Consider the following 54741-nt stretch of genomic DNA (forward strand, 5'->3'; position numbering starts at 1 on the left):
TAAACAAGTTTTTTAACTTAGTTGTGTTCTTAACTGACTGCACCCCTAACCATCTTTTCCCCATATATATTATCCACGGTAAACTATCTTTTCATCATTATGTTGATGAATTTTTGCGGTGACATTAATCAATGTCAGAAAATACAAAATTTCCATTTAATTATAAATTTTCATTTAAAATAAATTTTGTTTATTTCGATCTTTTTTATTTGTAGGATATTTAATTGGAGGTCGAATATCAGTTTTTCAAGAGCTTTCTTGCTGGTGTTTGAAGATTTTGTGAAAGAATAAAAACATCTATCAGAAACTATTCATTCAGAATTATGAAACTTAGTCAGCATTGTATGAACTAAGTCCTTTCCATTTTTCCCAGTTCCCAGAACAATGCCAATTGGTTCCATTGTTGGTACCTTTAATTATTATTAAGACCGAAGGACAATTATGGAGAGTAATCTCTTAATTTTCCTATTGTAATTTCAACCTTGAATTTAATAGTATAAAGGGAGTAAGAAGATTATGAGTCTTCCATTACACTATGACGAGATTAAGAGTCACTGCTAAATATAGGATTCATTCAAGCATTATATTCTTATTGTAAACAGGTGATTCATTTTTTAAATAGCTAAAGTATATTATGTATAATTCATTTTTTTTCATAAAAAGAAGGTCCTGAGTCTGTACCAACTATTGTGAAGTTTTATTTTCATATGCCATACCTAAAATAATAAAAATCTATGATTACTTCCTCCTCGGTTTATTTAAAAAAGATTTACGGTCAACTACGTGACTACTCTGAAATGACATTTAAATATTTTACCTGGGTCAAAGAAGAACCTATGTACATTTTGTCCTTTTTACGCAAAAACTGTTTGATTGCATAGTATCCGTTTATAATTTTACTGTAGATTTGCTATTGGACCTTTGAAAAATTCCTCAACTTGAAATCTAGTAAAGGTTAGAACGTTGAGCATAATTTAATTTATTATTTTCACATATTCGAATTAACAAACGGAATAATTACAAAATTGGTTTTTCTGGAAATTAGTCTTTCTTTTATTAAGATACAGAAATATATCTCTTAATAAGTAAGTAGGAACAGCTAAGTAGGGTTACTTTATGAATTCACAGTCATTGTTAGAGCTGGAGACATTTATGAGAAGTAGGTACCCAAAACTCGCTATTCATACTTCTTTAATAAATCACAATATAATAATTATTTTTCATGAAAAATTCGTTTTCTTGATGTTTCCGCAGTGAATCGCTAATGGAAATGTTCGATCAGTGAGTGGGGGACCCAAAAAATCAAGCCTAGAAACGTTGTCGAGCTTCCGCAAATGATTTTCTACGCTTGTATGTAATAGGTCTAGGACCTCTGCTATGTCTCGCACTGATTGGGATGGGTTTTGATAGACTATTGCCTTTACATCAATGGTTTCAATTTCTTGTGGGCGACCAGGTCGTGGTGCGTCGTTTTTATTCCAATTTTAGTAAACCAATTTTGGCATGTGCGCTCTGTTACGACATTATTCATATAGACCCCGCATATTTTTTTATATGCCTCCGCAGCTCTCTTTCCTTTTTTGAAGTAATAAAGCAAAATATGCGTATAATGCACGATATTTCCGTCCATCTTCTCAGCTGGATAACAAACACAATACTGACCTAATCTTAACTAGTGTCAACTGTTTACATATTACAAATAAGATGAACCATCCTCTGTTGGGATTAATTGCATCAGAAACATGTGACGTATTATCAACAAAACATGAACACAAAAACCGAAAGCACTTATTTGCCAACCCTATACGTAATAAATATGGATATAATATTTAGTTTATGATTTACGGTTTCAGTTTTGGATTAAGCTGACCTTAGAGCTTAGATTAGTCTCAGGCCACAGCCATGACATATTATTTTATTTTATTTGTTCTATTTTATTTTATAAATTCATTTAATTATTGTTGTTCATTTTTATCATTTCAAATTCATTGTTTTACTATATTTTATAACGGTTTGTAATTTTATTTTGTATTTTACTCTAAGGCTCTAATTCCTAATTTTGACGCCTATATATTATTCTAAGGGATCAATCCCAGAATAAATAAAGAATAGTGCTGTTATTATTTCCGTTTTCATTTATTGTTTATGACCTTTTCTTTATCTTATTTAATTTTTACGTATCATTGTATACCATTGTAATTTTCCATTTACTTTTTTCTTATGTTAAGTGTTGTATCTTTTTTATCTCTGACGAAGCCCTGGAACGTGGGGCGAAACGTGAGCTCAATTAAAATAGTTATTACTATTTGAGTTTTATTTGACCACATCCGGACTATATTCCATTTATTGTTACACACGGCCAATCAGAGATCTTCCAATAAAGCCAATTTAATGTACTAAAAAGTAGGTTATGACGTTTATTATTGTAGGAAATGTAGTTTCCATTGTATTCAACAAAATGTTGATTTTTAGCTCTTCCGACAAAACTTTTTGATTTATGAAAAAATATATCTCAGGAACCGTAACATGTACAGATTCAGTCTGTCAGCATTCAAATTAAAGCATTCAATATAAAGTAGTTTATTACGTTTGTCTTCGTTGGTGTTTTTTTTATGATATTTGACAAAATAAATTCACGAAATTTTGATGTCTGAAAGCACTCAAAATAAACGTAATTTAATTTATAATCTTTAAATTTCTTTCTTGAGACTGGCAATTTTTTACTAAATAATTCAAAAACACTATCCAAATTATAGTCTCAAAACATTTATTTCATTCACACGTCCAACGTTTCGGCCAATTTGGCCATCTTCAGGGACAATCTTAATTTACTATGAGACATATCATTTAACCATTTTAAAAAAACTCCATACAGGCTATTCTGCCCAGGTCAAAACATTTACATCTAATATGTCAAAAATACATTAAAAATCACAGTCAAATTATTTCTCTATTTACCACTATTTATACACTTATATTATAACCTCACTTGTTGTCTCATCATTGATATGTCTCATAGTAAATTAAGATTGTCCCTGAAGATGGCCGAATTGGCCGAAACGTTGGACGTGTGAATGAAATAAATGTTTTGAGACTATAATTTGGATAGTGTTTTTGAATTATTTAGTAATTTAATTTATTATAAAGTAATTTCTAACATTTATCCACGTAGTGGTAGTAGTTGTTATGATCCTTGTATATGATTATGAATTTTGTACATGCAATTTAGTCCAAACAATTATAAATTAATTTCTTTTAGAAAATATCATGAAACTACTATTTCTGCAAAGATAAATATCAGAAACTAATATATGGTACATTTAACCAGCTTTAATTTGAGTGATAATAGAAATTGGTACGTCGAATTGTTTTTCAGTGCATTTTTTATGACATTCTTGCTTTTAAGAAAGCTATATCTATGGAACTATTGGAGTAAATAGCCATATTATGACTCATATTTTAGGAAATTTACTTTAATTTAAATGATGTTCTCTTGACTTGCTTGTTGCCTACTATGTCTCACTATCGATAGTCGGACCTCCCTTACTTCTTTGAAGGGCGCAACAATATATTGAATGCTTCCAACAATGCTTCAAAACAATATTCTTGGGATGTACAGAGTGAACCCGAATTCCTTCCAGTATTCAGTGAAACATATTTTTTTGCTATATGTACTCTTAAAATCGTTTAAAACCTCTTTAAAAATAATTACCAATGTTGTCTTCTATCCGGAGTTAATTGACTATGATTAACCCATTTTTACAGTTTCCCAAAATTATTTTAAGTCTCCCACCCCTAATTATTGATTTTTTTTTTTTTTTTAATAATTTATTTATTGATATTTACAACTGTATACACATATATACAACAAGTAAATTTGCTGTAGGTGACATAGTGACATGATAAAAACATTAAAACAACGCCTAGGAGGATTATTAGGTAATGAAGGAGAAGCCAGGTTAGAAACAAGTGGATTTGGGTGGTTGAGAAGTTTATTATGGAAGGAACGGTATCTGGTTCTGGCCAAATGGGCAACATATGGAATATTGAGGTCCTGATGGATGACTTGATTTGTGACAAAGTAAGCAGCATTAGGGATTTTACGAAGGATTTTGGACTGTAAGGATTGGATTCTGGAGGAATTTGATGGTTTAGTGGAGCCCCAAAGCTCAACTCCGTATGTCCAGATAGGCCTTATAATAGTCATGTAGATCAGTATTTTGTAATGAATTGGCAATTTAGACCGTTTGTCTAGTAAATGTTGCAATAGTCGGAATCTACGAGCAGTTTCTTGTCTTTTTAGTCTTGTATGAGGATTCCATGTCAGTCGTTTGTCGAGATGTAGTCCTAAGTAACGGATCTGTTCGACAGGAATAAGTGGGGTATTATTAAAGGATATTGTAGGGGAAGAGGTCATGGGTTTACGTCGAAGGGTAAATGTGATTTGGTGGGATTTATTGGAATTTATTTTAATCCTCCAGTTTTGGCACCATTCTTCAAGGGTGTTGATGTGGGATTGGAGGGTTTGGGATACAATGTAAGGATCATTGTTCACTGACAATAGACATGTGTCATCGGCATACGTGGTGAGGATTGTGTTAGGATGGGTTGGAATGTCAGCTGTGAAAACTGTATATAGGATAGGACCAAGGATACTACCCTGAGGTACACCAGCAGACTGACGGAATAGGGATGAATAAGCGCCGTTGTAATTTACTTGAAATAATCTGTCGGAGAGATAAGAACGGATAATGAGGAAGTATGTAGGGGGTAGGAATTTACGGATCTTGTATAGCAGTCCTGGGTGCCAGACTCGATCAAAAGCCTTACTTCATGTAATTATGTTAACTAAAACTATTTATACCCAAGAAGTTCTCACAGTGATTTCTCATGCTCATTAGAATGTTAATATTGTCGGTCTGTTCATGTTTCAGTTCCAAGAATACAATAATCAATATTACAATTTTCCTCCTTCTAATTGAGGAAAAACGTTTCCTTCTTAATTATGTCAAAAACTATTCTATTAAAAATCAACTCGTGTTACCTAAATAAACAAAAAGAGGCCCACCTGAGAATATGATGAATCCAATTAGAAAGCTTGTGTTGAACATACATATAAAAATGTTATACTAATTAATTGCGTTTTAAAATTTAATCAATTTATGAACAATATATATAAACAAATGTTAGTGAATTAATTGATTTATCCATCTTGATTTAAGAATACCAAATTTGATGCTCCAAATAGAATTTAAAAGCTAAAGTTGACCAGTCGTTTAAAATTAAATATATTAGATTGACAAAATTGAACCAATGGACTTTATAGACATTTATATTCACGAAAGCATGTGATGGCTTGAACAGCGTCTCACGATGACCCCCTTCCTTGTCATTTCTGGAATACAGGGGGGGGGAGTCTAGAGGTGACCAATCTATTCTAACCATGGTAGGGGGTTATGTTTTTCATTTCATGGGACCACTACGACGTAAAAAAAAGTCCTCCCCCCCATCTTTTGGGCGGATTCGAACCGGCGTTGCCCGCATTTCTCAGGTTGCTTAGATCTGCGCCTCAATTACCTTAGCTATGGGCAACCCAGTATTGAGGGAACAGCTTTTAATAAATATAATGTAGGTTATAGCATTACGGTGAATAAGATGGGAGTGTAATGTTGTGGGACTTAATAATGGGCGGATCTCTGAAATGTTAATAAACACAAAGACGTAGATGAGAATCGCGTTGACTGATTCAGTAGATTTACTAAATAAATAGATTTAGTAGATTTGGGTTTGAAGGGAAGGGGCGTCACTGGTCAGATGTATGTAGAAAACGATTGGTAGTATCGGCTTCGAACCCTCGGGTTTGCTGAACCTTTATTATAATATTATTATTAACATAGCATCCATTGATATAGATAGTATGCTTTTAAAGAACATTTTATGTTCGCAATGAAACCATTCTATATAGCTTTAGATCGTCACCCTGACCTCAGCATCACAATGTATTCCTATCGACTGTTAGAGATGAATTTTGAGAATCGTCATTACCATACGCTTCGGTATTCGTCATGTTTTGCTACGATTTAGCATTCAGAAACCGTCTATCAGTGCTGTTTGTGTCTTTCTATTCAAAAATTATCTACTTATTTAGATGATGGTATGTGGCATATTTAATGGCTCCATCGCCCATCCATTCGCTGGCCGTTTTCGTAATTAATTTGTTCAGGTGCTAAATATTCATTTTATTTTTTTTATTCATCGGAAATACCGAACGTATGGGTTGAAATAATAGTTACTTGCGTCTCTGAGTTTGTATCCAATTATGTGCCATTAAATATCTTAAACGATGTGATGAAACGATCTTAGGTTGATGAAGTACAGTTTGCGATTAGTCAATAATTTTATACTTATACATTTGTGGATTTATTGGTATCCTGAAACTTTCATTATAATGTTATGTAGGAACTTGCCGAATCTTTGTAATTCAAGAAGTTGAGCATTTTTAATTCTGGTTGTGTATTTTATTTTATCTATTTATAATTTTTTCTATATCTCACTGTCTAGAAACTTAAAAGTTATAATTCGCCAGACTATAATCTTCCTGCTGTTATTAACTGATGCAAAACTTATCGTCTTACTGCAAGTAACAAACAGCACCTTAAGATTTTTGCAAAAAAAAAGTATTGCACAATAATTATTTAGTCAAAGAATTTAGAACTGCCCGAAGGGTAGACTGAAGCGTAGGTGGGAGGATTGCGTCAAGACTGATCTTGATTTGGTTTCGACGGGCATCACCGGACAGATTTATTTAGACAGCGAATGATGGCATTGGCATCGAACCTTGGATTCGCGAAGCCTTTATTATGATTGTTATGTTTGTAAATAGACGAAATTAAAAAAAGAAGTTTTAAGACGTAAATCAGACGAAAGGAAATTAAAAATTAATTGGTTTTTCCACTCGAAAATATTAAAAAGATGAAACTTCAAATAAAATTAATAATATCATTAAGATCTGCTTATGAAAAGTAACAGTATAATTAAACTAAACTAAAATTAAAAAAAAAAATGATCAAATAACTCAAAACAATTTCCTAGTAAGTGAATTTCATTTATAAGCCGACAATTTATTGCCTTATCCCTTGACCATGTTTAGTAACTAAAACCATAGTTTTTTATTTTATTTTCATACAGTTTTTAAGAATTTGTATTATTTTTTTCTTTACTTTGCATGAATTACAGTGTAAAGAAACCAGTGTATTTTAATATTTATTGTGTCTGTTTAAGATTTTTTGCATCCGATGAAACGTTATCTGTATTTTTTACGTTTACTTACCCTTTATTTTACTTTTCCTTTACCTAGTAGGTTTTTCCTTTATTTATAATTCTGTTCATCTTTTTTTTTATCCCTTACGAACGTCAATTTCTTTTATGCATTCAAATATAATGCATTGAAATTGTGAGAGGGATCCCAAGATTTGGATTTTCAGGAGGGTCTACATGGCTTCTTTTATAATAATTATTGGAAATTAAAGTATTGAGCTAAGTGGTTCTAAGAAACCATCAAATTGTTTCTTAATCAAATAATAGCAACTCTAATTAATGAACGCTTATGTTCGATCTCAGCACATGTGCAGTGATATGTCCAAACCCGAATCACAAGATCAGTTTTGACGCAATACTCCCGCCTACACTTCGGTCTACCCCTCAGGCGTTCACTCATTCGATGAGTGTTATTACTTTTTTAGGGATTCGTCGCAAAGCTTTCACCGAATTTTATCTTTCAGCAGTACCCCTATTCGGTGTTGTATAGCCTTCCTAATTCGTCGGGACATTCATACTTCTTAGGTCTAAATAATTTATCCAATACATTTTCAAAAAATCGTAAGGCACTATTCAATAATGACATTTCGCATCCGTTAATAAGGATAATAGATTGGGCAGATTTGGATTTACTTATGTTTTTGGACAAAAATTGTGATCTAAGTAGTTTCGAAATTGGAAAGTAACATGTATTTTCCTTCTTTAAAGTCAAATCATAATTGCATATTAATAATCTTATTAAATACATTATCCATTATAGTAACTTAACCTCTCACCTTTCATTGAACAGATGATAGTTATATCATAAAGCATTGGTATATCGTCCGTCTATATAGAGTATATAGAATATATTGCAAAGAGAACATTGATAAATAAATACAATACAATAGCATTTCAGTAGCTTTTAAGAAGCGGCATAGATCTTTCAGAACTAGAGCACATTTCAGGACCCGCTAAGAATTCCTCTAATTGTTCTAATTTGGTTGACATCAGCGCATGAGCAGGACGTTCTTTCTTGGTGTGTTCCTTTTTAGTGCTAATGTACTCTCACTAATTAGTGACTGGGCTCTGGCACTAACAGCCTTCCTTTCACAGTCCACTCCAAAGCTGTAACAGCTGCTGCAAAACTGGAACGAACCTATTCCCCTACAGTTATTTATGGTAATTCAGAACGGCGGATTATAATTTTATAGAATTGTTTTTTATTTATTTTGCAATTTTTTCTGATAACATGATTTAATTTCAAAGCCAATCCCTAGTTTTAGTTGATTTTGTAATGTAGCTCAATATATGTAAATAGCATTTGTTGATAATGCTCTATTCGATCTTTTAACGTTGTCGTAGTACATCGACCAATGTACCAAGTAATTGTTTTTTTACACTATTTTACTCGATATATCTGCCTCTTATCATGCGATTTCGTGGGCAGGCTGGCAGCGATGATTCCCTTCTAATTATGTTTAGTGTTATGATCTTCTTGAAAGATTGGAACATCGTCGTCATATATTGACTAAATAAAAGCTATTATATTGATATGCAGTAAATAAACAAACGTGATATTGGGGTCATTCCGAATGAAATCACCAAAGATCATAACCACAACGTCTCAGATTTACGTTGATTTTTTTTTACATTAGTAATACCTACTTAATTCATTAATAATAACAATAATAGTCATAAAGGCTTAGCTAACCCGAAGGTTGATGCCAATGCCACGTTTCTCATACATAAAGAACAGTGGGAAGGATAATAATTTTGTAAATTCTAACTATTAAGTTTTATACAGGAAGCGCGAGCTATGGAATTTCGAAATTGAAAACTAACAAGCATTTCCCGCCTTTAACCTCGATTTTATTTCCTCATCAATTTCGGTTTTCCTAGTTACCGCAGACCTTAAATACTTAAACCTATCTACCTGTTCAAACATATTTACTTCTATATCTGTATCACCGAAATTGCTCGCGTTTCTACTGCTAATTATATTTTTTTTTTCATCCGGCATAATCATCGGAACATAATTTTTAAAAAACTAAACTGTATGTTATTCCGACTTATAAAGATTAGAATCATGCCAACTTCCTGACCAAACCTCGAGTAAATACAATCAAGATGTTAAGTCCCGATATAAAAAGAAAGAGTAACCTAAATTTTAGTTTAGATTTCACCTTTTCTTAGATAACATTTTTGTTTAAAAAATATGAATCACAAATAGGTATCTATCAAAACTGGGTAATTTCAATAAGTGTGTAAGTAGTCCAGGAAGTGTTCGTTTTAATTTTGTCTGATTAGCAGTGATTAAAAATCTCCATTAGTTTTTCTCTGATTCATCTGACTTTTCGTTATAAATCAATAAATGAATAAGAGTAATTTTAGAACAACAAAATTTTGTATTATTAATGTTCATTTTCCGCTTTCTTAAAACAAAATACAACACTAGAACCAAAAAACTCCATAAACCTTAATATATTTTCACACCATCAAAATTCAGTCGTTTCCTAACTAAGCTTGATTTCTCTCCATGCTCGATAACGTCATTTATGTTTAATTGTTCACTCCGAAGATCTTAATCTCTTCAGGGCGTGACTATGATTAAATTTTGGTGTTCATGTCACGAAATAAATTATTAGAACAAGGAAAAACGTAGCAAGCACGTAACTTCGTTAAAGAACACCCGTCTCATTTTGGATTAATGAATTTAATATGTTCATTAATGCATTTATAGTGAAAAAATATTTATGAAATAATTTATTTATCAGATAAGTTTAAGGAACTCTTCGTCAATATTTTTAATGAGGAAAATATTTGTCATTCTTCACCTACTGAATATCAGATTGCTGAAACGTTTTTAAAAATACAGAATAGGGAGCAACTCAAAATAGCCATCGGAAAATGAAAATCTTATGTAGCAGCGAGAACTGACAATATTCCTATGTAACTAATAAAGACATATGGTTAAGTTGATGTATCTAACATACACCTTTTAGTTAAAAATGTCTGAGAAATTGAGGAAAATGCCTGAGCTGCATTCCTCAGTTGACTCAGACTTGTTCCAATTCATAAAAATCGGCCAAAGAATTAATTGTAATAACTATTGAGGAATTATCGCTTCTTCCTGTATGTTATACAATATTTATTTTAATTATAACTTGCTGAATCAGGAAATATGCTGAAGAAATTATTAGTGATTACTAATGTAATTTTTTGCAAAATCATTCAGCTACTGATATAATTTTTACATTACGTCAAATATTACAGAAAAAGTTGGAATACAATGGAGTCGTTCATCAACTGTATATAGATTTAAAAAAGGCATACGTTTCTATTGAACGCCAGAAGATGCATAATATTTTGATTGAATAGGGAATAGCAAAGACTTATTATATCTAGTAGGGATGCACATTACTGAAATGTGTAATAAAGTTCAATTTAGAGGTTCGGTCGGGATCAAAAAAAGACGATTCTCTATCGCCTATCTAGCATAGAATACGTTATTATAAATGTGGTGCACTCCATAAAGGGTTTAACTATAAGTGGTAAAATATTCGTGCTTGGATATGCTGATGATTTGGTATTATTAGCCGAGGACGGGGAAGCTTGCTAAACTAAATACAGCTATGTCGATAAAATTTAGTAAGGAATAGGTCTCGAAATAATTACGAATAAAACAAAATATATGGTTAGCAGTTGAAACGGGGGCAATATCTGTGAGAGAGATATTAGAGAAAATACGTTTAATCATGTAGAGAGGTTTAAGTATTTAGGTTTTATACGAGAAATGCCAGTTATTTCTTAATTTCGAAAATACTTAGCTCATACCTCCTGTCTAGAAACCAAAACATTTAAAATTTACACAACTATTATCCTTCTTACTTGTTCTTTATAAGGTCTAAGGTAAGAACAGTACCTTAAGGATTTTCAAAATGAAGTATTACTGTATAATATATTTGAATACATTTCAGTACATAAATATTTGAAACGCATGAATATACATATTTATTCTCCTGTTCTTTCATTCCTTCCCACCAGCCTGATAATATGGGTCTTCACTATCGCCTTAATCAAACATTTCATTTTTTAATACATCATCTACTCCTCCTTCTATTCCTCTTCCCTTCCAAGATGATTTTAAACACTTCCATGGGGTTATTAAAATCGTTTCCACTTCCTTAATACTATTAATACGTAAAATTTCCTAGCCGACACGTTTATCCAAATCCACTTACTGTACATTAACATTGCGTTTATGGAAACTATATGAAAAAATGACCTACGATTCTATCTGCGATGTTCTTCTATTGCCATTGATACGTAATAATTATAATAATAAGGCGATTTTATAATCCTTTTATTTCGGGATGTTCGTCTATTGCAGGTGTGGCCAACTTTTCTGTATATAAGATCTACTTTTTATCTTATAAGTGTATCGCGATCGACTTGTTATCATAGACGTTGTCTAAGGGGGACTAGGGGGTGTGAAATGCATACTATGTTTACACACTGTTTCAATATCAGGTGCATTCCAGCGAGGTATGGGTGGATAAGTAATATATACAATCAAAACTATTTTTTAAATCACTTATTAAGTTTTTGAGACATAGGCTCATGAATAAAATAAATTTTCAAACCCAACTTTTGATGGCAGCATTGCGTAAATAGGTTACCTAACAATTCGATTTGCCAACACTTTAAATGTAATTTAATTTTTTTACCAAGTGCAATATATAATGTGTTCATAAGTGTGAAAAAGGTGTCATAAAGCTGCACAGTATGGCTGATAATTTATAATTTTTTTTTTAGGGGGGAGCAGGAAAATCTATTATGAAAGAATAATATGACTTACTTTTTGCTAAGATACCAATAGCTCACTGAGTAAACATCGCACTGAAATACAGATATACGGCTTAGCTACCTACGTAAAAAACTACAACAATAATTATTTAAAGGGCCAAAAAATTCACGTTTAGGGGGATTAAAAGAACACGGATAATTAATAACTTTTGATCTATATGAAATATGTCTCAAAATATTGGTTGAAAGTAATGTCTTTTGCAATCGCTTCAAAGTCTGTTGTACACGAAATTCAACCCCAGACATTTTGAGCGATCAACGTTGTACCCAAATTGGCCTCGCAATCGACCAGACTTTTTGGCCCACCTGGTCTATTGGATGTTAGTAGCTAAGTGGGTCGTGGATGCAATGATGAGGAGGAACAAGTATAGAGAACTTTGTAACTGAGTGAGTGGCAGCGTCACCTTAGCAACCTCATGTCTGCAACGGCGCCGGTTCGATTTTAAATCGGGCATGTTAAGTTTAATTTCGTGGCGATCCCAGGAATGAAAAGTAGACCCTTCCACTCTGGTTGGTTGGCTACATCCAGGTAGCCAAGCCAGGTTCCTTCCTTCATCCCCATGTGTCCGAAATGACTAGGTGACGGGTAAAAAAAAAAAGATATACAAGTCTGGGAAACATAACCTAACATTGCCAATGTACATAAACATTGGTAATTTACGTATATGGGCAATGTTAGGTTAAGGAGCTTGTGACACTTTATTCATTGAATCTTTATTAATATTTAGTCTATTGATCCCATTGTTTAATTAATTAAATTCAAGTCATATTCTAGAAACGTTGCTTATTTCACCTCAAAATTTCGAATCATACTTTGATGTTGCTATAAATCTTTTTATGGCTCTAGATAACTACACTAACAAGTTTAGTCTAAATTTGTTTACCCTTTGTCTACGAATAGTAAACAAAATAAAATTTATGAAGAACGGATTAACGAAAGATGATTAACGGATTGATTGGTATTTCTTACGGTTCTACCTAAAACTACGCTATAAAGTTTCGTCGAAGTCAATCAAGCCGTTTTATCGTGAAAAGCAACAGAAAACATCTAGCACACAAATAAAAATTTACACGAGTTATTTTATTTATGAGATTATTTACCATTAATATCATGTAATAATATAGCCTTTTATAATATTGGATCTTAACTTCAGAGTGGGTTGTAGTTTTCTTTTATTCGTTCTTATCTCCTACAGTTGAGCCTTGAGTGTCCCAAGCATCTGTTGTTCCATTTGGACTATTGTGCTCATGGTCCTCTTTGTCGTGTTTCAATTCCTATCTTTCTTATATTCTATTTATTAATTTTAATTTTCTCTTGATTAACCAATCGTTTTTCTTTGTGTTTTTAAGCTCTCTGATGATTTGAATTGAAAATCTTTTTTTTTTTTTCTCTTGCGTTTTTAGTTTTTTGATCTTTTTAAACGTATACAATATTGGTACTTAAATAAAAACTCACTAAATCATTGTTATACAGCTAATTTGGACAGTTTTAGCATAGAATCTGTAAGATGTGTAAATATACTACCTTTCCATAGAGCTACTAAGCAAGGGAAAAAGAGGAAAAAAAAGAAAAAATAATGATCTAGTGTGGCGATTGGGAAAAAAAATAAACCTTAATAATTCTATGTTACTCATACATCGGTCTACAACTACATAATATATAATTATGATGTATATAATCTTTTCACTTATTCAAAACTGGTTTTAAGGTTTTAGTAAAATAACTTGTATCCATGTTAAGTATCACTCTTTTTTATTACTTCAAATGTTTAACGTTTCGGCCAAACTGGTCATCCTCAAGGACGATCTTAAATATAAATTTACACCTCACATCCAACATTTTAAAAACTTTTTGCTGGCTATTCGACCCAAGGCAATACATTTAATCAAATAAACTTATTCTGTAGATTTTTTATTTAATTTTAAAATTGCGAATTACAGATTACTTTAACACTAATATCACTCACCGATAATTTGGATACGAATTATTTTATTTAAATTATATTATTATAATATTTGTGGCTTGAAGTAGCAGCAACCAACCTCAAAATACTAGATACCCCCCCAAAAAAAAAAATTAATTTTAAAACAAAAAATAAAGTTTCTTTGTTTCAACATCAGTGTTATATCTGACAGGGGGACATGAGGGCCGTGCATGTTGGGGCAAAGGCACCTTCCAAAAGGTGTAGGTTCGATTTCCTATTGGGGCAGTTAATATTTATTTCTCTGTGGTCCCGAATAATGAATCTTGACACTCTCACCTTGGTAATTACGCGGCGGCAACTCTGGTAGCCGCCAGAGTTGGCGAAAAGGACCAGTTGGCCCACTTGCCGGAATAGTTCTTCCCACCAGATTACCAATACCAATATATTTGACTGGGGGATATTTTATGATGTCTGCCTTATTTCTAAACAATCTAGAAAAATCTGAATAGCGTTTTCAAGCAATTTTGAGGATAATAACCTCTTTGAGGAATGTTTTACCACAATTTTTACAGTTTGAAGTAGGTTTTCAACATTCCAGTTATTTAAGTTTTTCATATTATTAGGGGGAGGTAGAGAAGGGATGACACGCCTTCCTACATTATATGGAATGAGGTCATATTCCTATAAATAAGACCTAGAATTGGAATAAAATATATGTGTTTATTAGTGAAATTATTTAACGAACAAAAATGAAATTGTGAAAATCGAAGTAGGAAAAGCATGGTTTGATAATATAATCAGATAAGATTCATTGCACGTTGCTTACATCCTATCTTATAAGATTCTGTGAAAGCAATTATTGAAGTTTAGATTGATATTATAGGGGCGATACTGACGGACTGTAGAGAACATTTTTAAAACTGAACACCGAAAAGGGAGGATGCGATGACTTCGTTCATATAGTGCGTTATCTTTATTTTTGCAGATAAATCCTAAAATAATGACTATAGTTGCTTTCTGTATATTATGTATCGTAAGAGTCATTGATCAAAGATCCTAAGTTGTTAGTTATCTCATTTACAAGTAAATTTAAAGCGTAGGATTCTTCATGATTCAAGTTAGTCTGAATGAATAAATGAATGAATGTCATTCCCACTGACTTTCCAGGGGCCCAATAAGAAGATAACAAGTCATGTGGTTATTGTTGGAAATTTATTATCAGCTCCATATGTTATCTCGTTCGTAATTAGTGGTAACCGTAGCGGGGGTTAGGATATATTTTGTCATGGGTGTAAAGGAGTAATCTTTCTTAGTAAGGTAAGTTTTGTCATACTAACCCCGTTCAATTTCTGATTGAATATAAGAATTCAATTAGTGATATCTTTGCTGTTTGATAGTTTTTTCTAAGGTTATTTTAAGTGTAGAATTTCAAAATACATTGTCGAGTAATTTAAATACTGTAGTAATTTCAATTAATGACATAAATCCGTTGGCCTCAGTATGGACGAGACAGTAATAATCATGAGTAGTTGTTTACAGAAATTAAATAAAATGGCTAAATATCTGACAGATGAAGCAATTTTTTGTAGTATATAGGGTGGATTTTTATTTAATAGGGGTTGTTAAATGAGTAGTATATATCGTACCTTTACTAAAGTATTGACCTATCTCTCTAAATTCTAATTTCGAGAACATTGAACTTACATCTCACTCGAAGCAAAAATATAGATTTCAATCAAAGAATAATAACAATAATAATAATCGAAAATTATTAATTATTTTATATTAAGTACACTTTCTATTAAAAATTTAGACATTTTTTGGCCGAAAGCATCTTAACCGGTTAATTGTATTAATTTTTTTGAGTTTCGTAAATCTTCTTGTTTAGGTGCTATGTCATATTTTTAACTAATTTTTACTTTTTGTAAAACTTATTGAAAAATGCCAATGGATATAATATTATTGATCGTGCATCTTCCTATTGACAAATCTACCTTACAACATACCTATATAGCTCTATATCCGTACTGTGCGTTTTTGTTTGTACCTTTGTTACATGTGCATTCACGTGCAAATAGCTATGTGCACATACTTTATTTGTGGGTTATAGAGCGGGTTTAAAAGAAGGAGGAAGTATATATTGACTTAAGGTCTCTGGTTTCAGTTCTGGTTATCAAACCTGAAGGTTCATACCTAGGACACGCTTTTTTAAATATCTGATATAAATGTATAACTGCTTTGCTTTGAGATTAGCACGAATGACATTCAATTTGGTTTCATTAGTTTGTATCGTAACGTAAAAGGGTGTTACCTAGTGACAACCCAACTACCTTTAAAAGAAATTCTTCAATTCTTTAGATTTAAAGATTCTATTTAATTTGCTTTAAAAAAAAAAAAAATAGCGCCAATTTATTTAGAATTGCTCTATAGCTCACACATTTTTTTTTTTTATTTAATTACCTGAAGTCTTGAAAAAGTCAATCAGTCGCTGCTTCATTGCAAATCGTAAAGGGATCGATACACTGTCAGTTCGAATGACATTCATGGACAATTAGCAAAACCTAGATAGACGATGACTTGATCAGTGGGTGAGCGTCCATTAGCAAATGTTAGTACTTATATTACTATTGAAAAAAGAAAAAAAAAGGGTATAAAAAAAATTAAAACCCTCAGTTTTGATTAAAGTAAGTTTATAATGGCCGGTTTTAGAGAATTGCAGGTTTTTATTTTGACCATGAGGATACTTTATGGAGTGAATTTTTTTAGCGATTGCAGGACCAATTGGAGCCACTGTCATAGTAAAAGCTGTACAAGACTTACTGTCATGACAGTTTTCCCTTTTACACTATGCCTGGCATGAAGTAGATAGTTCATGTAATGGTAGTGAAGCTAGCGTCATATTCACTTTCACATGTATACATTCACCTTGACAGAGAAATGTCACACCATGTCTACCTTATTAGCCGTAACAGCAATAAATGATAGGGGGTTAACATTATTCTCAAACACTGTTGGATTTTGTTCATTTCTCGACATAAAATTGACACCAATAAAAATTCTTAACGTTCAGATTGATGATGTAGGATTAGTACTGATGGATTCTGAGAAAAATTAGAATTAAAATTAGATCATTCCACATTTGAAGTAGAGGAGAAGCAGCGATTGCTTTGTATGTATAGTTCTTTTTACTTTATTCTTCTAGGCAAATGCCGAAATAATAGGCAAACAAGCATTCTGTTTATTATAAATCGAAAGACATTGTACAAGATCCTTACTATTTGATATCTCATTTACAAGTTAGCGTCAGTTGAACTGATGGTCAGGTGAATTGATAGTTTAGTGTTTTTCGTGATTCAAGTCAGTCACGTTAGTCTTACTTTTCAATAATGACATTCATTCAGACTGAACCTATTGGAGGCCTTACGAGGTCACGTTTCTTATCCCACACAGAGCAGTAGAGAACATGATAGTCTTATCAATTATTATTTTCAGGTTTAAGTTCAGTTTGTTAGAGCAGTGCCATAGCCTAATAAGGGAGGATCCAAGGAATCTCAACTTATCTACCCCTCCTTCGAATACACATTTTGAACTTCCCTGTGTCCAAACGACAAAGTATCTAAAAATATTCTGAGTTTGAGTGTTTTTTTTTTTTGTTCTCTTTGTCGGTAGAGAAAAATCTTCCCTAAGACGAAATGCAAAAAACCAAAATTCACACAACAATGTGAGATTCCTGCTCAATAAAAAATCACCTCACAATTCTTTACCACTTCGCGGAACTGATTTCTTTCCAAATTTCATTTCTATCTCGTCTTTTTCTCGACCAAAATCTGAAAACAGAAGAACGAGTGTTCCACGGTATCACCCACGGAATCATAAGTCGCACGATGATGTATCCTCTAGTTTGAACCCGACTAAGTATGCCCTAAAGCAACCAGACCCTGTAAGCAGTTTGGTGAGGTAATAATCTACCTCTCCGGATTTCCGAGATACCCATGTTGATATCGAGAATCAGATGCTGGGTCCAACTTCCAAAAGGTGAAGGATTCCGGCGTTTCTTCCGTCTTTATGAGTACAATTTCTATTTTCTTTTACTGGTGTAGTTCAGTGAGCATCTGGCTCTTCTCGTTTTTTTTTTTTGGAACAACAGGAGGCATTCATCTGCCAAAAAATCAATCTTACACATCTGCGATGAAGTAGCTACATTATCCAGAAGCTTTTTTCAATTTTCTCTTGGTTCACCTATATTTGGTACAATCATAGCCAATTCATTAGTCACTAGCGCTGCTCTGTTGGTAACTTTGTGGAGGTTCCCATCGAACCGAAGTCTGGGGTTAAGCTGCACTCCAAGATATCTAATAGATGGCTTAGATAAGATTTCAAATGTTGGACGGTGAGACTGTTTACCTCTATCACTTTCCTACCAGTTATTACCGCTACCTCAGTTATATGATAAGTAAGATGAAGGCCAGCTGCTAAAAGTCTTGTGTGACGACTACCTTAAAATTACATTTTTTGGTATATGCTGGGATGTTAAAGCACCTGTTCGGACAATCGACCAACCGGAATTACCACTTTAGAGAATCAATTTTACACTGTTTATATTTTCTCAAAACAGCTCTAACGTTTTTAATCAAACTCAGTAAATCAATGTACAATTAAGTTTTAAATAGTCTATTGGCTTAAATGACGAATTTTAGAAATTCGTCTTTAAAGTACTTTTAATTTTGTTATAAGAAATAAATAACAGTTCTCATTGTTAGTAATAATAAACGATGCATGTATTCAAAAATTTAGAGAATTTGATATATAATTGAAGGTGAAATTAAGAAACATCTTTCCGGCTGGATCAGGTTTCTTAAAATTAATTTGTCTATGAGCCTCTCCTCCCGAAAAGAAATTCTGGATACGTCACTGAGTATGTGCTCAGTAATTTTACGTCAAAAAAGTATTCAAACATTTCCCGTCCTTTCATCTTTCTTCGGAGTCTTTGCTTTTAGTTATTGCAGTCCTTAGATACCTTACTTCTCTATATATTTTAACGTATCCCTCATATATTTATGCAATTTTTATGTCTTTTACCTTGTCTGCTATTTTACATTTTAGAAATGTTACCGTGAATAAATGAAATATGTCCTAGCCATTTTGAATTATTATCTGCAAATTCTCTCTCTCTCTCTCTTCTAATATATCCATTTTGGCCCGGTCTCAAGATAATTGGTATCGTATATCATAAACTATACATAAGGGCTACAAGTGGGTTGGATAGGCTGATGACTGTAAATCAGGGACTACCTTGCTATGTTAGTGGTTTATCACAGAGATGGTATTATTCGCCGGAAGACGGCCGTCAACCGGTTGATTTACACCCTCCCTCTCGGTTGGTGTATCCGCCAGTGTCAGCACATTTCCTTAGTCACCAAAAACATTTGTCTATTGGATGAATCCAGTAGCGAATAGGTTAGGATTTATTCTGAAATGGTTCCATCAAATTTACTCATACCTGGTTTTCATAAGTTACCGGATTTGTATTCTAAAACCTTACATTAAGAAATATGATGGAGGAATATAAAACATTTAAGATAAAAAAATTATGCAGTACATACATCATATTTATAATATAAAAACGGAAGAATATAAAACATTTAAGATAAAAAATTATTCAGTACATACGTTTTTATATTTCTGAATATTTCAGAGATATATCTACTGACTTGGTGGAATTCAACGCTACCTACCAGTTTTCTGAAAGTTTATTGTGAGATATACTTAAATTAATATTAATCTATTAAAAATTATTGATTTTAAATTGCTTGCTTGCAGAAGGCCAGACAATCTAGAGGAGACAATTTCACTTTCCTTGGAAACATAATATCAATGACTATCAAGAGTAGAGACCGTATTTTTGTGCTATTGTATATTTTGTTTTTTTGCTTTAAATCCAGCTAAACTTTGACAGAAATTCGAATCATGTAAAAGATGTTCTATTGATACTAGTTCTTAAAATTGAAATTGAACGTTTTGGAGCTGCTACACTGAAATTTGCATTCACCATTTAAATTCAATTCCATATGAAATCATAGTTTAAATTTACATATTTGACTGTTATTTACATATAAACATTTTTGTCTAGGTAGTTATATTGTTACTGGTCTGATTAAATGGAAATAGAGATTCCTGGAATTTGTAAATGTCAAAGGTAATGTTTTGGAATTCAGTTCTAGAATTTAATATCTTAAATACTCCTTTCTAAAGAGCACCTTCTTTAATTTTCATGAATCTTATAATTTTGGTAGTTCTGATATTTATAAATTGAGATTGCTTGTCATCACAATAGAAATAAAAATCAACACAGTACAATTATAATGCACTCTAAATTAATTATAGACACCTTACAAAATTACATCTATAAGCTGACACATAATTTCTTCTGGTCTTGCCCCAACTCATTAAGCCGTCTAATCCCAGAAAATAGGAAATTACACTAAAACTACAATCTGTAGATACAAACACAAAATAACTAAACATGTATTAATAGTAAATATAAATGTGTATTTTATATATATTTACCTAATGTTATGCATTTTATACTACTATTCATGTTACGTATTTTATTTTAATTCAATAATGCTTTAGCTTTTTTTATCCCCTTTGGTTTGTTATAATAAGATGTAAAATTGAGTAGTTATGTAAAATTGAATTACTGCCAAGAAAATTTTATTGTATAATGGGGTATCCTAAAGCAATATGGTAAATATTGTACATTTAATATTTATGCAATAAGAAAACATGTATGAAAAAATATATACGTATATATAATTATTATTATTATTATTTAAGTTATTAAAAATAACAAAAGTAGCTTTAATTTAAACCAAAAAGTAAAAAATATGATAGTAGTGCAAAAACAATTTAATGCTAAAATAAAAAATCTGTGAAATCCAAAAAGAGAGCAAAACTGGCAATTTTGTGCAATACATATTAAATTTTTAAAGATAATTCTAAATTGATAGTGCCATCCACATATTTTTTCCATTTTTTAAAAAATATATAATACTATAAATTGTAACTCATTTAAATAAAAAGTCTTTCATAATGTCTAGACAGTTTTTGACCATCAATAAGCATATTAATTTTATGTTTGGTTATCATAAAAGGATAGCTGATGTGACAGTCTACCTCCATATACCTGTTCCATGTACTTTAAATAAATATGTAACTAATTTAGTGTATCTAAATTTGTAAAGAGTTAGAAGTTAGTTGTGTATCTAAACTGTTCTCTACTTTCAAGTTTTAGTTATTGATATTTACACGAATATCAGGAAATTCTGAATTTCCTATTCCTTATAGTCTTTTTTAACATGATTATTAGTTAATAACAACCTGGAGGAAATAATATTTCTAATAACCATTTTTTATCGGAAGTAATTGAGAATCAGATCTTGTCTGTGAAGGGTTAAATTGGGTTTAGTGGGCACTGAATCACTAGAAATCTTGAAACATTTCTTGTTATTAGAATTCTTGTCAATTCTGTGGTAAGAGGGAAGCTGGAGTACCGATAATGGATTATTGAACGCGGTTTTTTTTAACTATTAGCATCTGCGTTAATGGTTAAGCAACAACTGTATAGCAGTTTAGGAAGAAAACCAATATACTCCCCTCTTTCGATTTCTCTATTCCATCCTGACAAACTCTTTATTTCCTAATATATTAAATACAAAACCATGATGATTATGCTTTTTTTTGGACAGAATATTGCAGCTTTTAATCAAAGGAAACCACCACCAATAAAATGAGCATAGAAATTGTATTAAAACAAATATTAAATCTAAGCTTAGTTGAAAAGTGAAGATCATACACTACTCATTGAGGAAATAGTAGTACCAATAGTAGTAAAATCTGTAGTATAATTGAATGAAATAATTAAATCATATTATGAATTCATGCGTATTTCGCCAATCTAAAAATTGATTTTGAAGTTTGTATGGAGAAAGTACAAATCAACTGATGTAAATTTGTATGAGAATTAGAGTTATAGAATATAATTTATGATACTTTTAATAATAATTAGTATCTGCGCTGCTACAAGGAACAAAAATATTATTAATTAAATGTGAAAATTACAACTATTCTTTAATTTTGGTTTCATTTAATGCACATTTATCCTAACAGCATTGTCGTTTTGTTGATATTGGCACATCTGAAGGATCACTTTGTCTAAAACAACTCCTGGTTTTTTCAAAAATACATCTACATCTATAAAGAAAGAGAAACTTACTTACATCAAAAGAAGTAATGGTAGTCATTTAGCAGCAAGGTACCATCATTGTTCAACAGGTACATTTTCAATACCTGAGAGATGATACTACTATATTGAAATTATAGTTTAGGATATAATTGAATGAAATAAATAAATCATATTATGAATTCATGCTTACTTCTGTATTTCGCCAATCTAAACATTGATTTTGAAGTTTGTCTAGAGAAAGTACAAATCAACTTATGTAAATTTGTATGAGAATAAGAGTTATAGAATATAATTTATGATACTTTTAATAATAATTTAAATAATAATCAGACCAGTAACAATATAACTAACTACCTAGACAAAAATGTTTATATGTAAATAACAGTCAAATATGTAAATTTAAACTATGATTTCATATCGAATTGAATTTAAATGGTGAATAGAAATGTATAAAACCCTAAAAATATGTAAATTTCAGTGTAGCAGCTCCAAAACATTCAATTTCAATTTTAAGAACTAGTATCAATAGAACATCTTTTACATGATTCAAATTTATGTCAAAGTTTAGCTAGATTTAAAGCAAGAAAACAAAAGATGCAATAGCACAAAAATACGGTCTCTACTCTTGATAGTCATTGATATTATGTTTCCTAGGAAAGTGAAATTGTCTCCTCTAGATTGTCTGGGCTTCTGCAAGCAAGCAATTTAAAATCAATAATTTTTAATAGATTGATATTAATTTAAGTATATCTCACAATAAACTTTCAGAAAACTGGTAGGTTGCGTTGAATTCCACCAAGTCAGTAGATTTATCTCTGAAATATTCAGAAATATAAAAACATATGTACTGAATAATTTTTTTATCTTAAATGTTTTATATTCCTCCATCACATTTCTTAATGTAAGGTTTTTTAATACAAATCCGGTAACTTATGAAAACCAGGTATGAGTAAATTTGATGGAACCATTTCAGAATAAATCCTAACCTATTCGCTACTGGATTCATCCAATAGACAAATGTTTTTGGTGACTAAGGAAATGTGCTGACACTGGCGGATACACCAACCGAGAGGGAGGGTGTAAATCAACTGGTTGACGGCCGTCTTCCGGCGAATAATACCATCTTTGTGATAAACCACTAATATAGCAAGGTAGTCCCTGATTTACAGTCATCAGCCTAACCAACTCACTTGTAGCCCTTATGTATAGTTTATGATATACGATACCAATTATCTTGAGACCAGGCCAAAATGGATATATTAGAAGAGAGAGAGAGAGAGAATTTGCAGATAATAATTCAAAATGGCTAGGCACATATTTCATTTATTTATGGTAACATTTCTAAAATGTAAAATAGTAGACAAGGTAAAAGATAAAAAAATTCCATAAATATATGAGCGATATGTTAGAATATACAGAGAAATAAGGTATCTAAATACTGCAATAACTAAAAGCATTGACTCCGATGAAATACTAAAGGACGGGAAATGTTTGGATACTTTTTTGATGTAAAATTACTGAGCTCTTACTTAGTGACGTAACCAGAATTCCTTTTCGGGAGGTTAGGCTCATGGAAAAATTAATTTTAAGAAACCTGATAATTTATAGTATTATATATATTTTTAAAAAAATGTGTGGATGGCACTATCAATTTTGCAGCAAGTAACCATCATTGTTTAACAGATACATTTTCAATACCCCTTAGCCCTTTTTGACAGACTTGTTGGTCAGTTGATCCTCCATCTTATCAACTAATTAAAGGACAATTGAGACATATATAAGATGATTTTTGTATGTTTTAGGAGTTATGTATATACAATTTTATATATGTGCAATTGTACTACATGATTTTGCACTGAGTTCTTTACAGCCCATTTTTCAGTTTTTGACTCCATGAAAATCTGGTCTCAACTTATCACTCTCTCTAATAGAAAATCATAATCACTATGATTTAAAAACTAATCCACAGAAAAGGACAGGAATTGCATGTCTCATCACAACCTTTATTACTCAGATAATAGGAAAATCTCAAATGACTTTATTAATTGGTTTAATCTTCTTATGAAAATTTTTAAACAACTTATTTGTTTGTGAACATAAACTTACAATACTTACAAATACTAGATTCAAGAGTCTAATTTAGAATTAAGAATTTAAATTAACTAGATTTAAGAATCTAATCACTACATATAAGAGTGCCTGAATCAAGATAGTTAGTACTTCAAAATTTACATATTGCTTAATTTTTTTTTTATTCAAAAAATTACTTATTAAGTAATTGAACAGTCACCCTTAAGTATGTATACAGTAGTATACTTTTCAATCTTTCATTGTTTAATCAGAATTACCTAAGCTTGTAAAAATTACTGAGAGAATTCATGTTTGCATTTTTTCTGAGTTGGAATGAATCACTTGAAAAAGTTTAACTTGAAGCAAAAATTGGTCACCAGGGGAAGCATAAATATGCCAGTATATTACAAATAGTGGAGGAAAGCTGGATTATCCAATTGGGTTGACCAACCAATTTTTCCTTGACTATGTTTTGTGGTGCACAATGAAATAAAAGTCAAATCTCATAGGGCAGATGAAAATCTACTTTTGCCTCTAGCATACTTAATCCTACACTCACCACTTTCAAGCTAAGTTGAAAATTAATCACCTAGCAATGATTTTTTTAACATCATTCTGATACAAACTTGGAACATTGAAGAAATCTGTATCTCATTTATTAACAAGTATTTAGAGTTTTTTTTTATTATCTAATTCCAATGAAATTGTCTTCTCTAACTTACATTGAAATTTTATAGTAACATTCTTATTTCATTGAAAACTTTAATAATGAGAATTATTAATAATTACAAAGTTTTAAATCAGATCTCTTCTTTCTATTATTCTGATGCTATATCCATATCCCCTTTATTTGAGAAGGAATGCGATTTTTAAAAATGGTTACAACTAGACTGTAACTAGAAATAAATTGCTGTTCTTACTCATTTCTTTTTAAATCCTATTTTCCTTAAATTAATTTTAATCATACCACTAAGAATATACTACTTAATAGTTATTATACCATTATTTTCATGCTTAAATATGATATGATGACCTTTGAAGAAGACATTCTGTGGTAGCAATTTAAAAATGTGAATAAAAGATCTAAATAATGTTGTATAATGTGAATTTTCCTGAATTATAACTCACTAAATTTAGAAGTTGAATTCACTGAATTTGTATGGGTTAATTACTTTGAATGCCATGAAGCAACAAAAAAATATTTTATTGTATATTATATGAGCAGAAGATGATTCCAAATTTCCTCATACTGAATCTACTGTCAACCATTGATATTTCATTTTGTATCATAAGTGTGTGAGATGAAGGTATGTAGGTTTAATAATTTATAGGCCAGATTATAAGGCCTCTATCAAGACTGAAAACAAAAAACTAGATAATAACTATAACTCAGAAGAAAAAAAAATGTATATTTTCTAAGAGACTAAAAACAGTTTAACAAGTAATCTAAGTAGATAGCAGATGAAACTACAAGAAGATTAATTTTAATATTACAAAGGGAGGAATGATACATATCAATATGCGAGAGAAAACAATAAAATGGGAACAATGATAACAAATATTGAATCAAAGATAACATAATAAATTGAAAATGTAGGAAAAGATTTTTTTTTTTTATCACATTCCCCTGTCCTCTCTTTTTTTCCCCCTTATTCACTTTTCCTAATAAACTGTATTTACTCTGCGTGTTACTGTACATCTTTTGTCTATTGTATCATGTATAATGTTTTATTTCACTTATTTCACTATGTTAATTTAAATTTATATTTTCATTGGTTGAATATATATATTTTAAAATTATTCTTTTTATACATTTTCAATATTTATTATCTTATCTTTAATTTAATATATGTTATCTTTGTTCCCATTTTATCATGTATATTGTTTTCGCTCACACGTTGTTATATATTATTCTTGTTTTTGTAATATTATAATTAATCTTCTTGTATCATCTGCTATCTACTTAAATTTCTTGATATACTGCTTTTAGTCTCTTAGGTATATACACTTTTTTTTTTCTTTTCCTCTGAATTATAGTTGTTATCTCGTTTCTTGTTTTAAGACCTCATGAAGGTTTGAAATTCAGGCAAAAACCTCAGCACAAATAAATAAGTTTCAATTGTGTATCATTACTGACCACAACCTCCCCCCCCCCCTTCCCTCCAACAAATTTCCTCATACTGAATCTACTGTCAACCATTGATATTTCATTTTGTATCATAAGTGTGTGAGATGAAGGTATGTAGGTTTAATAATTTATAGGCCAGATTACTTCACCAAAATTATAATTTTTAATATAATTTGCCACCACTGTACAAAATAAAAAAATTAAATACTATAACTCTCAACTAAATGAATCTGCGTAAAAGACAAACAATTGTTTAACTTACATCTCAAATCCTGTACACATCTCAAGATTAAAATTTGTTAATTCCAAACACTAGATTTTGTCAATATCAATAACTGTCTACACCAATGTTACCATATTGTATATCTTTAATAGGTACATTTTTATGAAAAATTGAAATATGAAATGGTACTGTCAGACCTTAATTCCTAAGTTATAGATATTACATTTGGTTAGATACAAATAATATATTATAAAAATATACTTTTGGTGAAGTAATCTTCCTACAAATTATTAAAAAAATATTTTTCTATTTCAAATTCTAAAAGCAATCAGTTTAAAGTTTTTTTTTTTAAGAAATAAATTAATTTTGTGGGAAATATATATGTATCCAAACTTCATTTGCATATTTTTTTAAAATTAATATTATTTATAGGACAAATTTGTCATTTTCTGTTTAGAAATTTTACATTACAGAATGTATTATAAGTACTTAATGGTTTTCGTTTTGAAGGTGGCGAAATTTTATTATTTTACAAAACCTTAAACCTTTGTAAAAAAGTTAATTTATATAATTATTTCACATTATTGATTTTGTTATAATACTTTTTCATTTTTTTTTTTCGTTGAAATTCGATTTATTATTTTCCCTGACTGAGTATCTTTAAATTTTATTTGAAAATTAAGTAGTTTCATTTTCAATAAATAAATCATATGAATGAATGAATAAGACTTATTGAACAAGACTGTTTAAAATTTAAAGAAAGGCCATAAAAAAATGCTCTAAGCCATCTGATATTCTTTAGGAGCTTCTGAGTACTGCTACATACATATGTGACTGCTACTATTATATGTATATTAGAACCATGTTTCAATGTTACATTAATATAAAAGTTATATTGATGGAGTGGCATAGCGTGGGTATCAGCCGCCCCAGAAAGTGGAAGATTTTGTCCCCTCTCCCTTATTAGGGTTTTTTAATTTTAAAGACCCAAATATACAGTAATTCTAAAGAAATTTTAGGAAAAACAGCAATAAAAGTGCTGCTTGGGCCACCCCTTCTCTCCTCCCTCCCTTCTCCCCCCCCCCCTTGCTCTCCCTAGGCTACACTGCTATTAATGTAACTCAAAAATTTAACTTTTGGGAAAATGAATCTCAAAGATTTTATTTTCTAAGTTAAGATTCATTTTTTATTACTGTCTGATTACACTACTACTATTTAAACTTCTAGATATTAAGTTAGTTTTTCATTGAATAAAATTACATATTTAATGAAGGCATTTTATTACTGCATGTTATGTTAGTATCGCATTGAGAGTGAATTATGTATACATTTCACTTAAAAATAATAATATTACATTAATAAATCTGTTTAAAAAAAATATTTTTAATTTTACACTTATAAAATTTATTTACTCACTGATTTATTGAAATATCTTGTTTTCTTTTCTTTCTTCTTTTTTTTCATTTTTATTCTTCATATATGATGATAACGGAATTAACTCTTTACTTTTTTTTTTAATTTACACAAATAAAATAAACAAGCATTTACGACTTTTTCCAGTCATTATCGTAAAAAAATACGCACCGTGCGGAAAAAACTTCGTTAAATGTAATTATTAAATTATTTACAACTCTTTTATAAATTTTAATAATAAAAGCTTAGATTTTTAAACGTATTCTCCTGTTAAAACCTAAGTAGGTCATTATTGGCTCACGGATTAAGTGGCTTGTCACTGCCTTTAAATATATTATATATATGTATTATATACTGTAGTATGATCCGTAATTCATTATTATGAATATATATTTATCATTTTAAAATTAGTATTATATACATATATTAAGATATTTGTACAGTGCAATATCTATATAAATTGAAAAAAAATATATTAGAATTTTACATTTGAAAATTTCAGCTCCAAAAGGTGCTTGACGCCATTTTGGAAAAAAATTGAATTCTATGTCTCCAGATGTATGTTAAAGAGAACATAATGTCTTAATAGCATGAAGTCCATTATTGCACATAATTGAACACTCAGTAGATTAGGATTAATTTTACATATTCTATGATGTCATTTACTTTAAGTTAATTTTTTATTCCTTAATAGTGTAGTAATAAATGTTACCATATTCAGTACCCATTATTCTATAAAGCCAATTCAATTTGGTTTTGTTCAAACATTGGCCATAATACCCATTACTTAATTTTAAATCTTGCAAGTATAAACAATTTATATTTACATTTTTATGAAACCTATTTGTTAAATAGTTTAAATTTTCCTTTCGAAATTTCACTAATATGGTTACATAATAAGTTTGGGTAATTTATTTTTCAGATCAGTGGCATGAATGGCTCTCATCATGTGTCTATCACTTGAAATGTCGAAAAGGGATGATGATTGAAATGAACACGGACCCAGACAGAATGCATCAAATTTACAATCTTGATAATCAATATATTTCCCCAAGCAACATCATCTGACTGAAGTCTATGAAAAAAGTAAACATCTATTAATTTAAATATTATAAAATTTTACGTTAGAGGAGCAGATCAAAATTCATATCACCCTGGAATCATAAATTATTTTCGGCAAGAATTCTAAATTTGAAATACTTTAGTTCATATTATTTCTGAATTATACTATTTACTGAATTAATAGACTTTGAAGTTTGTATTTTGTCCAAATCAAAAGACATTTTGTCTGAAAATGGACAGAATGCATCGAGATCTTGTACTATTTATGAAGCAATATCAGCAGTATTTCTCAAATCCTAGTTTTAACATTACCTCTGCTTGTGTATTTAGGGGCTATACAATATTTTGTGTTTCATTAACTTCAATTTTGTTGAATTTTATTGTTTCTAACAATCCTGGAATCAAATAAATTGGCTTGGCTGTACTTTTCTTATTTATTTCTGAATTTAATTTTCTATTACTCCACCATTCAATGATATACAACCTACAATTTTTATAATGACAATATAATAATCATTTTGTTACTACTTTTTGTGAATTCTCTTGAAGTTTTAAATAAAATAAAAAAAAAAAAAAAAAAAGCCGCTTCATTAAACTATTTGAATGAAATAGAAAGTACAGTAAAAATGGTATCTGTTAGGATAAATATTTATGTTTAAAATAATGTAATAGAAAACAAGGAGTGTGAAATATATCATTGATTAATTAATCTATTCCAAAATTTATTTCTCTGAACCATTAATGTGATGTTTATTATGATGATTTACTGAAAAGTAATTTGGAAAGATTGTTTTAAAATTGCTCAATAAGCCATTAAAAATTTTTATCAGTATTTTTTGAGTAGATATAGCCCATTAAACTTTTAACTGCTTCTTTTTAAACTTTTTTTACACCTTTCTGTATTTGTTTACTTTTCTCATTCTAGCAACTTTTTATCCTGTAGGAATTTCTTTTTGTTTGTCTGGTATATATTATATTAGTAGGTTTATTCATCCTACTTTTAAAAAATGTTGTAAACTATTTAATTTCACCTTATGATACTGTTTGTTTCTTTTCTATTTTGTAAAATATTTTATACACTATCTAATTTTTAAAATTTGTCTTGGTTCTTATATAATTTCATCACTGTGAAATTTTTAAGAAATAGAAAATAAATATATTTATACCTAAACTATTACAGTGGATTAATATATACTTTTGCCAGTTATATCTATTGCAGATTCTCATATGGCATAAGTATGGATTTTGTTTTAGTCTCAATCACTATTATTAATGATAATTAATTAGTCCACTAATAAGCGCTTATTATCAACCATTTTTATAATAAGTTAATTTAATTTTCATCCACTTGAAATATGAATGATGAAGGATTATGGGATTTTGGTTATAAAAGTATCATGACCTTATTTATTGCAAATATATGAGTCCTAAATTTTATGTAATTTTTTTTTTTAACCCAGTAAAAGTTCACCGCAGCCACTAAGGGCCTATTGTACATCATCCTTTCCTCTGTTCAAAACAGGTCAGATTCCTTTGAGAATCTTGATATCACATACGGACCAACCTTCTCACAAAGTTTAGAATATAAGATACGATCGGTGACTCTGTCAGTCTCATTTTATAGAGATGCTTATTCAGCTGACAGTGTCCTGTATATAGTCCTGTCACCCATCTAAATATTATATTATCTTAGTTTAGAGAATGGCAAAAAATACTCTGAGTATGAAGTATAGAGTACAGAGTATTTTACTTAAATATTCATTCTGTTCGAGTTTTTAGTACTTCAGTCGATGACTAATGAGTACAAAAGGTATTCTGCTCTTACCTTGTAAGTACTTTCTATTTACTATATTTACTTATAATTATTGTACTTTGAGTATTTTAAAAGTAATCAAGTACTTCATTCTGTTAGCGTACAAGAGTAGCATTTAATGCCTATATTGGATGTGTAATATTGGTTTTATGCATCAGTTTTCAGCCATTGCTGCAATTGTCGAAGCCACTGCCATGGTGTAAGCTGTATGATAGTTGTAGTCCTAACAGTAATTACAATCTTTTGTATTAGTTCTGATAAGATTTTTGATAGTCTGTAGAACGCCTGTGAAATTTACGTCTTAACAATGAACTGTTGCAGATTTCATCATTACAGTCACTGCCATGGTATATACTGTATGACTGTTGCAGTTATGACAGCATTTATTGTCAATAGTCACACTAGTTGTAGCATGGTTGTTCATAGTAGATGTAATGTCAGTGAAAGAACTGGCATATATATACACCTTGACTGTGAACTAACCTCCAGTTTTCAGTCATTGGAGCAAACTGTATATATTGTATGACACAACCATGACGGGATCTACTGTGAAACTACTATCCTGTTAAATGAAATATGTATAATAAGCCCAAACAATGATCTGTTGCTCCACATCAACTGCAATACAGATAGATAGAAAATATTTAATTATAAAATAATTATTTATTATAATTTCTCCTTGTTATGGTGTAACTATTATTATTATACACTAATAAAAAGTGTCTTTAGTTATAAATATTCACAATGCACCTATTTTGATAAAATGATTCTTCTTTTGACAAAACCAGTTAAATGAATGGACTCTTTTTTTCTAACTTAGTAGTTTTTTGTTTTGTTTTTTTCAAGAAATCATATTTTAACCATTAATATTATAATTATTCTGGCATTATGATACAATACATTTAATCATAGTTTTTCAATAAATTTCCTTTAGTGATAGAAGATTAATGTCCTTTCAGTTTTTAGTGTTCTCCGTTCAGGCAGTTGTCTAGATGTGTGATATGAGTATGTTGATTACATTAACCATCTAAGGAAACATTAAAAGTGTTTATTTTAATCAATTAATGATTTAATGAAACTTAAATTTTCAGTAAAAGTAATGATTACTGAATTACTACTTGTTATAGATAAATTATTTTTATATATGAACATACCCACTAAACCTTTTATGTGAAGGTTTTTGTGAGAGTGTATGTGCATATTCAAATAATGTTTGAATTGAACAAAATATTAGTTTAGGATATAATAATAATAAGTATTGTTGAGACTTCTTTAAATAATTTGGAGAGTATAGGAGAAAAACTGGATGCCAATTTTCAGTAAAAGTAACGATTACTGAATTACTATTTGTTATAGATTAATTTATTTTATATATGAACTTACCCACTAAACCTTTTATGTGAAGGTTTTTGTGAGAGTGTATGTGCATATTCAAATAATGTTTGAATTGAACAAAATATTAGTTTAGGATATAATAATAATAAGTATTATTGAGACTTATTTAAATAATTTGGAGAGTATAGGAGAAAAACTGGATGCCACAGTTTTCTTAATTCTGTTAAACCACACTGTTTGATGGCACATTTACTTATTAAAGAGGAAACATTAAAACACAAATTTATGAATACTTAGTAAGATAATTATGGATAGAAAAACTTGTTTTTCAGCTTAACAATTATTATTATTATTATTATAAGGACATTACAATTATCAATTTTTCCTTTAGTTTTTAATGTATAATAATTATTTTTGTATGTACTGATGAATGTATGGCAGAGGGTAGCAAAGGGTGTTAAGTATTATACTTTCAATTCCTTGTTCAAGGTTTGAACCCCAGCAGTGGGATTTTATTTTATACTATAAGATGTTATTCAACTCATGGTACAGAGTACCTTTTGAGGTACGGTCAGCTTCTATAAAGCAAAAATTTAATTTGTTTCTCAGTTGAGGCAAATATCAGTTGAGTGTGATACTGATTATGCTATCCAATGTGAAGGTTTTTGGTTCATTATGATTTTATATAATTTGTAAATACTTTATTAATGAAAAATTGTTAAGAATTGTATTTGAAATTAGCTAAATCATATTGTTGTTTTTATAAATGTTATATCTATTCTTATATTTTCTTTAATAACTAATTGTCCATAGCTGAGGCTAAGGAAGACTGAATAAGTGGAGAGGGTAATAAATGCAAAAATGAGAAAAATATTTCCACAATAATTTTAATTGAAAATTAAAACAGCTATAATTTTAACTGATCACTAACTACTAAATTAAATGATAATCGAAACATTAAGAACTAGGATTAATATTTCATTTTAACTGATGGCACTCCTATTGATGTTATGTTATTTGATTTCAAATAAATTTGAACTTTGAATTTGTAGTTCTTTCAATGCGACTTTAATAGGTGTAAAAGATGTCTTCATATCAATATTGTACCAAACATTATTTTAAATAAATTTTTATCACTAATACTATATATTTTTTAGTTTAACTATGGCAAAGGCTCGAACAAAAGGTCCAGCAGTTGGAATTGACCTAGGTACTACTTACTCATGCGTAGGATTCTTCCAAAATGGACGTGTTGAGATTATAGCAAATGATCAAGGAAACCGAGTTACGCCAAGTTATGTTGCTTTCACAGAGACAGAGAGGCTTGTTGGAGATGCTGCAAAAAACCAAACTGCTATGAATCCTGCCAATACTGTCTTTGGTATATAATATATTTTTATTCTATATTTGGTTTACAGAAGAAACAATACCATTTTTGTTTTCATCTATCTTTAGTAATTTCTACTCAATACCTATATGTTTTAATTCAGTTTATAATTTAAAAGGTTACAATGATATGAAAGTTATTCGCTACATAGAAAGTATAATTAAGACAAACATTTGGGCTCTCTATAAAAAGGTTATAACTGAAAAATTTAACAAAATATAGAAACGTGTTGATAACCAATCCTTAATCCATATCAAAGGCTCTTTTGCACCATAATGGAAATTTGTTAATTGGTTGAAAGGTAAGAAGGTTTTTTTTATCCCTGAAAATTTTGATGTAATGTTAGTTATAATCTTTTTTGAGGGTGCTCTTTGTTTGTATAATTTAGGTATTCTGACATCTTTAATATTTCTCTGTAATACAGTTTTAAGAGAATATTATTTATCCAGCTTAATACATCCTTTTCTGCTTCTTAATTTATTTATTTATATACGATAAACCTAGTTACATATACATATATAAATAAATAAATAAATACAAATTATAAAAAAATAAACTGATATTATAAGTACAAATACATATGGAAAGAGGACATAAGTTACAAACATAAATTGCAATTTATGCACATTCACATATTTGTTAGCAAAATATATTTCATTGAGTTGAGAGCATATATAAAATGAAACTTGGGTTAGTTATAATTTTATTCAATAAAAATGAAATAATAATAAAGACTTAAGGATATTATCACTCTCTACATGAAAATCCAATGACACCATTCCAAACTAAAATCAACTAAATCATTCTTAACACAATCCTCAGCTCTACATTTAAGTCTGCCCCTTGGATGTTTATTTATTAATTATATTTATTAACATTTTAGGGATCCATCCGTCACTAACTTCTACTACCTTATAAGCCCATCTTATTCATCTCATTGCTATAACCTGAACTATATTTAACAGAGGGAGTTGGAATGCCAACTTTGGCTCCCTCATAACTGCAACAAGGTTCGGATCTGACCAAGGGGGGTCGACTTTTATTTCTCTGGAGGATAAAATGGTCCAAAAAATGAAAAAATGACCCTTCTCCATAGATTGAAGAAGGTGGTTTCCTGTAGATTCTGCTTCTTTCTTTTATATATTTGAATATTGAGTAAATAAATAATAATGTGTACCTAAATGATTAGTTTCAACCAAATACAATAATTAATTTATATATTTCGATTGTGTTTATTTAGTCTATAAATAAATTAAATGCTTAAACAGCAAAGCATTTTCAGGTATACTAATTTAAATATAAGTTTAATTTTTTCTAATTTAAAACTACCAGGAAGTCATTTAAGGCCTGAATAGTTGTACCATGATTATAACCTTCATTTATTATTAATAAATGTTTATTTAATAGTAATTCTAAATTTATTTATATTAATAATTAGTAGTATTTTTACATTTATTTTAGAAAAATAAATCCACATTATTTGTTTTTCCTTTTTTGATTAATAAATAAAGGTTTAATAGAAATGTATTGGTTTAGTGAAATTCATAAGTTGTAATGGAGATTTTTTTAGAAAAATATCTTCTAAGAAATTTTTGTTAAGATATCATAAAAAAAAAAAAATATTTTGTTTTGAAATTAGGTTTTTTTTACCTATATATTTTCAGGAAACCTAAAAATAAGTTAAAAAAAAAAAAAAAAAATGGAGATCTTGAAAGCATATTTTTGTTGTTCCTATTTTCACATTTATGGATGGTTGTGAGCTTTAGTCTCATGTAAGATAAATTATACGGAAGAAACAGGACCATGATTTGTATCTGATTAGAATAAATCATGAATCTCATGAAAATAAGTAGTAAATTTGTTTTGTCGAAAATCCATTCAAATTACTGAATTAAGAGTTGTTCTATCTTCTAGGCTAAACTTACCGTAATGTATGTTTTATTCTTTTCTAAAATAGTCTCAAGATTAAGTAAAGTACGTTAATAAAAATTAATCCCAAACCAATTTATTTAGAATCTCTATGGGAGTTGGCAATGTTTAGTTAGTTGCCTGGGCATTAGTGAGATTTGGTTTAACTAAGGTTAGATTAACTTTTGACTAAAAAATTGGTAAAGCAGAATTAATTTTTTCAGTTTCTCCAAGAGTGACACAAATAAAGTAATATGAAAATATTTTCACAAATGCTTGGAAAATTCAGTATGGGCATTCTTGGCTCTTTATGTCAATTAAATAGGAATAAGCGAGAGATGAGCTGAAAATAGTGATGTAGAAATGACCGACCTTAGATCAGACTTATATTATGCTTCTATTTGTGCTATTTTTTTGTATCCCTGCGGGGTACATATTTTAGTTCATTCTTTAATAGCTTTTTAGTTGTTTATAGGTAATTCATATCCTCATGTATTTTAAATAGAACTTGAAGAATAGGTTTGTGAATTTCCCACTAAATAAATTTTAAGCCTTCCTGGGCAGATTCAAGTACCCAGGCCCACTTCTGACTCATTGTTATTAAGGTAATGCTTTAACATATGTATGTAGGTATGCTAAAGCATCACCTTAAAGCTTTAACTAACCTGGTGACCTTAATTTCAGTTTTTTAGTGACTCATTCATTCATAACCTGACAATTTTCTCCCATTTTAATCACCCTATTGAAAATGTTGGCCTCCCGCTGCTACTTTTTATGTTACATATTATAACGTTAATTGTTAAACTGTAACATGTAGAGTTTATGGACACTATCATTACTGGTCAGCTGTCCTTCCTCAATAAATTTATCAGATATATGATTTATTTAAAAAATTACAAATCATTTTTATTAATATTAATTAGTCATTTTCTCTGTTTCAATTTTCATTTCATCAATTGTTTGGGCCCTTAGTATTAGGGTAGATATTTTACTTATAATCCATTCTTGTAGGATGTGATAGTATAAAACATTCCAAAAAGCTTTTGCCTTTTTATTAATTATTATAATTTATATTCTATAAATTACTTTTTGCTTGTTCAACTCTAGAACACAGTAGGTGAAGTCGAAAGTAGTGATAGTTTTATACTTCCATTAAGTGAAATCATGAAGAATTGCTGTTCATTAATCTTATAATCCAAAAAAATGAAACCTCATTGCTTCAATTACTCGATTAGATAATTAGGGATTCAAGTCAAATGTATGTCGATCTTAACTGTAATCGTAATAAAACCATAACAAACGTATGTCGATACTTAATGAATAAAGTAATTATTGATATTTATAAAAATATACCATTTGTTAATATTTATAGTTTAGGTCTTTTTAGATTTTTTTAAAAATTTATTCATATTGTTTCTATATTTTTTAATATTTACTTCCTCACAACCCAAGGTAGTATAGTTCCGATTTTGATGACATATTCAGGAATTAAATGAGTTGTTATCTAGATGTACCTTATCAATTTTATTAATTCCACTAATTTCGCATAAGCTTGTGTTAACATATTGTTCTTAATAAACCTATATTTCGAAAATAGCATGTCTGATTTGGCCCATTGTTTGAGGAAAGTTGGGAATGAGTATAAAAATGGTTCAGTATCAATTTCATCAAATTTTGGCCACAATTTTTAGTTGAATAGCTTAGCGGAATTGCTTTTGCTTGTGGAAACATATCTTTAATGATGTTCATATATTTCAAAACGGCTCCTCAGGAAGATTTCATTATCAAACAGCATTAAATTTATCTAAAAAAAAAAAAAAATTAACAAACCTGAAAATGAGCTATTGAGATCAAAGTGGTGTTAGTCATTCTGTTTTCAATCAAAATTAATTTTCATAAAAAATAATTATTTAATCAATTACTGATTTTGTTAACTTCAAATGCTTTTAATATTTGGGTATGCTTTAGGCTGACTTGTTTTGACAGATAAAGCTGTTATTTCTTACAAAAACCTTATAAAAGTTCCCCTAAAGTTTTGAATTTCTCAGATCTTCAGGATTGAAACTTACATTATTTTTGCACTCAGTGGCCAAAATATAGATAATGCTTAGAAAGCTATACTATCCTAAGTACATTTGGCAGCTTTATTCTATTTATTATTTTTTTTTTTTTTGAGCATCCAATTTTTTCAGAGCTAGTATACTTCAGCTATTTTTGGATGACACAAATTCTGGGCATGTTATAAATTTATCTTTTTTTTCTTTCTGAGGATGGTGAGTTTGACCAAGGATTCCTTAGAACCATATTTAAAATAGATATAAGAAGATGGTCGTCAGGGTTGCGGTCCAAAAAAGAAAAGAACAAATAGTTTAAAACTATTCTAAACTATTTGTTCTTTTCTTTTTTTTTACCACAACCCTGGCCATCTTCTTATATTTAAATGTTTACGGTCAACTATACATAAATACATATTTAAAATATGTCAGTCATTTTCCCTACTATACTTTGTTGTAAGCAATTAGATTAGCAGTTCAATTTCTTGGTCAACTGCTCTTGTAAATGTAATTGTTTTGAGCACTGTTGTATAATTATTGATTATTATTAACTTACTTTAAGAAGTTTTTAATATCAATATGATTTAAAGATTATTGTAGAATATTTGAATTGTATGTGTTTTCTTCTTTGTTTTCAATAAATTGCTAATTCTGACTGATTATTGAAGGATATCCATTTTACATTAATATAAATGGAAAACAGGCCAGTTGAGTAATAATGCTGTCAAGAAACCATTCTTTATTTCATGTGTTTGGATTCATTAAATTATTTAGTCGGATTAAATGATATTTCATTTCAGTTGTATTTACAAATATTGAAAAAAAAAATAAACATATGTTTGATATGTTATCTCTATAATAAAAGCAGGCTGTATTATTAATGATGGTTCCCCTTTTGGTATAGATGTACAATAAGACTGGGTACAAATAAAATTCTGATTCTAGGTGATTTAAAAATTAAAAAAATTTCTAAAACCTAAAATAAAAATTCAGTTTTCAAATAATTCAAAAAATATACTTCTTCTGGAAGATTTTGAACACTTATTTGAAAGACAAAGAAATTATCTATAATTGAAAACTAAAATCATCTAAATTGGACTAGCATTGGGAATAATTTGTTCTTTGAATCCAATGGTATTTTGTAAATATTAACCTATGAAGGTTTGAATATTAACCTATTGCAACCCTTTTTATTCCGTAAAAAAAAATTATGATGATAATTAAAAATAATTTACTCATAACTCAAATCTGTGAAAAAAAAATCTTTGAAGTTGGACTATTATTAGTAAAGAAATGTGGTATTAAATTTTCATTTAATTGTTGAATTATTTGCACAAGTTTCCTTGGAGTTGTGTTCTGTAAGATAGGCGCTAAATCTTACATAAAAACCCTCAGGGTTTTTTCTTTAACATATGTCGTTGATAAATTGTTTATTGTGTTGTGTAGTTTGTTGTGATACTTTTGGTTGGGCTGTGCTTTGAGATGTTGCAGGTCCAACCATTTAAATTTTGGATGATAGACATTTTTGGTTGAGCCACTTTCAATCTGTTCTAACAAAGTAATGAAAAACTATATAGTGAGTTTTCATTTAACCCCATTAGGTAGCGCTAGTAGCTCAAATAGAAAAAAAATGGACTCTGATCTATTCCTCTGTGCCTTTTGAATATATTCCTTATCGGCATTTTTTATTAATTATATTTGTCAGGTCAAACCACTTGGATTTTTAGAAAATATTCCTAGTAAACTAACATTTGACATTTAGAGTTCTGGAAATGGCTAGATTCTCCTCTCATGTACAGAGTTTTTGTGGCTTTAGTGCACTTACTCAGCCTCCTCTGGCTCAGTAGCAGTGAAGTAGTGAGAAAACGGCTGGGATCTCAAAGAGCCCTACTCTACCCCTCATGTATGGGGGATGGAGTGAGTTTGGGGATTCTCAGGCTGATTTTGTAAATGCTGTATATATTAGTATGGATGTAATTTAACTTATCTATGTGCATATTTTGATTATTTTTTCCTTTTTTTTTATGTATATTTTTATGAAAAATATTTTAAAAAAAAAATATTCTGGTGTGAATGTGATCTATTGTATTATTATTACTTATTGCTCCAATCTATGGTAGATTGTAATATTTGTCCATAAATGAATCAGTAATTATTTTAAGTAAACTTTAAAAAAAAAACTTTAAGTAAACAAGAAATAAATGGATCAGTAATTGGTTTGGTTGTGGAACTTCAATTTTCAAGTCTTGAATGTTTTATATGGTTATGTGTTCAATCTCGAAATAGGTGATAACTAATAACTTGTCTGGAAAATTTCTAATTCTCCACAATTAGAGTTTTGCTCTATTAGCAATTATTGGATGATAGCTTGCTATTAAAGTAACTCTATTCCTGGTTCAGGGACATGGGTATTATTATTACTTTGTTGAATGTTCCAACCTCTTAAGCAACTTAATCGTTAGATGACCAATGATAATTTAAACTATCTAATAGGTGATACCATTGTCATTACAAATAAATCTTGTTTGAATGTGGAAAATAAATTATTAGGTTAGTAAAGATCCAAGGAATCCCGCCAAGATTTAGATACTAAGTAAAATTTCCAGCTTTGTTCTTATCATTTTTTGTCTTTTATTTAAAAATATTTATTTCTTGTTGTTTATATCCCTCAGTTCTACAAATAGTGAGGCTGAATTTCATTTAAAAAAAAACAAAACAATAAATTAGTAAGGGGACACTTCTTTTTTTAACAAATTATACCATTTTTTTTCTTATTCAATTTTTGTCAAGTGGCCCAGCATGACACCCATAGCAAGCCAATTTACTATTTATTATATTTTGATGTCTAACGACATGTTGGTTATGTTCGTTGGTGAGCACAATGAAGCAAGCAAATGCACAAGCAAAAATTGAGTATCAAGTGCACCTTTTTCATCACCAGTGAAGGGAGACAGATATGAATGCATGCATTTTATTTTGTAGGCAACAATGGAGCGTCAAGGAAAATTTAACCTTTATGAATTTTTTTTAGTTTTCACAACTAAATAATTGCCTGTGTTTAGGTTCTCATAAGAAATAATATGTTCAATTTTTGTGATGAAAAAGTTACTTGACTAATGTTGCCTGTGTGTGGCTTACCCTAAAAGGATATTCCAAGAGATACAACCAAATAAATAAAATTTGTTTCATCAAAGTTGTCTTGTAAATTATACAGAATAGTCTTTATCAATTTTTTTTGAAAGACAGATTGATATGATGATAATAAATAAATTAAAGGAATTTAAACTCCTTAGTTATCTTGTAATTTTTTAGTTGAAAATAGTATTTATTATTGTTGAGATAACTTGATATGCATAAGTACCCATTTACAGACTTAGTTTAGTACATTTTATCTTTTCAACTATTACAAAGTAAAGAAACTTATGAAACTTTTACAGATGCCAAAAGGCTGATAGGACGGAGGTTTGATGACCCTTCTGTTCAATCAGACAAAAAGTTATGGCCATTTTCCATAAGTAGTAAAGATGGAAAACCTGTAATAGTTGTTGAATACAAAGGGGAGAAGAAAGAATTCTTTCCAGAAGAAATATCATCCATGGTGCTCATGAAAATGAGAGAAACAGCCGAGGCTTATTTAGGAAAAAAGGTCAACAATGCTGTAGTAACTGTCCCAGCCTATTTTAATGACTCGCAGAGGCAAGCCACAAAAGATGCTGGTACGATTGCCGGTCTCAATGTGCTCAGAATCATCAATGAACCTACTGCTGCAGCTGTTGCTTATGGACTCGACAAGAGGGTGAGTAAAATATTTTTATAATTTTCAATCCATTTTTATGAGATTCGTAAAATTATAATTAACTTATTAATTATTTTATCATCATTGAAAAATGAAAATTCAGGAATTCATTCAGTTTTTGAATAATTTACAATCCTTTTTTTTTTCTTGAACTAGTAAAATATATGTTAAGAAATAAGTGGCCGATTGCTGTAGTTGGTAATTAGCATTCTTCATTTAATATTTTATGTTAAAATGATCGATTCACTGATGCACACCTTCATTTAATTATTTATTTTTCTTGGTTATTTTTAATTCCTTATTTATTGAATGAAGCACCGTACAATCTGGATTTCCTGTTTTTATATCTAGTAAATGGTAAAAGTGATTTCTCCTTTTTAGCGAAATTTGTAATGTTGCTCAATACAAATAATTATAAGTAAAAGTTTTCAAAGTAATACTGCTGTCTAACTGGGGTGGGTCCCAGGGTATAGTCAGGAGACCAATATTGTTGCCTCTGTATTTTAAGGTAGGTAACTTTTTTTTTTTTTTATGACTAGTAGAAATATAATAGGAACGATATCTATAAAGTAAGTGTAGATAAAAAGGCAGGAGTCTCGGGTCCATGTTGATTTTTTTCAACATCGCTTGATCATTTTTACTTTAAACTGATATGTTCAATATTCTTAGTACTATTCAGTTTTTGGCATTTTTTATATGCAAAGAGAGAAATAATCTTCATTCTGATTGTTTTGAATTCTCCACCAGTTGGCATAAAATCTTACTAATATGTAGTATAATAAAATACAGTGTAAAAAAAAATTTTAACTCCAACAAGTGTAAAAAAAAAGTTATAAAATTGTGTCTTTAGTTATTTCTTATATTAAATTTAAAGATTAACCCCAAAATTAAATAAATAAAACTAGTTCTTTTTCAAAATTAGGATACAATTATAAGTAATAGGTTGCTTAGTGAACGTTTTTAAAACAGTAAAACAAATTTTTTATTTTGTTAATGGGCATGAAAGGAGAATGATTATTTTAGTGGAATTCATTTATACTTAAAAATTAACAATTAGGTGAGACCATAGCAAAATCTGTCTGTCAGTTGATGCTAGAAAATAATATATAAATTAATTAGAAACATATTCTAGTGATGATACTTTAAAATAATTAACTGGGTTAATAATGATAGTGATTGGTTAATAATATATATACAATTCAAATTTACTTATTAATTAACATATTCTATGAAATCTCTGTAGTACATTTTATCCAATCCCTTTGTTAATGTCATTATTTATTAAGTTAAATATATCTGATTTAGTAACTTGCTATACCATAACTATATCTTTTATACATTTTATTACATTTTGTTAATATATTTCAAATATTTATGGATGTAATATATTTTTGCATAGTCTGTTACTTTGTATCTAGATCTTTAAAGAATATTTCTCATTGTTTTTTGTTTGCTGGACATTTAAGTATATGTTTAAGGGTCTTGTCACCACTACAATTGAAAGTTTCAGTTATGCCTATTTTGTACTGGGAGTTATAGCGAATTCCATGATTTGTCCTTAGTATAATTTAAGTTTTTATGATTCTTCCCCTATATTTTCGTGTGAGAACCACGGTTTCGAATTATATGAGGTAACATATTTTTATAGAACTGCTCGGTGGGATTCCTCAGTCATTGTTCTTGCCATTTTTCTATCTAATTTAATTTAATCATTTTATAATAATTGGTATTAGGCAACTGTCCAAGGCAAGTGTCCATCAGTTGACCTGTTGTAATGGCTAATTTAGCCATTTTATCAACTGCCTCGTTATCTGGAATTCCAGTGCGTGGAATCCTTAATCCGTTTTAATATTATTTGATTATTTTATTTTATTGCTTGATAAGGGCTTTGTATTACTTCCATTTGGTTATTACTGATATGTTTTTTTATATTATAATAATGCGATCCTACAATCTGTTAAAACTACAAAATCACATTCTGTGGATTGACTGATGTATTTGAGCGCTTCTAAGATAGCATATAATTCAGTAGTATCATATGAAGAATAAGTGGGTAATTTTTACTGAGAGGAATAACTGAACTTAAGAACATAAATCGCAAAGCCCATGGTATCGTTAATTCTTGAGCTTTGGTATATGAGTATATATGAACATGTTGTGGCCATTTGTCAACAAGCAAGGCTTTCATAGCAGAGGCTATCATTGAATGAGACAATGCATATTTACAGACTTCTATTTGTATGTTAAATTTTTGCCATACCATTTCATAATGTAATTTATATTGAGGAAGTCTTTTAGTTGAGTATACATTACATAATGATTGATGTTACAGAGAGAAATACTTTATTCATCTATGCTGCCTAAATACATCAGGCTGCTATCTCACACAGCATACTTATATACTTATCAATCCGTAATCGGACATATATAAATTACACATACATGGTATAATAAGATATAAAGAGATATAATAAACAATTTTTTTCCCCACAGTTTCCTTTTACAATCAATTTCGGTCTATACACCAAATACAAATGTTTCTATTCATTCCTTTTTTTCTTTCTCATTTCTGCTCCTCCAATTTCACCATTTCAAAATTTTTTAATTCACCCGATCAACAAATTCGCTCTCCAGAATTCACCCTCCTAGATCCTCTTCAGTGACTCACTAAACAAATTCAATATTAGACGGCAATGTGAGATCAGACCATCATTCATAGTCACAGCAGTAGATCAGTTTACCAAAAACAAACAAATAGACACATTTTACGAGAATAAGACCAACACATAAATTAAAAGGAAAATATAATAAAAAGCCGGTTACAGGAAACACTTGAATGGATAAACAAGTTTTAAAAAAAAAAGCTAATGGAGTAAGCTTGTTTTCCTGCCAAAACGGCTTACTTAGGATGAATGCACAAAGATTTACTATTTTCTTGTTACATTAATTATTGTTAGCATATGTTTTAAAAAAAGATTCTGTCCCTTAGTCTTCTGAGGTTTAGAGATGATTTACTAGCTTCATTCAATAAGACATCAATATATTAACCAGATTTGGAGTGTCAAAATTTATATCTCTGAATTGCCGATAAATAAATATTAAGTGCCTCAGGTGGGATTTGAATCCACATCTTTTTTAATTTATCATGGCTTCCTTTAATTAAGGTACAATTATTAATTAATTTTTATATGCTTCAGAAATCTGGTGAAGTAAACGTACTAATTTTTGATTTGGGCGGTGGGACATTCGACGTATCAGTCCTTACAATCGATGATGGTGTTTTCGAAGTCAAATCTACTGCTGGAGACACTCATCTTGGAGGAGAAGATTTCGACAACAGGATGGTGCAGTTCTTCATTGAAGATTTCAGAAGAAAATATAAGAAGGACATTGGAGAAAATAAACGGGCCATAAGAAGGCTCCTAACGGCCTGCGAGAGAGCCAAACGTACTCTGTCCGCGGCCACGCAGGCCAACATAGAGATCGATTCCCTCATGGACGGCACTGATCTCTTCACTAGCATCACAAGAGCCAAGTTCGAAGAACTCAATAGTGATTTATTCCGAGCTACCATAGCTCCGGTTGAAAAGGCCTTGCGGGATTCTAAAATACCGAAAGAAAAAATTGACGAGGTTGTACTTGTTGGGGGTTCGACCAGAATACCAAAGATACAAAGTTTGTTGATGGAATTTTTCAGTGGTAAACACCTTAACAAATCTATAAATCCGGATGAAGCAGTGGCCTATGGTGCAGCTGTACAAGCAGCTATAATTGTTGGCGATACTTCGGAAGAAGTTAAGGACGTTCTTCTATTAGATGTCACACCGCTTTCATTGGGTATAGAAACGGCTGGGGGAGTGATGACAAACCTTATTGGTAGAAATTCTACTATACCCACTAAACATTCCCAAATTTTCAGTACTTATTCAGACAATCAACCAGGTGTATTAATACAAGTTTTCGAAGGAGAAAGGGCCATGACGAAAGACAATAATCTACTTGGAATATTCGAATTGAAAGGATTTCCTCCAGCTCCTCGTGGAGTTCCGCAGATCGAGGTCACTTTCGATGTTGATGCAAATGGTATTTTGAATGTTACTGCGGTAGAGAAATCTACTGGTAAAAGTAACGCTATTACTATTACTAACGATAAAGGAAGGTTGTCCAAGAAAGATATAGATCGTATGATTCATGAGGCTGAGAAGTACAAATCAGAGGATGATAAGTTGAGAGAATCCGCATTTGGTCGAAACAGTTTAGAAGCATACTGTTACGGAATGAAAACTTCCATCGAAGAAGCGGCAAAGAACGGTTTGGTTTCCGAAGAAGAACTGAAAATTGTCTCCAGGAAGTGTAACGAGACGATAATGTGGCTGGAGGCAAACAAATCAGCTACTAAAGAAGACTACGAAAAGAAGCTAAATGAGGCAGAGGCGGTCTGCAAGCCTATAGCTACCAAGTTGATGATGGGGGGCGCTGGCGGTGGTGGTCCAAGGCCTGCGAACGTAGGAGGAGTTGGCCGTACCCGCAATGCCACTGATGATGGGCCGACGATAGAGGAAGTAGAATAATAAAATCCATGACAAAATCATCAGTCTTAATTTTTGTAAGTTAGTCTTAAGATAGGGCACCATATGCATCCATTTACAATTCATGCGTATGTATTATTTATATAGATAAACACATATTTTAACTTTTGGCTTTCTATGTTTATTCAAAGAAGTCAGGATTGTAAGTAAAAAACTTAAAGAAAGATCATGTGGGCGAAGATGAGGAGAAAGCTTTCTATTCTATTTAACTTCAGACAGCTGACCTTTCAATTAGCACAGTCGTGATTTTTCTTTATATTTTGATTTGTTTTGTTTAGTTGTTTCGTTCTTTGGCTTGCCCTGATTCATAATTTTATATTTATTTTAACTAATTACAAGAATAGCTTAAAAATTAAGAATTTTTTTTGTTATTCAATTTTTATCAAATCTTTTTCTTCTATCTCTGGTAGTAATGGATTCAAAAATCCTTCTCCGCTCTGGCTTAATTTGACCGCTTAAATAGGGTTCAATCGAAAATTAAATTAGGTTATTAAAAATAAAAGAAATATTATTTTCTGTTATTTATTAATACAAAGTATTATTATAATCATTATCATCCTTATTATTAATAATGACACTAATAAAGGTTTATCCATGGATGCCGGTACCACCAAACAATCTCATAACGCATCCGTCTAGTGATACCCGTTCTAGCCCAAATCTATCAGGTCAGCCTTCATGCAATCCTGCCACCTATGCTTCAGTTAATTAACATTTTAAGAATCCATTTGTTACTAAGTCCCACAACATTACACACCCATCTTATTCACTGCAATACTACATCCTGAATTATATTTACTAAGTACAGTTCCCTCAATTCAGTGTCACTTCGTCTTCTAAATTTTTCAGTAAACTTATTTTTTTTTCCGTCCGTTAACGCACACTTTAATGTTGATATATATTAGGAGTAATATTGTAGTCTTCTGTGATTTTTTTCTAGACTAAGGAAAAAGTATTAATTTCTAGTTGTGATTTGATGAAGAATATGTTTAAGATAGAAGAAAGTGAATTGCTAAATTAGGTGCTGCAAGCATACCTTATTTTTGTTATGATATAAATTTCCGACAATTTAATAAAATAAACATCTAAATTATTTTAAAAATGTAAAACAAATATCTTGCAGATAGGATTAAAGAATATAAAAATAACAGACTAAAAAACAATTAGATATTCCACTGGAACATTTGTGGATTACGCTATTGATATAAATCTGCTTTGACTAGATACAGTGATTACAATATCATGGCAGATTCAGATATCACATTGAGTTTTAAAAACACTTTTACAGTAATCTTTTAAAAATTAAAATTAGTGATTTATATCGAATCATTACTAATCACAACGCTGAAACCGTTGATAGATTTTTCGTAAAATTCACGGAAAGGGATTTAGGTATAACAAGAATATGGTTTGTTAAAACTAGAATCGGAATGTTTATTGAAATTAATATTTTAAGATTTTGGGGGATAAATAAATATTTTTTTTGTTTATAAAATAATCGAAATTCCAGGCTATTCAATTTTACTGAGGATTAAAACCAAGTATTTGGAGTACATTCACGATGAAAATGTTTATGAAAATAAAGGATTTTTAGTATTGAGCGTTTTAACCCTTTTAATTCAAATTTAAAATATAATTCAATTAATTCATGAGATGTGGAAAAAGCTAGTTGCAATTAAATCTTTATTTCGACATGATTGTAAAAAAAAATCTCATTGTTTCCGAATTTATTTGTTTACTTTTTTAAATATAAACATTAAATTATTAATTAAAAATAATTTAATACATTATATCTGCTGATATACTCTAGTATAGAAAATAATAATATTATGAATCTTTCCGAGATTTAACGTCAGTAAACCATACATTAGCAAAGATCAACATCGCTGTGGATTGCATTGTATTAATATATACAGGTTATTAATGAATAATCAACCTTTCTGTTAAATATCATATGTAAATATTCGTCATTTTTAAATAAATAAAAATTCGAGCCCTATCAATAGCTGTCTTTTTATAAAGCATTTACGATGATTCTGATACATTAAGCAATTATAATTATATTGCGCCGAATCACGGAATGCATATAACCTAAAACAATAATTTTTTTGTTAAGTTTAAGTTTTTTTCTTTTGATAACTCTAAAAGTTTGATCACACACGGTACTGTTAAGATGAGTTGATACGTAGAATGGAATCCTGGAGCTTTAGATTAACAAACATAATACTGTTAGGCTTTCAACCCTCCTGGGTCTGACACTCAATTCCAACCTTTACAACTCAATTTGCGCCCGGCTAGTATGCAATTACAACTGTCCGCAGTGCATTGTAGGTTCACTAACGTACAGGCGTAGGAAAGTTATTGCATTTAATGACGTATTTTCCAGGACAGAAAATGTGTTTCTACCCATAGGTGTGTTTTGAGGCTAGGGAAGAAAAAAGTTAAAAGAGTAGAATTTTATTCATATTTCCAAAATAACTACGTAATCATCAATTTAAATGGGCTGATGAAGAAGGAATCATTAGAACATGATCAGAACTGAACTGAGGGGTAAACGTCCTGCACATATATCAGAGGAATTTTTTGAAAGAGAAAAGTACATAACACTCTTAAGTTGTACTGGGATCGATCCTACGGGTAACTGTAAGTTTTATTATTATTTTTTTTAATTTTCTTACTTCCTCACCCATTGAAGAAAACATCTTCTTACTCAGAATCCGTACAACGGTCCGGATCTATTTTATTTACTTAATATTTTATGATGCTAGTTGTCTCCGGCACCACAGGTGTTTTTTCTTCTCTTCTACAATGATTGAATATAAACTACAAATTCCTTTGAAGTTTTAATAGTTTCCTCTGGAGCCAATCCATCAATAAAAATTATGAAGGGTAAGAGTTCACGGTGGTTTCATTTTCTCTAAAACTTGTTCATATTTTCTCGTTTTCACTGCTCCAGCTCTGTGCATATTTTCATTGTTAAAAAATTCCAGGCCTGTTATTATCAATTTATTATTTAGTTCTACTCTGGGATATTTACTTAAACAACTTATGCCTTTCAGCATGTCCTGCTAATATTAATCTTACTATCTGTTAACGCTTTTAGCGTCAAATATGCTTTTTTTTTTTTACTTTATCTTTTATTTCCATAATTCCAAAAGAAATTAAATCATTTTTATTTTTAAATACATTTGAACGAATGTCATTTTTTTATGAAAATATGAACTACTACTAGTATTGTATGCTCGGACTACATTACTCTGAACAGTCTACTGCTGATAGCTGCTGTATCCAGTCCATATCCAACACTGCCCATTTGCAATTACGTATAAGTAGAAAGCTCTATATTATGCCAACGTACATCGAGTTGTTTACTGTTCGCCATTGTGAAACAGATTCAATCTTCGATCTTCACCATACGCTGCCTTGGAGCCAAACCGTCAAATTCTAATTATATTCTAGTTTTCTTAATTAATAAATATTTTTTTCATAATTAATAATTTTCCTGAGTATAAGAATAAAAATAAAGATGAAACGAGTACCCAAACGAGTTTTATTTTTTTTTTAAATTTTATATTAAGTTTTTTATTCTTTTAGGAGATTTTTTTTCTTTGACTTCCTTTTATTTTATGGTATAATATTGTAAAAGTTATTTCATTTATGTTATTTTGTTCTATAGAAATAGATGCTCGGTTTATATTTTAGGGTCCAATACATTTTTTATTCATTATTACTATTGTATGAGCTTCATCCTTAGGCATTTCGAGGGTGCTCATATTCATATACCTTCTGAAGATTAAATCTGACAACACTTTACTGCGTCGGTAATTAGCATTAGTATTGCTGTAAACAACCTAATTAATGGTTTGTTCCCCTAACAAAGTCCATAGAAACAGAAGTATTGATTCCTTTCAAAATCGAGGAATCTCAAAACTTAACGTCGTTTAACAGAGGTAAGTTGGTACTACAACTTAATGGTTGGGATAAAATCTGGAATTTCCCTATGGTTTGACCGGATTTCCCAACTTAGCTGAGTGCTGAGGTACATTTCCTGAACTTTTCCCCTTTCCTAAACATTTTTGAAAACATGCTGCTCTCTATAGCGTTTATTATAGAACTTATGAGGACAATAATCTCGATGAATAATGAACAATGAATAATGTTGTTCTAAAATTTTCAAATTTAAAATATGTTCTATAATTTCCCCACAGTTAGGGTTCTCAAATTAGTGGGAAAGGGTGGCGGATGACAATACCTACTCCTTCTCCTCTATTACTACTTCAATTGTTCGGCGTTTCCCGTTTCGGCTGGGAGGTTATATGGAGTTGGATTGTCGTCCAACTTCCTGATTATAATATATTACCCATAAGCAATAGTTAAAGGTAGTATAAGAGACATAACTCTCTATCAGAAATGGTCAAAAAGTAATTGCAATTACTTTCCAATTGTTATAATTTGAAACTAGAAAATAAAATTAAAATTTTGATTAGTAACTTAGTCAGAAATCACAATTACTATTTTAACCAAAGTAATCGCAATCAAATTTGACTTTAATTTCTATTGTACTACTTTTTATATAATCTCCATTGACGATATAATTCATTAAATATATTTCCTATTCTGGGCAGTTTCTGAATTGGCTGATGAGTATTTTTCTGTATGTTTTTCGTGGAAAACAAGAACGTTAGAAACTGATAGACTGGCTACAGTCATTACAATTTTATTATTTCATTGCACCAAACTTAGTTTTTAGCTAATGTGCATTGTTCTAAAAATGTTTGTCTTACTTTTCTGTTAAAATTATCTGCTGAACGCTCTTGATGATTTCAGTGTATTTTAGATACAAAAAAACGGAACTGATTTGAATCCTATCAATATAACTGAAGCACATCGATCAAGTGGATAGGATGATAAAAAAAGATCTGGGGAAAGGAAAAATTCCTTAACTATTAAATTAATTTATTTGAAACGATTGTGTCTGGCAGACCTATAGAACATAATATTCATATGTAGTAGGTACTCTACTAATAAAACCATATACATTTGGGTTTGTAAGTCCAGTGTACTTAAAAATGAGACATTTATTCATATTAACTGTTCATTCGTCAAAAAAGTACAATAGTGTCATGAATAGCAGTAATATATAACTAGATTTTTAGATTTAAAGATTCTTCGGATAACTTCTAAACTGTATTAGTCGAAAGACAAGTCGAATAAAACTAGAATACTTTTATGGAGATGGATTTTATTTATCACCCAACTACAATATTAGTTTATGTCAATGTTGTATGAACTTTATGTATTTATAATTTATTGAATATATTAAATATTTGCATTTTTTTAATCCATTAAAAATCTTGTTTAAATTATGTGTAATTTATAAATAGATACAATATAATACTGTTTTTTAAACAACCAAGAGTTACATGGTGAGCTGAATTTTAGCCCCCCTGTAGACATGGGGTCCCATGGTGTAATGGTTAGCACTCTGGACTCTGAATCCAGCGATCCGAGTTCAAATCTCGGTGGGACCTAGGAATTTTTTTTCATTCCTATCAATAATTATTGACGTAAGTTGTTTATTTCTTAATTCATACCGTTATTAGAACGATATCTAAATAACTTTTATAATAAGTAGTTTGGTGTCATATTTGTTTCTAATAATTAGAAATAATGATTTAACACCTATATTTCTTAATCAGCTGTGCTCCGTGTTAAATTTGGAGTTTCTCCCCTATGATAACTAATTTTCAAATACATATTATTAACTAAATAATATTCGAAATTTCTGAGGAAAATTTCTGACTTATTTCAAAAAAAGGGTTAAAATAAAAACAGAAAACTAACTTGATAGGAATCGTCTTTAGTTTGTTGGATATGTTTTTTCCAACCTATCATCTTTATTTCCAAATAATACAATATATACATGGCATAATATATACACATAATTACAATAAATCTGGTTTTACCGTATGGCATTATAAGAAGAGAATTGCTAGGTCCGCTGAAGTCGGGTTTACAGTGGCTTGATACCCGGGGGTTTACAGGGAATTGGTTATGTTAATAAATATTTTTTATTTATCATTTTTCATTTTATTCAATAGCATTGGGAACAGATTGCTGCAATTATATAATTGGGTTGAAGCAAGAATGTGACGAGATTTAATTTGGAAAAAAAAATAATTGAAATTTGAGAAAAATGCTCCTTTGTTCCTCTATAAAGCTATTAATTGTGTTTTCTCAGTATAACACCATTATTCTAAGATGTTTAATAATAATATTATGGAATATGGACTGTATAAAATATTAAATAAGAATTGTTTAATTTTCAGAACCTGGTCTACTGAACAATTTTCATGTTCTATGCACTTTATATTATTTAAAATTCTATGACAATATATATCGTTTGGAGGAAGGAGTATCGTGGAGGGGGTAAGCTGGCAAAAAAAGTGGGCCTTATATGCCTTTCAGGGGCGTGGCAGAGGTGTAGGGGAATAGTACGAACCAATCACTAAATGCCATCTGTTTTAGTTTAGATTTCCATGGGGGACATTCTTATTAACCTCAACGAAAACCTTCCTTTTGTGGGCGTGGTCGTTTTGGTTTTACTTTTATTTTTAAAGAGAGAAGGATTATGCCACCCTTTGTATATATCGTTGTAATCTATAGTTGAGGTTATTAAACTCCTGGAATAAAAAATAGTCTTTAAACTTATAACATGTTAAACCTTCCTTGTGTTTTATAGTAACAGTGATAAAATTAGGATTAACTGGCCTTAATGGCAATAAATTTTGGTAAAATTTTAAATTTTTTTTATATATCTTATATATATAAGTTATGATGAGCCGGAGCACTAGAGTTAAAAAAAAGGAAAATAGGGACACTAAATGAGACACACAAGGTTCATTGAGATACTGATTTATTCTGCTCTGTAATCCTCTATATATACATTTTGGGTTGTTTACCTGGGGAGTTTAGGTATTAAGACTCATAATACCTATGTTCTGTTTATAACTTATATATTATATCTTACTCTTCTTTAGTTGCTAAAATATCACTTTATCAAATAAAAAATTGTTTAGTGTACTAGCTTCCAGTTTATAAAGCTGGTTTTCAAAAAATGCCTATGATAAATGACATAAAACAATTTATTACTGAATAGACATTTGTGTTTGAATAACTCTAAAAGCATACATCTCCCGGTACATTATAAATAATCATTCGATAATGTTGGATTAAAAAAATGCCTATTCTAAGTAGAAACAAATAATTTATGAAACGGATTTGTTTTTCTAATTACTCTAATACTATACATTTGCAGGTAATTTATAGAAAATTATCCGAAAGATAATTAAATTCACAACGAACACAAACCATCTAAAATGAATTAGTTGTTGTCTGGGGCTTAAGGGCGTAAAACCCTGAGGTCATCAACGCCCATAAAATGAATTAGTATTTGCAAAGTTACAGTGCTTAGTAGTTAATAACCGCGATTATTTTTTTAAGTAATCTGTGTAAGGTCTCATGGAAACCCGTCCACATTTTTTTGTGGTATACTGCCATAGTCGGCCTAATATATGATTGTTTTCTCAAATAAAATTTAACCGCTCTTTCTTTTTTAATGATTCGTTTTTTTAATGATAGATCCTTTCGGTTTTCCCTCATGAACTTCTGATTTTACTGAGTTCATCGTATGCCTTTCGTCATTTACTCACCATATCGCTTCTTGACTTGATAGTGGCATATACTTAAAAAAAGTTTTGGTTTTATTTTGAATTTAACGTATTTCAAAGATAGTATCATTGACTGTGGACAATTTCTTTACTGAGGTCGTCTTATAGACTTTCCTAAAGATATTAAAGTTGTTACAAATTAACTCAAGTTTAAGGTACAATCTATGAAATATCTCATCTCCCTCACCATCTCCCAAAAAAAAAGAAAGTATGTTTTGTAATATTCATGCCATAACTTAGCTTGCTAAGTGCACTATTGCATTATTCCTCTATAACGCGTGTGAAACCGCGGATTATAGCTTATTATCAAGCTTATGGGGGAAACTCCTCCCCTCCACTTCAGATGATCGGTTTTTAGAATTCTCTCCGAAATTCATCACTCTTTACCTTAAAATCTAAATGTCCGTTTTCGGTTTTACTGTCATTCCGACCGCTTAGATTTGGGGTCCCATATAGTTAAATTTAGTTATTGCAATTTTTCCTCTTCATTTTAACTACATTTTCACAACTAAAATACTTAACAGTGAATGGTTTATTAAAAACTTTGAAAAGTTGTTCTAAAACCAGTGCTTCGTTACAAAATACTGAACCCCTAACCCTTCCTAGATTGTAGTGGTTAATTCTATTATTATAATTTGGCTGGATATGTTTTTTTTTCTTTCATTCTTCAATTACATATCAATTGTTTCTTGGACGTTATATATTGATTACTTTTGTTTTACTAATTTGTTGAAATTATTCAATAATTATAATATTGTAAATTGTCAGAGGTGTCTTTTTTGCATGAGATTAAACAACCATATTATTTGATAGATTTATTTATTGATAGATATTACAATCTGCCACACAGTTGTGGGCAATAGGTAATATTGATGAATGATCTCATACATACTAAAAT

At 30.1% G+C, this 54741-nt stretch overlaps 1 protein-coding gene and 1 non-coding gene across 2 annotated transcripts; both read left to right on the forward strand.

Annotated features, from left to right (window-relative positions):
* The first annotated feature begins 15286 nt into the window (after positions 1-15286).
* On the forward strand, positions 15287-46115 carry LOC106680039 (heat shock-related 70 kDa protein 2). Its single transcript, XM_014419497.2, has 5 exons — positions 15287-15407; positions 29092-29255; positions 33537-33760; positions 41166-41524; positions 44722-46115. Exons 3-5 carry the CDS (start codon positions 33544-33546, stop codon positions 46093-46095), a joined length of 1950 nt encoding a protein of 649 aa, XP_014274983.1. The 5' UTR covers positions 15287-15407; positions 29092-29255; positions 33537-33543; the 3' UTR covers positions 46096-46115.
* Positions 46116-51572: 5457 nt separating this feature from the next.
* TRNAQ-CUG (transfer RNA glutamine (anticodon CUG)) lies at positions 51573-51644 on the forward strand. Its single transcript has one exon. It is a non-coding gene; the product is annotated as a tRNA-Gln (tRNA).
* The last annotated feature ends 3097 nt before the right edge of the window (positions 51645-54741 follow it).

The sequence above is a fragment of the Halyomorpha halys genome, unplaced genomic scaffold (assembly GCF_000696795.3).
Source record: "Halyomorpha halys isolate HHAL.00 unplaced genomic scaffold, Hhal_1.1 Scaffold239.1, whole genome shotgun sequence".
In the NCBI taxonomy this organism is placed as follows: domain Eukaryota; kingdom Metazoa; phylum Arthropoda; class Insecta; order Hemiptera; family Pentatomidae; genus Halyomorpha; species Halyomorpha halys.

Coding starts and splice junctions, on each gene's coding strand:
- LOC106680039 (XM_014419497.2), top strand. CDS start 33,544: ATGGCAAAGGCTCGAACAAAAGGTCCAGCAGTTGGAATTGACCTAGGT. Junction 33,761..41,165: donor TCCTGCCAATACTGTCTTTG/GTATATAATATA, acceptor AAACTTTTACAG/ATGCCAAAAGGCTGATAGGA. Junction 41,525..44,721: donor CTTATGGACTCGACAAGAGG/GTGAGTAAAATA, acceptor TATATGCTTCAG/AAATCTGGTGAAGTAAACGT.